Source organism: Oncorhynchus tshawytscha, linkage group LG13 (genome assembly GCF_018296145.1).
Source record: "Oncorhynchus tshawytscha isolate Ot180627B linkage group LG13, Otsh_v2.0, whole genome shotgun sequence".
NCBI lineage: Eukaryota > Metazoa > Chordata > Actinopteri > Salmoniformes > Salmonidae > Oncorhynchus > Oncorhynchus tshawytscha.
In genome coordinates, this window is record NC_056441.1 from 59,513,765 (window position 1) to 59,585,853 (window position 72,089).

At 41.4% G+C, this 72,089-nt stretch overlaps 3 protein-coding genes across 6 annotated transcripts in view; 2 read left to right on the forward strand and 1 right to left on the reverse strand.

The window, feature by feature from the left end:
• Nucleotides 1–21,072: 21,072 nt before the first annotated feature.
• LOC112265397 (A disintegrin and metalloproteinase with thrombospondin motifs 15-like) lies at nt 21,073–46,338 on the reverse strand. Its single transcript, XM_024442659.2, has 8 exons — nt 45,021–46,338; nt 40,012–40,144; nt 30,624–30,791; nt 29,743–30,026; nt 29,327–29,504; nt 28,643–28,818; nt 24,467–24,642; nt 21,073–23,988 (listed from the first exon to the last, which is right to left on the reverse strand). The coding sequence occupies exons 1-8, from the start codon at nt 45,996–45,998 to the stop codon at nt 23,211–23,213; spliced, it is 2,871 nt and encodes a 956-aa protein (XP_024298427.1). The 5' UTR covers nt 45,999–46,338; the 3' UTR covers nt 21,073–23,210.
• Nucleotides 46,339–47,370: 1,032 nt separating this feature from the next.
• Nucleotides 47,371–60,072, forward strand: LOC112265398 (A disintegrin and metalloproteinase with thrombospondin motifs 8). Of its 2 annotated transcripts, none has more exons than XM_024442660.2 (9): nt 47,371–48,485; nt 49,588–49,827; nt 52,146–52,278; nt 52,686–52,853; nt 56,079–56,371; nt 56,889–57,075; nt 57,232–57,404; nt 57,536–57,711; nt 57,887–60,072. In XM_024442660.2, exons 1-9 carry the CDS (start codon nt 47,733–47,735, stop codon nt 58,617–58,619), a joined length of 2,856 nt encoding a protein of 951 aa, XP_024298428.1. In that variant the 5' UTR covers nt 47,371–47,732; the 3' UTR covers nt 58,620–60,072. The 2 variants fall into 2 exon arrangements, with proteins under 2 accessions (XP_024298428.1, XP_024298429.1); XM_024442661.2 differs by having other exon boundaries at nt 47,371–48,143.
• Nucleotides 60,073–67,047: 6,975 nt separating this feature from the next.
• Nucleotides 67,048–72,089, forward strand: part of LOC112265400 (zinc finger and BTB domain-containing protein 44) — a 20,733-nt gene continuing 15,691 nt past the window's right edge. For 2 of the 3 annotated variants that reach the window (XM_024442664.2, XM_024442666.2), the window contains exon 1: nt 67,048–67,420. In XM_024442664.2, the coding sequence (XP_024298432.1) occupies nt 67,418–67,420 (3 nt within the window). In that variant the 5' untranslated portion in view covers nt 67,048–67,417. The remainder of the gene's footprint in view (nt 67,421–72,089) is intronic. The other variant, XM_024442665.2, reaches the window with a different exon arrangement.

The window sequence follows — 72,089 nt, forward strand, 5'->3', positions numbered from 1 at the left end:
TCTTAGCTCTGTCTGTGCAGCAGCTTTCAAACTGTGGAGTAAAGACCCCACTGAGGCAACCAGAGAGAATGCACACACACACACATCAAATCAAATTGTATTTGTAACATGCGCCGAATACAACTGATGTAGACTTTACTTTGAAATGCTTGCTCACGAGCCATTCCCAACGATGCAGAGTTAAACATTTATAATATTAAAATAAAATAGAAACACAAGGTGTAAAATAAAATACCCAGAGTGTACCAGTACCAGATCCAGGGGCTCAACTTTGGTTTTAGATGTGGCGGGGACATAACTTGGTGGCTGGTATGAGGGTCCTCCCATTTTTGGGGGGCATCTAATGCTAATTTCCTGCATTACTACACAATCTAATATGACCCATGGCCCTTCTAGCCGTCTCTATTTAGAGCAACATAAAGTAAGCAAAAATGCCCACAGTCAAGCTAGGTAAGAGATCATTATTAAATATGTTTAAGTGATTGATAACACTGAACAAGATCAATGATAATTCAATAATGAATATTGTTTTGCACCTTTAACCAATAGCCTAACAAATGAACAACTCTTACAAATAAAGTAAAGACTAAACTTTCGATTGTCTTTAATTAATAATTAAAGACAATCCAATTTCAGCCAGACCACCCAGCAAGCCCTAGCTGCCTACACGCCCAACCCCACCAGTCTAGTCAATAACTCAACTCCCTCCCCAACACAACTTACTTCCAATATTTCTTTTTATGTCTCAAGGAAAGGTTTGGAAAACATTTATTTTTATTTTTTAAACACACACACATTAACACACAGAAACAGTACACCCTCCATATAATTAATATCATAGGCCTAATAGTACTGTTGAGCTCTTGTTACTTGCACACAATATAGCTGGGTCACCCCGTCCTGTCCCTAGGGGTCCACGGCCCTGCAGAGCCCCAACCCAGCACACCCCACTCAGGTTTAGGATCTTAGTGAAACATTCATTAATGGTTTCAGGTGTGTTAGGCCACGGACAGAGTGTCATCCAACAGTATGGCAGACCCCCAGGGTCAGGACTGAGCAGCCCAGCAGCTAGGGATTGCCTAAAAAGGTATGTCCCCTGACGTGGTTATGTTTTCAATACAGACTCATTTTGTTGTACTGTATTCCATATAAGCCATCTAGACCTTATGAAAGTTGCACAGTATACCCTTAATCTTGTAAAACATCTAATCTAGTGATACAGTGTACAGAACTTGACATTTCTTCCATCCATTGTGGGAGTATATGTCACGACTTCCGCCGAAGTCGGCTCCTCCTTGTTCGGGCGGCATTCAGCGATCGACGTCACCGGCTTTCTAGCCATCGCCGCTCCATTTTTCATATATCCATTTGTCTTGTCTTGTTTTCATGCACACCTGGTTTGCATTTCCCCAATCAATAGACTTGTATTTAACCCTCTGTTTCCCATCGTGTGTTGTGTGTAATTATTTTCATGTTATGTTGTGGTTGTTAAGCGCTTTACTTTATTGTTCCGTTTTTTTTGAGCACGTTTGTTTTTGTTGTGCTCCCGGTTTGGAACTATAATAAAGTGCGCTTTATTTAATCATACTCTCCTCTCCTGCACCTGACTTCGCCTTTATACACAGCCTGACAGTATAAACAACTTTCCAATTATTGCCAATGCATTTCTTACCCGCTAGGTTAGATTTTTCTGATAACAGTCTCCAGTCCACATTTCCAAGCAAACAAAAACAGGGAGAAGGGAGAACCTGTAGAATTCAGCCAGCCTTCACAAGACCATAACATATGCAAATATGTCCCCTTTTGTGTTTTACACCTCCAGCAGAATAATTACATTTATGTGTGCATGATTCCATTTCACTGGTATATAGTGAATCATGCACACATAAATGCATGGATGGTCTTAAACTTCAGTAATTTATGTTTGAGATTATATGAACATGACAGGATATACAAACATCTGTACCGTTCATCATCAATAGCTTCTCCTAGGTCTTCCTCACATTTTGTTTTACATGTGTGTCATTGTGAAAAGCCTCTATCAACCCTTGATACAGTTTGGAAATCAACTTTAGAGGTTTGTCAGACTGCCTTGAAATAGTTTAAATCTTTGAGGCTTCTTGCTTGTCCAGTGTTTGCTGCACGAGAGAATAAAGTGTTGTATCTGTAAAAATTCACCTCAGCTCTGTCACAGACTGGTCTTCCCTGGCTGCCTGACCTCAGCTCTGTCACAGACTGGTCTTCCTTGGCTGCCTGACCCTGATGAGACCCCTGTCACCATCTGATCCTGCTCAGATGACGCATGACAAAGATTTACATTGTACATGTATACATTATATTATCCATGAATGATTCAACAATTGATATGACCATTATTCACAGATCTCAGACTGTATCCTACCCATCAACGCAAGATGGAATTTTGTATCCATTCACTGATTGTTATAATATACTGCAAATTTCAACTGAGCTCTGTAGACTGGTCTTTACTGGCTGTCTGATCCTGCTAAAACATGACATAGTGTGACCATGACAGTGAAGCCTGTAGAGCTGTTTATACAGTGTCAGTGTGAAAAGTAGGGAATTATATAGGAAAACCGACAGATCAATAACGTTACATTGCTGTACTGACTAATAAAAACTCACATTGTTGTAACAATGTGCGCTGAGAGTCAGGAAGCAAGTTCAGGGAGTGAGTGTTTTGATGAATAAACGCACCATAATACAAAAGAAACACGAACAACAGCCATGAAACTGAAAAAGAAACAATTACACCTTCGGAAGGAACTAAAGGAAGTGACATATATAGGGAAGGTAATCAGGGAAGTGATGGTGTCCAGGTGAGTCTGATGACGCACAGGTGCGCGTAACGATGGTGACAGGTGTGCGCCATAATGAGCAGCCTGATGACCTAGAGGCCAGAGAGGAAGCACACCTGACAATTGTGCTGATAAAATGTCAGAATATCAATCTTCAGATGTTCGTGAGCTAGCTAGCTAGCAAACTTTTGTCTAGCTCTGCTAGCTAATGATACAATGATACATCATCATATTGACTTCTGTTGAAACAGGACAAAACGAAGGCTACAAAACATTTCCATACACACAACAGCTGTTAAATACTGCTACCTGACAGATATCTAGAAGCTAGCTAGAGCTGAAGTGGCTGTGGTAGCTACTTGTTAGTTAACTAGCTGCTAGTAGGTAATTCACTTCAGTCGAGAGGGGATGAAACATTAGCTAACGTAACATGTCAGTTACACTACTAGCTCAGCAATGGGAGTAAATATTTGTTTTTCTATCAAACAGCAGTTACCTTGCCAGCTAGATCAGTCAACTAAAGAGTAGCCAATTTTCGCTCTGCTTACTTTTACAACTCAGAGAATAAGTGTAACACAGACAGCAGCTGCCTCTGTTCATCTGTCCCGTGCTGGTACTATATGCCAGCCTTTCAGAAGTTTTGCCTTCACACAGTCTGTCTGCCGCTCTGTGATGTCTGTGCTGTTCTAAATCCAGCCAGCTGAAACCGGAAAGCAGCCTACCCAACCACTCTGAGGTGTCTGCATGGTCCTAAAGCACCCCCAAGCTGAGTTTTGCATCACAGTGCAATGATAAAACTAGGGGGGACAAAATCAAATTTCTGAATGTGTGTGTGTGTGGAGGGGGGGTCAGTGAAAGTTGCACCCCTGACCAGATCAATGTGCAGAGGTATGAGGTCTTTGTGGGTAGACGAGTACATGGGGGCAGGGTAAAAGTGATTAGGCATCAGGATAGATAATCAGTGCTTGACTTGGGATAAAATAAGTGCATTTGTCCAAGATGGTCCATTAGATTTTGTTCACAGAAATTCACGAATGACATTATACTGTAGAGACCTCTGTTTGTTCACTGTTGAGGGTTCATACACATTTTCGATGACTTCTCGTTGGCTTTTAACAACATTTTCATGACTTTTATCAGCAGGTATTCCCAAACTGTACACCAGGGGTACACCAAATAAAAATGTGATTCAAATTGAATATATATATTTTTTCCATTGTTTAAAATAAATATTTAAAACATCTTCACATTTTCAAACAGTACATATTTTCCAACGGGGCTTTACGTTTGGGTGAGTTTTTTTCTCTCGCCCGAGTAGATTCGTTTCACTGTCAAAAATACAATTAAAAATACAATTAAACCTTCTAGTGTTCGACACAATGTCAAATACAGGTAGCCTTGTCAAATAATTAACATCCAATCACATTAACCGTTACTCTAGCGGGAAACCTTCACTCTTGCGCAGACATTTAGAAACTAAACGTGAGAATTTGAAAAATAAGCCACGGGAGTTTCTGGAGCGAGAATAAAGACGACTTTTGAGTAGTAAGACATGTATAAAACAACAGATACCATTAATAAGAAGGGGCTAGAAGCGTCTTATATGATAAGCTACTGAGTGGATAGGACAGGGAAGCCCTACACTATCGTGGATGACTTAATTCTTCCTGCTGCTGCGGATATACCAGGGACAATGCTGGGGGAAAAGGTCAAAACAACCATACAGACAATGTCTTCATCAAACAACACTGTTTTACGACACATCCGTGACATGGCAGGAGATGTTTTGAAACAATTAGTGCTTTGCATACAAGCCAGTGAATTCTATGCGTTACAGCTGGATGAGTCAACAGATGTGGCGGGCCTGGCACAGCTCCTGGTATATGTCCGTTACGTTTATGGGAGGTCAATTAAGGAAGACATCCTCTTCTGCAAACCACTAGAAACCAGGACAACATGAGAATATATTTTTAAAGTACTGGACAGCTTTGTGACATCAAATGGACTTTGGTGGTCAAGATGTGTTGGCATCTGTACTTATTGCGCAAAAGCCATGACAGGGAGACATAGTGGAGTGGTAACGAGCGTGCAAGCATTAGCTCCCGACGCCACTTGGGTACACGGCAGCATCCACCGAGAGGCTCTTGCTGCCAAGGGAATGGTCCTGTTGAGCAGCTGATGTTTAGGCTACAAGGTGGTTTGACCAGGGCTTGAACAAAAGCCTGCACACCCAATAGCTGTCCTGGAGGATGGTTGCTACCCTTGATATAAAATATTTCAACACTACTACCAAGTATATTTGTCTTTATAAAATTATTCCCTCATTCAATGAACCAGGGATCAAATGGATAAGGTAGGGTTCTTCAAAGCATAGTATCTAACTAGGCATGATTATATATAAGGCTCAAATATTCATGTTTCAGGGGAGCTCCGCCTGATATAGAGGTCCTGGATGGCAGGGAGCTCGGCCCCAGTGATGTACTGGGCTGTCCGCACCACCCTCTGTACGCGTTGTGGTCAAGGGCGGTGCATTTGCCATACCAAGCGGTGATGCAACCAGTCAAGATGCTCTCGATGGTGCAGCCGTAGAACTTTTTGAGGATCCGAGGGCCCATGCCAGATCTTTTCAGCCTCCTGAGGGGGAAGAGGCACTGTCGTGCCCTCTTCATGACTGTGTTGGTGTGTCTGGACCATGTTAAGTCCTTAGTGATGTGGACACCAAGGAACTTGAAGCTCTCAACCTGCCTCACAACAGCTCCGTTGATGTGGATTGGGGAGTGCTCTCCTATAGCCCATGATGAGCTCCTTGGTCTTACTGACGTTGAGGGAGAGGTTGTTGTCCTGGCACCACTGCTAAGTCTCTGAGGTGGTATGTGAATGGAGAGGGTCTAGGTGTTTTGGGATGATGGTGTTGATGTGTGTTGACCAGACTTTTAAAGCATTTCATAATTGCAGATGTGAGTGTTACAGGGCGGTAGACATTTTGGCAGGTTACCTTGGAGCGCATGGGAACCGGGACACACACAAACACGCTAAACCTAAGATTTCCTTTTATTGGATTTCCTCCAATAAAGCTGTTTGTAGGGATGTCTTTGGCTTGCTTTATCTGGTTAGATGAGTTTTAATATAAACTGAGACATTGTGACTTATGTCAGCCCAGGGGTAGCCCATGTGTAATAAGCTATCCTCTTACACTATATTACTGTATGCTTTGGCAAGCTCATGTTTGCATTAACCTTTCAACATATTATTCAACTCAACTGTGGACGGATGTTCAACTTGTCTGCCTTATTTATTGTTATCTGATTATTTGACTTAGCATGACTTCATTCTTATCAGGCAGATTCCAAGTGAGAATGGGTTTGCTTTCTCCCCTGTTCACTTCATCCTGAACACTCAATATCTATTGTCATTGGTCCACCCCTCTGTTTGACAAAACCCATTCTACACCCTTACAGCTACACTATACATTGGACGTTTGGCGCAGTCTGATGTTGGCAATGGCAGTACAAAACATCTCCGCTAACTGTCCTAGACACAACATCTCTTCCCATCTCCATAAGGAGAGAGTTTTCATGTCTGAGCCTCTCCCTGGTCTAACTGCAGTCCCCTGGCTGACCCTGAGTGCTAGGGGAAGGCCTGAGCCTCTCCCTGGTCTAACTGCAGTCCCCTGGCTGTCCCTGAGTGCTAGGGGAAGGCCTGAGCCTCTCCCTGGTCTAACTGCAGTCCCCTGGCTGGCCCTGAGTGCTAGGGGAAGGCCTGAGCCTCTCCCTGGTCTAACTGCAGTCCCCTGGCTGGCCCTCAGTGCTAGGGGAAGACCTGAGCATCTCCCTGGTCTAACTGCAGTCCCCTGGCTGACTCTGAGTGCTAGGGGAAGGCCTGAGCCTCTCCCTGGTCTAACTGCAGTCCCCTGGCTGTCCCTGAGTGCTAGGGGAAGGCCTGAGCCTCTCCCTGGTCTAACTGCAGTCCCCTGGCTGGCCCTGAGTGCTAGGGGAAGGCCTGAGCCTCTCCCTGGTCTAACTGCAGTCCCCTGGCTGGCCCTCAGTGCTAGGGGAAGACCTGAGCATCTCCCTGGTCTAACTGCAGTCCCCTGGCTGACTCTGAGTGCTAGGGGAAGGCCTGAGCCTCTCCCTGGTCTAACTGCAGTCCCCTGGATGGCCCTGAGCGCTAGGGGAAGGCCTGAGCATCTCTCTGGTCTAACTGCAGTCCCCTGGCTGGCCCTGAGTGCTAGGGGAAGGCCTGAGCCTCTCTCTGGTCTAACTGCAGACCCTGGCTGGCCCTGAGTGCTAGGGGAAGGTCTGACCTGTGTTCACACGCAGCAGAACTCTGTGGTTTGTGGGGCTCCTCACTGATGAGGACTGACAGCCTGTCTCTCCAGCTGCTTTAATCTGCTGACGTCCAGGAAGCATCTGGCCTTGTTGAAGCAATACAAGGTGAAGGACTGAAGGCAGAGCTAGGGGCCTGTTGCTTTTGCATTGACTGGTAACTGGATTAAGATATTTGGATTGTTTTCAGTCTCCAACTCAATAGATAACACCATGTAGTTTGGTATCATAATGATCTATATCATCATTCCAGATTATCTATATTTATTTACCTTGTCTTTACAGGTAAATACATTAAGAACAGACTCTTATTTGCATGATGAGGATGAGACTGAAAATGAGGATTATTATTATGATGATGATGTGTTATCCTCTAGGTTTGTATTTTTTTAATTGTAGAATTCTACCCTCCCCCCAAGAAGTGATGATGGTGATGATGAAGTCGACTGTAGCATATGCCTATAAAGAAGAATGGATAAGGCGAGCCACATGTATCCTTGTCAGACTAACCCCTGCTGTCATGCATTTTCAGATATGTTCTGTACAGTGTAGTGTGGAAACTCTGTAGGCCTACCATAGCATGTTATGCACTACAAATGTGTTTGCATTCACATTGTAGTATTCCCCAAATAATATCATATGTCAGAGGTTAACAGTTTGCTGCAGTTCTTGTTTTTGTAAAGCTAGTTGACTATCGGGGCCTCAAGGTCAGGTCTATGAAATCACTGTGTGGTCAAATTACATGGGGTGGCAGGTAGCCTAGTGGTAAGAACATTGGGCCAGTGACCGAAAGGTTGCTGGATTGACTCCCCAAGTTGACAAGGTATAAATCTGTTGTTCTGCCCCTGATCAAGGCAGTTAACCCACTGTTCCCTGGCAGGCTGTCATTGTAAATGAGAATTTGTTCTTAACTGACTTGCCTTGTTAAATAAAAAAACATACATATGAGCAAACATAATCAATTTATTAATGGCATGTTTTTTAGATCGTTTATTCATTTAACTTTTTCCCAATGTGAAGAACAAAGTGTATTATTTGTTTTTTTCCTATTCATTATTTATCCTTATTAACTCTACTATGTGAGTGATTTATTTGGAAGCGATTCTCTGGATGATATTTGTCTATCATCATCATCATGGAATAATGGCCCCTGACAGCTGAAAATGTAATGTGTTTGGAACGAGGTGTTGGTTTCCGGGAGTCCCTTTCCACCGTCCACAAGAGAGACTGTCAAATTCTTGCAGGCAGTGAAAATAACGGAAGATGGGAATCCATCATGTTAGCATTTAGAAGTCTAAATGGCTTGAGCAGAATCAAGACAACCTGACTCTGGACGGTATTGCTGACAACACACTAAAGCAACTGAATCCTGAGTAGCTCAACTTATGTCCTCCCTGTGTACATCCTCGTAGTGACAGTGAAAAGGAACCGACTGCCAGACCTGAGTACAAACAGTATTTCAAATCATAGAAGTATGTTTGCCATGCTTGACTGAGCTTGTCTGGCACAATGGAACCAATGGAATAGTCCCAAAAGTGCAGACCCCACCCCCATCTGCACCCCAGGCAGGCTCAAGCCAAATACTATCTTGTATGAAGTGGTTTGTCTCTGATTAAAATACAATGGATTAAAGTGACAGTGATATATTACAGAATCCATTTGGAGTGATGAGGGAATGGGTAATCCGAACCACCGCCATGACACCACATACACATCTAATTCAAACTGTCTGCCTCCATGTTTATGTAGCGTTTAAACCTCTCTGCTGTTTTAGTACCTCAGGGATTGAATAAGCTAGAATTACCATCCTCACCAGGCCCACTGTGGTCCAGCCTGCCACATAAACATTTGTAGAGCATATTGACAACCATGTCAGCCGCAGCATTATGTTAGCACCAGGAAGCAAGAAAATAACTCCTTTAAGACATGCAAAGGAAGCTTGAGCTAATTTACTATTGACCGACTGATGAGAGGTTCCCTACACCTGAGAAGGGACCGTATATCTTCTGGAGAGGAACTTGGCACCGCTTGTGGTATTTTGTATTAAGTACCTGTTGAAAGACAGGGATATACTGCACACAACTCACTCCCAGATATTTAGCCACGGGCCATAGTTTTAGCTTATCTATCACTTGCTTTCTCTACCTTCTAATAAAACAGGTGACAACAAACCTTCATTTCACATTATTTGTAGAAAACACTAAATGAAAAATGGCCATTCTGTTTAAACCTACAGGCTTGAGGGGAATAAGGATATGCTCAGACGTAACACACCCATTGCTGTTTTGGGTCTTTGATCAGCAATTTGTAGCAAAGTGTGTAGGAGAGACCAGATGTTCTCTCTCTATCTGGTTCTACTGTCCAGAGAGAGAGAACATGCAACTAATCTAAATCTGCAGGTTACCAAGAGTTAAGGACCCGCAAACAAAGGAAAGGCTATATGAAAGGAACTCCTTTGATTGTTTCCATTGAACCAGGTATTTCACAAGGTTTTACATGTTTGATGCATAGACATAATCATCCCCTAAGCATCTATAACTTGGGAAATAATATATCCCAATAGTCATAATTTTGTTATGATCTTTCTTTGGAGCTGTTCTTTTCGAACCCTCAGTAAATCAAAAAAATAGTACAGTGTGTGGCACGTGGATACTTTAAAGACTGGCAATGATGGATGGGGTGTTTTGGCTGTATTCGAAGTCCGCTGGTGAATTACATCATCGTTCTCTCATCATGTGAAATCCAATACCTTGTCAAACATAAGATCAGGTCGCCAGTATGACTGTATAGTGTTTCATATATTTTGAACTCAAAGTCTTTTATCCAATGTCGTCACTTTGAAAACAAACATATGAATAGCATGAGAACACCCATTACAAAACTGTTTTACTGCCCCTTGGGAAAATGATTGACCACATATTTTCTCCACTTAAAACCACAATGTTGACATATTTAAGAGGACATTCACAGGGTAGTGCAGTACTATTATATGCATAGTGCATGACCATAACCTTATACCGTAAAAAAAAAAGAAAAGAAGATTCAGTGATGTAAAAATCACTCTTATTCATTTACACAGAAATAAGAAGTCATACTTAGTTTTTGCATACAGTGATCAAATGCAGCATTAGAATTTCACCATTATACCACAGAACTCGGTTTCAAATAGTATATTCCTTCAGATACTTTGAGTGTTTGACTGAGCCTACCTGGAGCACCAGATAGTTAGTGTGGCACTTTTGGGACAATTGCACCAATCAAGTACAACTAAAGTATATGAAATATTTTAAATACTATTTGGACCCAGGTCTGCAGAACACCATATGTGTTCAGTGTGATTCAGTGGACAGAGAGACAGAGAGAACAGGGTGAACCAGTGGGCAGAGACAGTTCACTGCACATCCCTCAGCCTACTTCATTAAGCCCCCACAGGCACATACATTGTGAAATCACTCCGAGAGTGAAAACAGCAACGAAGATCTCATTACTTTCATCCTAGCAAATTGCTTCTATTCTGCCTGGCTGACTGTCTATAAAACCATCCTCCCCCAAACAGAGATTCCCTCTGAGTGGCCCAGTGAATGCGGAGGAGGGGAGAGAAGTCACTCTACTGTAAACTCGTTAAGCAAACACAGCAAATTAAGATTAAACCCATACTGTCTACCTCTGCTATGATTCACTGATAATAACCGAGCACATCAACAGGCCTTTATAGGGCTGAAATATCTCTGTCTCTCTCTCTCCCTCCCCCTCTCTCTCGCTCTGTACTTTTTACAAAGCCATCAACCAGAGTCAGTTTGAGATACCTTGTGTGTACTCATTATTGAAAATAGGATGTGTGTTTGTTAGTGTATGTGTCTGTTTTTAGTGTGTTAGTGTGTGTGTCTGTTTTTAGTGTGTTAGTGTGTGTGTCTGTTTTTAGTGTGTTAGTGTGTGTGTCTGTTTTTAGTGTGTTAGTGTGTGTGTCTGTTTTTTTTTTAAACGAGGACATGCTTACAGCGAAGCATCACAGAGGGCAGTTGAAAAAAATCAAAGTCCTTTGGCATGGCTGGTAGATTCCTGCCATTCATTGGTTCCCCCTTAAGATAACAAAAGGCGGTCTTTGTTATGTGAAGGCAAGCAACCGTTGAAATTGGGCAAAGTTTTGCAGGCAAGTGAAACTCTTATTGTTCACGCCTTCAGCATGGCCACATCAAATAGTAAAAAAGTACTCACATGATTGTAGTTATCCTCAACTTTTGTAGCCAAAGGCAAAGCCAATGGACACACTCTCTGTAGCAACTCCTATAACTGCCAGTTCATTTTATCAGAATACACTCATCTATATCAAGACCATCCTCAAAATTACCTGCATCGTAAATGTCACCCTATTCCATATGTAGTGCACTACTTTTTTTTTAATGCGATAGGGCTCTGGTCAAAAGTAGTACACTTTACTGTGTAGGGAACAGGGTGCCATTCGGAATTCAACCAACGTCTTTCTAAGGTCCATGTGCAACTAATGTTTCTTTCAGAGCTAAATGAAAGGCATAGGAAGTGTCAGAGACATGTGACATGACTACTTAGAAGTCAACTTATTATACGTTACTGGTGTGTCTTCTTACATGTCATCATCTCTGAACTAAGGAGTGGAAAGGTCCATAGCAGTGATGACCAGTTCAAACTTGTATAAGAATACAGTAAAGTCTGTTGAGTAAAAATTCTTCCTGTTTGTATAGGCCTTTGCATGCTCAGTGATGTAATTGTGCACATAGGCTGTCTGATCCCTCTTTATAAAATCGTAATGTTCCATCTGGTTTAAATCATATCAGTTGCAACAGTTTTGGCATAACAATTTTTTTCTTCTGCTTCGCTTCTTTGATGTTGTGGATTTGAATGGATACTGTAGATACATGTCATGGGAATCATCAGCAAGTACACCTTTTACTGACAGATTGGTTGGAACAATAAAGGGGAGATATTGCACAACATAACCACAGACCTTGGCACTCCCAGGGGGAAAGATCAATGTCTTGTTTCTTCTTCGTTGGAATTGGTTTGGAGGCGGACACTGGAAACTGGGGAAATAAACTACTTTCACACACAATGGCTCTCTTACAATTGTTCTTGACTAATCAGAAATGATCCATGTTCTTTATTGTTACCCGTTTGGAAAGAATGCCTACCAAAAAAATATATTCATCATGTCACTTATAGGTCATGTGAGTGATCTCTGTGGCATGTTGAAACCCTTTCCAAAGCAACATCTGGTCCTTGGTAGGTATTCAGCCCTTATGCAATCTCAGACATGTCTTTTCTAACAACAGTATGTACAGTATTTTGTCAAGTTATCGTTACCCATTGTGTATTTATTCCACCTGATTTTATTTTATTTTCTCTCTGCATTGTTGTGGAGGGCCTGTAAGTAAGCATGTTGCTGTTAGTCTACACCTGTTGTTTACCAAGCATGTGACGAATAACATTTGATTTGATTTGATTTACTCCTCAATTACTATTGGTTTAGACTTCTAAGGTATCATACACATTCTGGTAGACTTTGTGAAAGTAGCCGTCACCTTTCAACCAACCTGAAAAGGAGAATAAGAGCTCCTTCAGATAGATAGTCACCAGGCAAAAATACAGTAAACCAATGTTTCAACTCAATTAAATATCAAACAAATATGGACATTGGTTTTTCGTTTTTTATGTTACCTCAGGGTATAGTCCGATTATTCAGATGAGAAGGTCGCCATGGAGATGTGAGCGAGCCAGTGACCTCACCACTTGTAGCCCACTGCTTTTCATTACGCCCTGGTGTTGCTTTGCCTTCTAGAGTTCCCAACACTGCAGTTAGCCCTGCCCTTATTTTGATGTGCACCATACGTTTTCACCATAGCAACCTAAATCTACTTTAACCCTGGAAAATCCCTATTTATGTCCTCATTAAAAAAAAATTATCCAGAGGAATAAGAAGGCAATGTGAGACTGTTCTTTCTCCCTAATGCTGAGCTGTAGGTCTTCTCTGTGGTGTTGAAACTACTCCAGGGGAACTTACAGGGGCAAAGGAGTATTGCAATTGTGAATGTACGTGTCTACGTAAATAGTGGAGTTGAACAGGTGCTTTTTAGAGTGGGGAGTGAATGTGTGTGTGAAGGGGGTGAGTGTGAAAGAGCTAGACTGGTTCCTCATTCCTGCGATTCAAAAAACAACAAACTGCCCCACCACTTGTTTTGGTAAACAGCTGATGAATGGCTATACAGTATATCATTCATTTAAAAGTCCAAAAATGTATGTGGCAAGTGAACAATGCTGTTTTAAGCAGAAAAGTTGTGGAATTTATTAGAGACACAGTACATTTTCAGAATAACAGCTAACCTCTTAACTTTGAAGAGGTCTTTTGGATGTATGCCCACTGATGCTGGCTCAACGTACAATGCAGAAATGTTCAGCTCAGTTCAACTCAGGACAGGCTTTCGGTTCCGTGACGTATTTAGCCAGAGACAATGTTGAATGATGGCTGTCATTTTGACTGTAGTGCCGTAATTACGAGAGCAAAGCTGCTATAGCTGTGCTGCACAATTTATATATTTTTTGGGAAAGTCCCAAGGTTTCTGAGGACCTAATTTAGCCCAGCTGGGTGTTGTTTACGGGCCCTGTCAGGACATTTGATGAACACAGCAATATGCCTGCCAGTTGTATTTCCGCTCCTGTCATGAGCTTTTCAAATCAAATGTCAGGCTTTGGTTTGCATGGGTACATTATTACAGTAGCATTAAGTACAAGCACATTAAAGGAGAAGTTACCTTTATTTGTACCAAATCTCTATTTTGATGTAAGTGGCATGGTTATAGCAGTGTCCAGACACTTTTTTTGCAATCTCACTTGTTTTTGAGAATCCCCACCAATTATATACTTCCTCATGCTCATTCATCAGTTATAGTTATAGTTATTGTTTTGAGTTACTATTAATATTTGAGATAAAACGTGAACAAAGGCTGCTAAAACACCCAAATACATCCTTTTTGGAAATGAGAATTCTCTGAGTATAGTGACGCAGGTCTTTAGATGTTGTACACATAGAATTGTGTCATTCCGACCTTTATTCCCAACACTATATTCCATTTTGTGTGACTCTAGCGATACATCTCTGTGCAGCTCAAGATACTTTTCCGTGTGCGCATGAGCGGGCTACATGGAGAAGCAGCGCAGCAGGGGAAAACGCTTGAATCACACAAAATGGAATATAACGTTGTGGTAATGTTTGGAATGACACAATGTCATTGTTTCTCATGGTACACTAATGAACTTGAAAACAAGATCACTGCAGGGGTAAGGCAGCACAAATAAACTGCTGAGAGACGGCTCAAGTACGCACACTCAGTTCTGCATACTCAAGTGTGTCATCCAAAGAGTTATTGATTCTCTGAATGTTTTAACCACACAGTCTTTGATTCATACAAAGCGGTCCTCCATTTTGGCTCCGCGTTGACCCAAGTCAAGATGTGGAGCCGATGACACAGGCGCCAGTGAGATGAGCTGCAGTTGTTTATGTTTCTTTTCAACTCGGCACATTCTGTATCTCGTCCAGGGGCTTATGGTATTAAAGTAAACAAATAAATAAATCACTGAACACATTGACCTCACCACCACCGACTCTGGCAACTCTTGATCGCCACATAATCTCCAGAAATGGGATCTTCGCACCACAAGTGATCCCATTTTAGATGCGTGGCGCATAGCACACTTGGCTTATCTGCATGTCAGTGAAGATGTAAACACGAGTTCTCTCTCTCTCTTTCTCTCTCTGTCTCACTCTTTCTCTCTCTCTCGCTCTCTCTCACTCTCTCTTTTTTTCCAATGGAGTCCATGGAGTATTTTCTCATGACTGTGGCCTGTGGTCCATCCCAACCTCCATTTGTCACGAGTAACAACTTGTCTGGAGCCCCTGACAAACAGGGGCCGACAGTATGGAAAACATCTCATACTGTTAAGGGGTAATCCTTCCTTTATGTGTTTCTTTTAGCCTGGGATTTCTACCACTGTGTTTTAGCTTATTGCCTTCGCTAGTCTCCTTACCCAAACAGAATGAATCCGTTTGAATCCCATGTGCCCATGATCTAGGCATGGCGTCCATACAAAGGAGCACCAACAGAAGCTGCATGTGTACACAGAATGCACACAGTCATTTTTCACACAGATGCCATTTCTAAGACCTCTGGGGCTGTTTTTCATGCTCTGCTTTCGAACGACACAGTGGTCGTTGGAATTCCATTGGTTTTCAGTGGACTGGTTTCCTTGAAGGTTTAGGTCGGAGGCAGTGTCGGTGGCTATAGTTTGATTTGTGAGGCCTAGTGCAAGGACACATTTAGAAAATGGGGTAACACTTTACATTAAAGTTGCCCCTATTACTATGCGACTACACATTCATAACTGTAGGAGCAACAGAGTAGTTAAATAGGTATTACCGTGTAATTACGTGGTAATAAGGTTGTAGCGCTTTCAGTTCATGTGAATCTTTGTCAAATCCATTAAAGAAAAGTCAAACTGAAAAATGTTCTCCTGTCTCCTTATTTTTCCTGGTTAGCCTGTTGTCTTGCAAACGTTGTTACATTGGAACTGCAAAGTAATAAAAATGGCACTTCACTTTACAGTAAGTTGCTTGCTCCTGGGAAAGTACATTATAAATCCATGTATATCACATGTAACATTGTAATTACAGAGCTGATTGTTCAAGATTGTTAAATTGTAAGTAAAATGTAACTAAAAGGGTTATACCATTGCTCTCCTGTCTCCTAATTCATCCTGGTTAGCCTATTGTCTGCAATGGTTGTTACAAAGTGATTATAAGGGTTATACCCTGCTAGGTTTCATGTTTCATTAAGTTGCTTGCTTCTTGGTAGGTACATGATGATTACAAGTATATCCTATGTAACCACATTGTTCTTACACTTGATTCAGCATAACATTTGAGCCTGGTCATAACATAGAAATAAAGAAATTGAAAATGACCGGTAGTTAATGACAGGGAGTGCCTTCTTACAATTGTTCTTACCAGGTCGTAGCCTATTTATCCACCCTGGTAATACATGTGGATTGGATGGGAGTGGCACCTTGTAGTTAACATGTAACAAGGTCAGATTTTGGTTTGAGTTATTAACATGGTAATTCACCGGTTACTTTTATACGTGAAATTACAAGACAATAGCTACACAGTGGAAGAAAAACGTGTAATAACATCAGTAATTACACATATGGAATAACCTTCAGTGGATGTGTAATTGTGACTTGTTTCAGGAAACTAGGCATATGTCGTGCGTCACTACTTCACAGGAGAGGCATTTGAACGTAAGAAATGTCAAAGCTCAAAACACGTTTTTGAGCAGAAATGCCTTTTGGAACATATGAACTTTCATGTGCCTTAGTAACAAACTTGTATGCCATCTGTAAATATAAATAAAATTGTTAAATTACGAGCCTAGTTGGTTTAGCTACGGAAAAAGACAGGAACCTTCCCGCTAGCCATGATCGGCTGAGATAATGGACGGGCTGGACATGCCGAGAGATGAGTTCGGAATGGTCTGCCATGTAGCATGTTTCTGTCTATAACATGAGCTGCTCAGTATATGTAGGTAATCCTTTTTAATGCAGATTTCTTTTTAAAGGTATCATATAGTAGAACTGCACTTTCTTGAGGACCGAGTTTTGAAATCAGTGGAATGCCTGATGGAATTACAGTATGATAGCTAAGGAGATTCAGAAAATTCTGCCGTTTGATTGCAAATATGCAGAAGGAGTTGAAAAGAGAACACACAGAAAGAAGGCTGTTGTATAAAACATCTGTCTCCGGATTACATCTTCAAACTAAGGGCAATCATGGCATCCATGCAAGGTAGTAACATTGTGAGTTGGGATTATGGTTCATTGTTTAGCTAGCTAGCTAGCTGGCTACATGTCTAAACAAAAAAGACTCCACTATTCAAGTAACCATTTCACTACACCTTCTGTATCCTGTTCATGTGACAAATACACTTTGATTTTATTTGATATAGTATGTGTTAACTAGAGACGGTAATGTGAAGAACATGACCTGCAGCAAAGTCAAATTAGGATATAACATTAGGCCAATGAGACAGTGTCCAAGTTCTAAAATTCTGCTGTAGAATGCCCTGCTTTTATCTGTAATTGGCTCGCCATTACCTTGTAAATAATGACTGTGTTGTGAGTTTATGTTTCTATAATAATGAAAACAAATGAGCTAAAGTGAAGACGTTGTCAGCTATATGATACGGTAATTATTTGAACTGGCTAGCTAGCTAGCTAGATAACAACCTAGAAACTAACCAAAATGTTGTTTAGAAAGTTGCTTTTAGTTGCCTGGTTTCCTAGATTTGACATACACTAAATTCATTTTTAAACGGGTGGGTTTGTTGGTGTTAAAATACACTAGTTATGCTATTTTGGACCACCAGGCTGCTGATGTCATGCAGCCTGTAGTTTTTTTGTTTATACTTTTTCATAACGACAATGACAAGTTTGATAGAATGTTCATGATGTCACTGCAACAACTGTCGATAGACGTAGTATAAACTAGCCTTTAGTCTTGAAACATTTCGTTGTTTAGGACATAGACTCAAATGTGAATCCTTAAAGAAATGGGTGGGGCTAAGGCTTAAGAGGGTGTGAACAATGCTGAATGGGTGAAAACAAAGAAGAGCTCTCCAGTAGATTTATCAAAACATTCAAGGGTATTTTCTCAAAAGTGAGGTTACAAGTTGATCAACTTTCAAAGCAAAATCACTTTCCCATTGTTCATCAACTGTAGTGTATGATATACCATTTTCTAGCTCTGAGTCTTTACTTTTATCCAATGTAAAAACAAAACACTACATCTATGAGCTGAAATGACCTCTCTTGAAACTAAAATACATTCTTAGATTTGCTAATCTGTCTGTTGTGCATGGCCTTCTAAATGCATTTAATTCTGCAACACTGGTCATATTGATTTCCAAGGTTATCTAAGTGGCTCAGCCATTGTAAAGGCCAATTTAATAAGGGCTCAATGGTTCCAAAGGACTGGAAAATATTAACCCTTTAAGGTTGTTTGCCCATCAGAAGAGAGTGAAGGGGCACACAGCCATCCACGTAGAGAAAAGGGGGAAATGAGTGGGGGAAATCTTTTCTGCTACTTGTTGTGTCCGTGTGTCATCCATTGCACCGTTATGTCAAAGCGCATAATGGGACTTCCAGACAGAAATGATCCTCACACATTATGCGGTAGTACTGGGGTTCCTTTCAGCTGAACTCAAAAGACAGATTTGTGTGGACTGAATGAAATAATAAATTAAAAAACTAAACTGGTGGCATGGCTTTCCTTTTTCTCAATCTGTGCAACAAGCACCAACAACATCCCAATACATCAAACTTACTTCAACAGGTTTCTGTGGGGGACGGAAAAGGTCATTTCTTTGAGCGCCACTTGTCTTGTTTTGAGTTACTATTAATATTTGAAAGCAAAGAAACAGTTTATGCATAGCTCGGTGACTGTGGCCTGCTACCCACCATGTCATTCTGGGTAGGGGAGATTTTATTAGTTCAACTTTTATTGAAATGGAAACAATTAGTCGACCACCGTGGCTAAACCTTGACATTTAAACACACATGAAGGAGGAAAATGGACAGGAGCCAGGAGAGATCTGAGACCTGTATATTTTGTATGTGGCGTGATATAAAGTGTGTATATTTTTCTTACAGGCTCATTTTCCTCTATTGAACCTGCTTAAGTATTCCACAAATTCCTACTTTGATAACGTCATAAAAGATCACAGAGCTGGCCAGTTTGGATGATGGAAACGAGAGGGCAATACTTCATAGGAATTACCCTCTTACCAAATGAGATGGAAATACATGCAAACTATACCATATGTTTGTGTCTTTTTCACATGTACGGGTGAGAAGACCTTTTGTAATTCTACAACCAGCCTTTCTATCTGTTTTTCAGTAACAAACTGTGATGTGGTAGTAATAATTAAACAAACAGTTTAGTGATTTTACATATTCAAATATGGATTGCTGTCACTCCTTGTCAATAGACTGCATTCAATGTAAAGAAACAAATATCTAAATATGCAGATTTGCTTAACTATGACTTTGATAGTAAGGTAGAGTAAGTATAACGTCATTTAAAAAAAAAATGTAATAACATTTGAACGTCGGAGAAGCAGGTGCGGTGCACTGAAGAAGCGCTCCAGGACTATTTGTCAGACTCTTTGTTTCTCCCCAGCCATCAACATACCATCAATGCCCCGTCCACTCAAGCTACACTGCCTTTCCATCCCACGGCCTCAGCTCCCTTTCCATTATCTGGAACCAACTACTAGAGACTTTTCAATCTCCATCTCCACCCAAAACTTTTTGTTTTTGCATAACACATGCCTCTGACTTTTTTTGTGATATCCCTGTCACGTTTTTAAAAGATATGTATGTGTATGTGTTTTTTAAACTGGCAAATAAAGTCTATTTAAAAAAAAATGACATAATCAAGTGAAGCCGTGGATAGGGTTTCTGTATTGTCAAGGCTAGGGGGAGTTGTAAGTGTTGATGTGTTAGCCAAGACCAGAACTATCCATTGTATAATGACAACCAAATGCATATGATAACATGTCATTGTGAAAGTTACTAGGTCAGTGTTTTTGGGTAAGGAGAATGGTCAGGACCTGTCGTCAGAAGTGCTCTCAAAATACCCAATGAATGTAGGAGACTGCCTAGCTCTCCCCAACAATAGAGGTGGATTACCCGGCATGATGTAGTGGGTCTGTGACTGTTGTTCCAGGGAAGCCAGAACACTTGAATCAGCAAATTCCAGTGACTGAATGAGGTGGATGTGTTGGAGATAGGCTCTGGTGATGTGCCTCTTTGGCTGCATCATCACTTGGGGATCTAGACTGAAAAGCAAACAGTTTGTGCCTCATCATGTTTATCTTTGGCATTCTAAACAGTTTAGTTAAAGGGATAGTTCAGTGATTTTATGTATTTAGATACGTGTTTCCTTAGTGGCGCAGTGGTGTAAGGCACTGCAACGCAGTGCTAGCTGTGCCACTAGAGATTCTGGGTTCGAGTTCAGGCTCTGTAGCAGTCGGCCACGACTGGGAGACCCATGGGGCGGTGCACAATTGGCTCAGTGTCGTTTGGGTTAGGGGAGGGTTTGGCCGGCAGGGATGTCCTTGTCCCATCGTGCACTAGCGACTCCTGTGGTGGGCTGGGTGCAGTGCATGCTGACACGGTCACCGGGTGCAAGGTGTTTCCTCCAACACATTGGTGCGACTGGCTTCCGGGTTAAGTGGGCATTGTGTCAAGAAGCAGTGCGGCTTGGTTGGGTTGTGTTTTGGAGGGCGCACGACTCTTGACATTCGCCTCTCCTGAGTCCGTACGGGAGTTGCAGCAAAGAGAGAAGACTGTAACTACCAATTGGATACCACAAAATTGGGGGAAAGAAACAGGTTAAAAAATAATAATAATAAAAAACAAAAAAATATATGTTTTTCCTTGTCCACAGACTGCTTTCAAGATAGGGAAACAAATATCTAAATCTGTACAATTACTGAACTATCCCTTACAGATTGTGGTCTTATGAGTATGTGTTATTACAGTTAAAGAGCCTAGCCAACGACTTCCACACATCTGTCAACCTTTTGGCAAATCTAAGATAGGTTGCCTGCCTACATACAGTAGCTAGCCAGCAAACACACAACTACCACACAACATTGTTTCAATGCTGATTCAAAGTTGCGGGCCTCAACATTCAAATACTACTTTATAACGACCAAATTGGACAACTTTTGAGTTGGTCATTGGTTGCTATTGCTCCCTACTGTATGGGGGAATCATCTGACTACTTGTCTCCACATCATTGACATTAAACACATGTGACCAAAACACAAAGAACACAATATTCACGTGTTATTTATTTGTGCGCAGATGAATGTATACATGGTATACAAATGCAGCTGACGAAAGAACAAGTCTTTTGCTGTACATGATGCAAAAGAAAATGAAATAGCTACAATTCCAAAGAATACAGGAACCATCTAAAAGATGGAGACAAGACTGAACCAAGACCGTCAAATAGACAACAGAATTGTATCATGGGAGTGGATTCTCTCTTCTAGGTAGGTGCCCTTATTTACAGTGGGTCTGAATGGAATGTAGAGCAAAACAAAATGCCTTTTGTCACTTTCCTATGCATTGCAATAAAACAATTATTATTACATATTAATGTCAATAACACAGGCTTTATTAGAAAAGTCAGTAGAGAGGACAAAGTATCATAAATTGCATCACTAATGATGTGACATGGTCTTGTAAAGTTCCTATTATAATTTACCAGCATTATATTGAAATAGCTGAACTGAACACACTGTAACTAATAGTATTTAATGGAAACTCAAATTCTCAAATGACCATGCAAAAGGGGAAAAGGAAGAATAGTAGTATCCGCTCCACTGCTGGAGGTAAGGAAGCAATGCTATGTCAAGTTCATGTAGTGAATCTGAGATTTGTCTCTTGCAGTACTAAGGGTTTCCTCTAATTCAGTATCCTCATCTCTTTGGTGAAAACATGAATAAAATCTGAGCTTTGTGAAATTTGCACTGTTCAAGACACAACATTAAGAGGAAAATGATGCACTGCACAATACAAGTACATTGTTTCTTGAAATGAATCATTAGTTATACAGTACATACAGTACCTTTGATGTTTATATATAAGGTTTGTTTCTCTCAAAATATTTAATTGTTTGGCCAAATTAAAGCTTTCTTGTATCACTGAATTGATTAAAATCGATTCCTAATTGGTTTGAAAATTGCCTATTGCTGGTAATCTTTTCAAGTGTATAGGATATTTCATTAACAAGTTTTCATTATCATCACATGAGAAATATTACTTACTGTTTAATCATGTAAACTGATAAAGTTATATTGTAGGGTTTTTAACAAGACTTTTTCAAATGGTTTTAGATTAGAGTAGTAATTTTTGACAATTTTTTTAATGTATTTTTATATCGAACTTATGTCAATGTACCTAATACATTAACAATTAACAATACTAATAGTACAATTCCATTGTAAATACAAAAATATAATTTGAAACTAGTGCATGGACGAAACAGGTCTTATATTTTGCAGACACAGTACTGCACTTCACATTTCATTAAGATTATTACTGAAAAAATGGGGATGGTGAACTTCAGATGTAGGTAAATCAAGATAACAAACATCCTGCTCCAATGATAATCCAGTGACTGATTTGAAGTTGATTGAGTCTCTTGTGTCATATACAGTAAATAGTCTATAGACCCATATAGACTGTATCTAGACCAGCACTGTGTGTGTGTGCATGTGTGTTTTACTCTTTGTCTCACTAGAGGTAGACTGGCTGTGGCTGTGTCAAAAATCGTTATTGCGTACTCCCAACTAAAATAATACGCTATGTACTAACCGTACTGCATACTATTTAGAACATACTGTTTAGTAAAAATGTATGCAGCAATGAACAAATATCAACATACTAGGCTCATCCATACCGAGAGGGTGTCATCTAATGCATAGCTGGGTTGTCCCCCGCCTTTCGTTTATTTTGGTACAGCAGTTCCCCTTTTCTGATTATCAGCTGATGTCAAACTCACATGGATCTAATAAACACGAGAATCTTCTTCAATAGTGTGCAGCGAATTCATATTATATCAAAAGCCGAAAGAAGTATGGCATCCTGGCATTAAAAACACTCAATATTTGAAATTTCACATACAATAAAACGTTATATTTTCGCATACGCAAAGACCCTACTACTTAGGACACAAGTACGAGTAGTTGGACACAGCCAGTAACTCCAACTCAACTGAAATGGTCCCACAGTTTGTACCTCTACCACTTTCTTTCCCTTAGCTGTTTCAAATACCATTTTGTCATCACAGTCCTCCACAACAATGCCATACACTATGGGAGTCCGTCAGAACCTTATAGGACAGCGAATGGGTTTTCTTTTCAAGAGCATCACTGGAACAACACAAAGAGTCAGCAGACATAGAACTTCTCTAACATGGCTGCACTGTGCAGAAATCTAGTTCCTGTGGCTTCTTCATACCAGCACAGTGCTCTCTGGGTAGGTGCAAGCCAGTCTGAGTAGTGCAACGCAGCGGCCTCCGTTTGAAGCCCCTCCCGCATGTCTTGGAGCATGACGACCACTGGCCTATGTCCCACATGGGACAGGGGTCCACACATACCCTGGTGGCAGCCGGCCTCTGTAAGCTGTCACAGTCCGTGGCTGTTTGGCCCTCTGGGTCCGTACACTGAACCCGTCTACTCTGGAGCCCATTCCCACAGGTCACGGTGCACTCTTCCCATGCCCCCGTCGACCACATGTTCGGGGGAATGGACTTGTGCGACGGCCCCTTCAGCTCCACCTTGTTGCTGTCCATCAGGACGCTGTTCTGCGAGTGGCTCCTCCCCACTTTCTTCAAGATCTTCTCCTCCTTGTGGTGCTCCCGAGCCAGGTAGAAGGAGTATCGGACCCGGGGCGGGGTCATCTTCCCCACCGAGAGGACCTCCACGGTCAGGGCTTCCTGGAGAGGCCTGGTGGCCTGGAGGATCTCCACAGCACTAGTGGTGCCGCTGTAGCGCAGCAGGCTGCCCTTCACAATGATGTCCCGCTCCACCGCTGACACCACATAGTTCCCATTCAGAAGGTATTTGCCGTGTCGGTTCTTCACCGCTAGGTAGTTGTCGTCGTTAACCAAGGCCCTGTAGCCACGCTGTCGGATGTCAATGTTGGACGCTCCCACAGGCAACATCACCACAAAGTTGTAGCCATGCCTGAAACAATTATGGTGACATAAAGTATGGTGACATAAAGTCTGGTGACACAAATTATGATGACAAAAGTATGCTGACATAAAGTATGCTGACATAAGGTATGCTGACAAAGTATGATGACTAAAGTATGATGGCATAAAGTATGGTGACAAAGTATGATGACAAAGTATGGTGACAAAAAGCATGGTGAGATAAAGTATGGTGACAAAGTATGGTGACAAAGTATGGTGACAAAGTATGGTGGCATAAAGTATGGTGGCATAAAGTAATGTGGCATAAAGTATGATGACATAAAGTATGATGACAAAAGTATGATGACAAAGTATGGTGGCATAAAGTATGGTGGCCTAAAGTATGGTGACAAAGTATGATGACATAAAGTATGATGACATAAAGTATGGTGGCATAAAGTATGATGACATAAAGTAGAAGATTCTTGTATACATTGAGAACAGCATACTGTGTGCTGGTCACTTACATGGGTTTGGTGAATAATCCGGACACTTTCTTGCATCTTTGGTTGTCCCCTCCACACACACCACACTTGTCATACTTCTTATTGGAGCTGAGCTTGCCGTCACAGCCCGCCTTGATACATTTCCCTTGGACACACACTGCAGAGGTGTCGGGAGAACAGGGTGTTCCATCAACAACCTGTAGGTGTGAGTAGATTGAGAAATATATTAGTGAGAGTGAGAGGAAGCGGGCTTGTGTGTGTGTGTGTGTGTGTGTGTGTGTGTGTGTGTGTGTGTGCGTGCGTGTGTGCGAGTGTGAGGTTGCGCGTGTGTGTGTGCGTGTGTGAGGGTGTGATGTGTGAGGGTGTGCGTGCGTGTGTGAGGGTGTGATGTGTGAGGGTGTGCGTGCGTGTGTGAGGGTGTGATGTGTGAGGGTGTGTGTGCGTGTGTGAGGGTGTGATGTGTGAGGGTGTGCGTGCATGTGTGAGGGTGTGATGTGTGAGGGTGTGCGTGCGTGTGTGAGGGTGTGATGTGTGAGGGTGTGCGTGCGTGTGTGAGGGTGTGATGTGTGAGGGTGTGCGTGCGTGTGTGAGGGTGTGATGTGTGAGGGTGTGCGTGCGTGCGTGTGTGAGGGTGTGATGTGTGAGGGTGTGCGTGCAGGGCTTAACATGAACTTGTCCTTCAGAAAATATTTTTTACTTGTCCGAAAGCTCATGTCAAAAAATGGTTTGTAACACAATGCGCCAAAAAGGTAACTGGAAATAGTGTTGTATGCTGCATGGAACCATTTTACAAAATAAAATGTATCATCATCATTATTATGCCTATTAGCACAGAGAAAATCAGACAAAAATGTACGCTACCCTCTGCCTACTGGCTTCTTTGCAGATTCAAGACCGTCTCAAAATACGACATTGCCCCTTTAAAGGCCCAATGCAGCCCTTTTATAGCAATATCAAATCATTTCTGCGTAACAATTAAGGACCTTACTGTAACTTTACAAAAGTCTCTTTTTAGCAATTTGCTAGGACTGTTTGGGAGCGGTCTGAGTCGGGATGGGAAAACTGAATACCAGCTGTAATTGGCAGGGAGGTTTGGAACTCTCTTTGTTATTGGTCTATTAACCAATTTATTGCATGGTGATGTCACCATGGAAAGCCGAAACTCCCGCCAATGCAAACCTGCTGATTAGATTGTATTTTCAACCAGCAACTACCAGGAAATAACACTGAGCAATTATTTTCACACTTTTACAGTGTTAGTTTTATCAGCTGATATAAAACAATGTAAAAAAATAATGTTGACTACACTGGGCCTTTAAGTCTCTTCTCAAGGATGATTGCTACATTAGGGTTACAATTACAACAAAATACTTTTCATGTCTTTATAAAATAATTTTTAATTCAAAGAATCAGGTGGCAAATGGCTAAAGTAGACTACTTCAAAGCAAGGTAACTAACTAAGACATGTTCACATTCAGGTTTCAGGGGATATCTATTGACAGCATGGGAGATTGTCAATTCTAAGAATATATTTTAAAGCCAATGTGGAATAGAGGGGAATCCCAGCTTTCCAACAGTGTCAGATTTCTCTTTTCAGCTCCCAATACTCAGCGCTGGAGAGACAGTTTTACAACCGGAGTACGTAGCATTGGTTTATTAAGGCACCCATTCATCAACTGCATGTCGGCCATTTGCAGTGTGCCAGTAGAAGGTTTTAAGGGACATCGGACTTGCCAATGACATTAACACATGCTAATAGCTAAATAGTTAACTATTGATATAACTCGCCAGGCTACACGATATGTGTTGAATTAGCTATCTAATTAGCCTGTAGTCTATCATTTTTTTATAGGCTAGGGCCTCTCACTGGCACACATGCACAAGCATACAACATAACTTTTCCAGGACTTCCATGACCGTACAACCTCTGTTGCTTACCAGAAATGTGTCATAACTGTGCAAATAACTCACTAATTAGTAAGGAATATCAATATGTGCAAACCCAGCTACACTCGGCTCTGCGACTTGATCTCAAAAGCTTGCAACCGGGAATGTTTGAAAGACCGCTCCTGTCAATGCAATACAATCCTACTTGATGCGCTCTGCAGAAATTGGGAGAAGAGCAATACTTCGCATCCAGAGGACAATGAACCAATTCTTATCCAATTCTGATTGGAGTAATTGTTAGATGTTGTGATTTTTTAACTGACTCAAATCTATATTATTATTGCCCAACTTTTTTTACTTGTCCCTGAAAAGCGTTAATGTTGGTGTGTGTGCGTGCATGTGTATATGCACGCACGTGTGAGAGAGAGCTATAGTAGAGAGAGAGGAAACAGAGAGAGATTCCATTCTAAAAGACCACAAATGGGTCCACACTTTCTATCCAGCAACTATCTGGACCATCTAAGGACAGAACAGCAAACAAGCAATACAAATATCAGAGTGCTCAAAGAGAAAGGGCGGTCTGGTATGTATTGATATAAAAGCTTGTTTCACCGGTTGGCTGTGTAAATACTTGCTGACATACAACAGCTGTACTCTCTCTCTCTCTCTCTCTCTCTCTCTCTCTCTCTCTCTCTCTCTCTCTCTCTCTCTAAGCGTCTGACTGACATTCTTCTTCACACTCTTCAGAGAAAACATGGTTACATTGGTTACGATGGTTGTCGCCTACAACATCGTGCTTAACTCTTCATTGACAGTGCCACCTGTCATTACATCACTAAATGTGAGACAGACAGTGTTTGTTGGGTAACACTTCACTTGACACCCAGCGTCATAACAAGTTATGACACAATCATAACCATGTCATAATATGTCATAACAGCTGACATAACTTGTCCTAACCTGTCATAATGTGGTCATAACACTGTCATGACATATATTTACACCTGTTGTGACCATATATTGTGTTATTTTATGTCTGGTTATGACACTTACATAAGAGTGTCAAAACCCACAAAACCTTACACCATAGCCTATGTGTCAACAGTATGCTTATATAATATCATTTTTAAAATATCATTGTCAGACATGCACCGACCCCAATGCTCTGTTGCTGATGACTGGGATGAATGCAGGAGCAGATTTCAGGAGCAGGACAAGACACCCTCTTTGTGACTGATGACTGACATAAGGGCATGTACGTGATAGGCCTATCTGGCTTATATGATTATGACGGTCATAATGCTTCTTGACAGTGTCATAAAGTGTATTTTCTTAGTCCAAGTAAAGTGACACAGTATAGTCATAATGTTTCTTGACAGTATCATAAAGTGTATTTTCATTGTTTAAGTAAGGTGACACAGTATAGTCATAATGCTTCTTGACAGTGTCATAAAGTGTATTTTCATTGTTTAAGTAAGGTGACACAGTATAGTCATAATGCTTCTTGACAGTGTCATAAAGTGTATTTTCTTAGTCCAAGTAAAGTGACACAGTATAGTCATAATGCTTCTTGACAGTGTCATAAAGTGTATTTTCATTGTTTAAGTAAGGTGACACAGTATAGTCATAATGCTTCTTGACAGTGTCATAAAGTGTATTTTCATTGTTTAAGTAAGGTGACACAGTATAGTCATAATGCTTCTTGACAGTGTCATAAAGTGTATTTTCATTGTTTAAGTAAGGTGACACAGTATAGTCATAATGCTTCTTGACAGTGTCATAAAGTGTATTTTCTTAGTCCAAGTAAAGTGACACAGGTCATAGTGCTTCATGACATTGTCATAAAGTGTATTTTCTACAAGTTATATAAAATATGATGAAAAAACACGACTGTTAAGAATTCATTACAACAAAGGATTTAAGAAACAAACTTTAAACGAAAGGAAACTTCTTGGCAGGGGAACAAACTAATTTGATTAAATGTGGGTTTTGACACTCTTATGCAAGTGTCATAACCAGCCATGAAATAACTACAGGTTATTAGTGTCACAACAGGTGTAAATATATCTGTCATGACAGTGTTATGACCATATTATGACAGGTTATGACAAGTTATGTCAGCTGTTATGACATATTATGACATGGTTATGACCGCGTCATAATGTGTTATGACACTGGGTGTCAAGTAAAGTGTTACCGTTTTGTTGTTTGTTGGTGCAATTTGTTACCGCAGGCCAGGAGAAGTTCAATTCTCAACAGCCTTTCTCAGCATTCTTCAGCAGGTTGCTACTGCAGTCTGCAGGTACTCACCTTTGGAGCAAGGACATAGAAGTAGCCTGTTCCATTGGCCCTGCAGATGAGCTTGCACTTGTCCTTGGGTGACACTCCAGAATATTTGGGGACCCACACCACAGATGCTGAGAGCCTGTTGGTGTTGAGGCTGAATCCGTTGAATGCCTCACACTGCTCCTCGCGGAAGCTTTTGCCTATGGATTGTATGCTTATTAGTAACGGGGATCCATACGAGTACACATCTCTAAAAAAAAATGTGGGTCATCCTTTAATGAAGCAACGTATAAAGGCATTATAGGACATGAATAAAGTCTTCATGAGCACTACATACACGCTTGACATGAAAAGTAAAAGAATAAGATGTTTTATTGTCGGACAGGTGCACTGAAACATGTTGATTACATCTGGTACTTTGCCAAATGTGACATTACCTTTTGTGACTGTTCATATAACATAACATTTGCTTATGAATGATTTCTGAAGCTTTTCTATAAGCTTTATCAAGGACTTGTGTCTTTCTTTAACATGTCAAATTGTAATTTTAAAGTGGGACATTCAGGTTTCACACTAAGGTTTCATATAGCATATTTTTACATATTAGCATGTCAGCAAATCTTATTTCTTGTGGTAAAGAAGCTAAATGCTTCCAGTTTTCAAAATCATGTAATTAAGGATTATTTAAAACTTCACAATGAGTTCTACCTGATTCTGGGCAGACGTCCAAATTGCAGGAGCGATACTTCACACGGAGTCCTTTGCAGTATTTCCCCCCATATTCTGGAACAGGGTTGTTACAGTCTCTTTTGGCAAGCTGAACTCCTCCTCCACAGGTTCTGGAACATGACCCATACACACCCCACGTCCCCCATCCACCGTCCACCTGTAGGAGAACCACACACATTTAGAACCTGCAGTCTAAATTACATGTACAGCCTATAGTTACATTATAGTATACATTTAGAAATAGAGGTTCCAGTACATATTATTATTAAGATATAGATGTTTCATTGTTGTTAGATTGTGAAATCATTGTATTCATTGTGAGATCAGTCTCTACCAACATCAACATCAATAGCAGTAACTAAGCAGATCAGAACACAGACAGTGAGTGTGCTCACCTTGGTCTTAGTGGTGTTGTTCTTGTCGGTGCACACCCCTCGGAAACAGAGCTTACTGTTGCCACAGCTGGTGCCATCGGCCCAGGGGAAATGACGTGTCTGGCAGACCAGTTGGCCTCTGGCCTTGCCCGTGCACCACAGCTTGGAGCAGTGCTGCATGTAGGGACAGGGCTTGGAGCCCGTACCGAAGGCCAGCTCACATTGGCGGTGGAGGCTGTAGTTGGTGCCTGGGAGGCTCTCGGGCAGAGCCAGCAGCTTTTGGGGCTGATCCAGAAGACAGTCCCCTTTTTAAGAAAAACAACCACAGTGTCAAGATATCAGCCGTGCAAAGCCAGCCAGGTTGAAGACAATTGTTATGGTTTATATCTGAGAGTGACAGGTGTTGTCGTAGGAAGCAATATCTCTGCACTGTTATTCAAAATTCCCTTGCAGTTGAACAAAGCAGTCTTCACTCCTCTTAATCAGAGTTTTTCAAGATTTGTAAACCATTACATAATCATCTTTTCCAGCCCAAATAAGTACAAATACCTGTGCAAAAAAACCTGTGCAACATTAAACAAGCATTGGAACTCTTTCTACGTCAGTCAGCTAATGCAGACGTTGAACAGGGACAGTATTGGGAATGAGCGGCCCATGAACTCCAGTGCTATTACTGCTAATTGCATGACCTCGTTTAAGAACTCCAATAGTTCAAACTGTTTAGATTTGTTGCAAGGGTGAGAACAAAGTCTAATCTTTTTCAGAGTGTGTGTGTGGGGGGGGGCATAGAGTATATACATTCATATGACAGCTACAATTTACACAGGCAGAACTCAAACACACACACACGCACATGCACAACAGCTGCAATTGACAGAGACCGAGCTGAGTGGCTGACTGACCATGGCCTCTGTCCAGGAAGTCTGTAATGATGGCTGCGCTGCACACAGACCAGGGGTTGGCACGGTCGATCTGGATCAGCGTGGGGGACATCATGTGGTTGTCCTTGAGCTTCCCAAACACCTCCTTGCAGGCATTCACATTGTCATGGGGCATGTTGAAAACATGGCCTGGAGGACAGAAAAAATAGCACAAGGAGGAAATATGACCAGGACGACTATAAAATCTAAAAAAAATTAGAATATTGGTTATGGGGTACTAGGTTCATTTCATCATCATATTTTGAATCAGTGTCAATCATCATCAACAAAATCCAATAATGTTCTAATTCACGTGTCAAAAAAAACAGACAGAGGAGAGGGTCTGCTGGTTTTTGCTCCTCCATTGTACTTGATCAATTAAATATGGACACTAATTAGAAAGGAACTCCCCTCACCTGGTTGTTTATGTCTTAATTGAAAGGAAAAAACAAAAACCCGCAGACACTAGGCCCTCCATGGAATGACATGACACCCATGTATTAATTAGAGGATGATTTAAATAAGAGGGAAAATTACATCTCTGCTCAACAAGCCATTGAGACCTTGCTACTGTTGAGCAGTGGTTTGTTTGCAGATATTTCCCCCTTTTATTAAGTTTGCAATGTCCATTTGTTTTGCTCAGCCTGCTGTAGCTCATGGTGCTAGCCTGGCTTAGTACCATTTGCTTATGTTTGTAATGAAGACCGCTGACAGTGGAACATAATCACAGATTCATTGGGACGAGAACAAGGACACTCAAGGAGGTTCACTAGTCTTCTAGTGTTATCATTGAGGCGGTGTGCCCTAGTAGGAGGTCCACTGTGTGCAGCTCACCCTGCACTAACATAAATAACATGACAATATCTACTTCTGCTAAGCTTCCCAGAAAAGCAATGAAAACAAGCAAGCATCCCTACAAAAGTGCTCAAAATAGCCCACGTTAACATTTGTAGCTTAAGAAACAAGGTTCATGAAATGAATAACTTGCTAGAAACAGATTACATTCATATTCTGACTATCTCTGAAACTCACTTAGATTATACATTCGATGATACAGTGGAAGCAATACAAGGTTATAACATTTAAGAAAAGACAGAAATGCCAATGGTGGGGGTGTTGCTGTTTATATTCAGAACCACATTCCTGTAAAGCTTAGAGAGGACCTCATGTTAAATACTTATGAAGTAATATGGCTACAGGTTCATCTGCCTCATCTAAAGTCCATTCTTGTGGGAAGTTGCTATAGACCACCAAGTGCTAACAGTCAGTATATTGTTAACATGTGTGAAATTCTTGATAATGTATGTGATATCAACGGAGAGGTATATTTTCTGTGTGATTTAAATATAACCTGAACCAGGTTGCAGGCACTGGTTACAGTTTGAAGCTTTTTCTTGAGTGGGCAGCTTGATGAAAGTCAATATTTAAACCAACATGTATTGATCACATCATTACTAATGCTGGAGAAATGTGCTTGAAAGCAGTATCCAGATCCATCGGATGTAGTGATCACAATATAGTAGCCATATCTAGGAAAACCAAAGTTCCAAAGGCTGGGACTAATATAGAGTGTATAAGAGGTCATAAAATAAGTTTTGTAGCGATTCCTATGTTGTTGATGTAAAACATATTTGTTGGTCCATGGTGTGTAATGAGATGCAAACGGTCGCTGCACTTGACACATTTATGAAACTGCTTATCCCAGTTACTAATAAGCATGCACCCATTAATAAAATGACTGTAAAAAGTAAAAACTGTTAAATCCATGTAGATTGATGAGGAATTGAACAATTGTATGGTTGAGGAGGGATGAGGAAAAATGAATGGCAAATAAGTCTGGCTGCACAAACGATTGGCAAATGTACTGCAAATTGAGAAATCATGTGACTAAATTGAATAAAAAGAAGAACAAACTACACTATGAAACAAAGATAAATGACGTAAAGAATGACACTAAAAAACTTGAGCACATTCAATGACATTTAAAAAAAGTCAACTTGGCTCCATCATTCATTGAATCAGATGGCTCATTCATATCCCAAAACCAATTGATATTACCTACTACTTTAATGAAATTTTCATTGGCAAGATTAGCAAATTTATGCATGACAAGCCAGCAACAAACGCTGACACTACACATCCAAGTTATTTTGACCAAATAATGAAAGACACGCATTGTCATTTTTTATTCTGTAAAGTGAATGTGGAAGAAGTAAAAAATCATTGTTGTGTATCAACAATGACAAGCAACAAGCAAGGGTCTGACAACTCGGATGGAAAATGACTTAGGAGAACAGCGGACGACATTGCCACTCCTTTTTGCCATATTTTAAATTTTAGCCGACTAGAAAGTGTGTTCCCTCAGACCTGGAGGGAAGCAAAAGTCATTCCGCTACCTAAGAATAGTAAAGCCTGCTTTACTGGCTCAAATAGCCAACCAATCAGCCAGTTAACATTAGAAATGTTTTGGATTTTTTTGTTGTTGATCAGATACAATGCTATTTTAGAGTAAATAAATTGAAAACAGACTTTCAGCACGCTTATAGGGAAGGATATTCAATTAGCGCAGCACTTACACAAATGACTGATGATTGCCTGAGAGAAATTGATGATAAAAAGATTGTGTTAGACTTTGTGAGGATTTTGACATTATCAATCATAGTCTGCTGCTGGAAAAACGTATGGATTTACATCTCCTACTATATTTTTGGATAAAGAGCTACCGAACACAGAGGGTGTTCTTCAATGGAAGCCTCTTCAACATAATCCAGGTCAAATCAGGAATTCCTCAGGGAAGCTGTCTAGGCCCCTTACTTTTTTCAATCTTTACTAACGACATTCCACTGGCTTTGAGTAAAGCCAGTGTGTCTATGTATGCGGATGACTCAACACTATACACATCAGCTACTACAGCAATTGAAATGACTGCAACACTTAACAAACAGCTGCAGTCAGCTTCAGAATGGGTGGAACGGAACAAATTATTCCTAAATATTTCAAAAACTAAAAACATTGTATTTGGGACAAATCATTCACTAAACACTAAACCTCAACCACATCTTGTAATAAATCATGTGAAAATTGAGCAAGTTGAAGTGACTACACTGCTTGGAGTAACTGTAATGGTCAAAATATATTGATACAACAGAAGTCTGGGGAGAAGTCTGTCCATAATAATAATAATCTGTCCTTCTTAACAACACTATCAACAAGGCAGGTCCTACAGGTTCTAGTTTTGTCGCACCTGGACTGCTGTTCAGTTGTGTGGTCAGGTGCCACAAAGAAGAATTTAGGAAAATTGCAATTGGCTCAGAACAGGGCAGCACGGCTGGCTGATATTGCCTGCTAACCTGGATTTCTTTAAGCTAAATATGCAGGTTTTAAAATATATACTTCTGTGTATTGATTTTAAGAAAGGCATTGATGTTTATGGTTAGGTACACATTGGAGCAAGGACAGTCCTTTTTCGCAAATACGCATCGCATCGATTATATGCAACGCAGGACAAGCTAGATAAACTAGTAATATCATCAACCATGTGTAGTTAACTAGTGATTATGATTGATTGATTGTTTTTTATAAGATAAGTTTAATGCTGGCTAGCAACTTACCTTGGCTTACTGCATTCGCGTAACAGGCAGTCTCTTCGTGGAGTGCAATGAGAGGCAGGTGGTTAGAGCGTTGGACTAGTTAACTGTAAGGTTGCAAGATTGAATCCCAGAGCTGACAAGGTAAAAATCTGTCGTAATGCCCCCGAAGAAGGCAGTTAACCCACCGTTCCTAGGCCTTCATTGAAAATAAGAATCTGTTCTTAACTGACTTGCCTAGTTAAATAAAGATGAAATAAAGGTGTAAAAAAATGTAATAATAATAATAATAATTCGTCCAAATCGGTGTCCATTGTTACGAAAACTTGAAATCGGCCCTAATTAAATCGGCCATTCCGATTAATCGATCGACCTCTAATGCATACCCCACAAGACATGCCACCAGAGGTCTCTTCACGGTCCCTAAGTCCATAGCAGACTATGGGAGGTGCATGGGAGTACTACATAGAGCCATGACTACATGGAACTCTATTCCACATCAGGAAACAGATGTAAGCAGTAGAATCAAATTTAAAAAACAGATAGAAACACAGCTTATGGAACAGTGGGGACTGTGAAGCAACACAAACATAGGCACAGACACATGTACACACACACACACACACACATGATAACATACACACTATACATACACTTACACCTGGATTTTGGGTTGTAGATATGTGGTAGTGGAGGCCTGAGGGGCACACACTTAGTGTGTTGTGAAATCTGTTCAGAATGTTTTTGAAATTGTATAACTGCCTTCATTTTGCCAGACCCCAGGAAGAGCAGCTGCTGCCTTCAGCAGCTAATGGGGATCCATAATAAATACGAATTCTTCACTGCAACTGTTCATGGCAGGACACTTGTGACTAATGTTTGATCCCCATACTTTTCTATTCAAACTCATATAGCTTACATGTTGTAGGGCTAGTATGTATATTATACACTACGTTGTGAAATGTCATGTATTCACTTGAACTCCATCCATTCCACTCCAAATATCAAACCAACCACTTTTCCCAATGCTGTCATAGATTATGAAGTATAATACTCACAGGCAGTAGAAGTAAAATAACAATTTTCTTTGATGGGGAAAAAAAAGAAGAAAACAGTTTGATGTTATTGGAAACAAAGTCCTCGGTACCAAGTCATCACATCCCACACGGAAATTACGACTTCACAAATGGATGTAAAATATGACAGGGTCCGTTTTGAAAGGAAATTGTATAATTAGTTAATAGACGTGTGCACCTTAAACCAGTGCCTCTCAATGGTGCCTCACATCTGCTAGTACTTCCCCATCTGTTTTCAGGCTTTACTTCCTTCACAGCCCCACATGGATGACTGAAAACACTTGATCACAACTATCACTTGTCTCATTAATAATACCAGCCTTGACAAAAATGGCTTCAGTGGTAACGAGACCGTTGGACAGAATGACACCCATTTCATTGGATCAAAGGAAGAAGGCGAGAAAAGTTCAAGAGTTTTCAATGGGCCTTAGTCCTTTTCCCCCATTCCATGTCTGACAAATTAGAAATGGTAATCAAATGATGCATGTGGGGAGTCAAGGACCCCCAGGGCAGTTCACACATGGAGAGATTATGTATGCTCTTTGGTCCGACTTACAACATCTAATTTCTACGGAGATTGATGAACTGTACAGTACATCCACAGCAGACTAGAACTGAATTAGTTAACACCAAATGACATCATCAACACCTATCATCTTTTGTTCAAGACATGCATAATGCCTACAAGTTCACTCTGGCATTAACAATATTCAACATACAAGTCTATTTGGGCAATGCCATGTTATTTATTAGCTGTGAACATCGAAGACGATGAGGTGACGGATGAAGAGCTCATTGGCCTGTTTGTCAGATGTCTCTACCTCCCTGCCTGGCTGTTCCATCTATGCTCCCTCCTCTCAAGCTATTACATTATTAACCTCCTATCATCTAAAGCTGTGGAAGACCAACACCCAAGAACTGCCAGATCCCTACATTTGTTTTGTAAATGTTTTTGTTTGTTTTGTTTTTTAAGCGACTTTGATTCTACTTGTATTGAAAAGCGCTATATAAAATAAATATTTTATTATTATTATTTTTATTATTTAGTCTTCACTATCTAGAACCAATAAAGTTTCTTTGGCTGTCCCCAAAGATCAAATCACCACGATGTGTAAGAGGTGCGTAACTGGCTGCAGTGAAGTCAGGCGCAGGAGAGCAGAACTGGGTAATAACCGGAGCAGTTTAACTTCTCTGGGATATGTGGGATGGTAGCGTCCCACCTCGCCAACAGCCAGTGAAATTGCGGGGCGCCAAATTCAAAACAACAGAAATCCCATAATTAAAATTCCTCAAACATACAAGTATTTTACACCATTTTAAAGATAAAATTCTTGTAAATCCAGCCACAGTGTCTGTTTTCAAATAGGCTTTACGGCAAAAGCACACCAAACGATTATGTTAGGTCAGCACCTAGTCACAGAAAACCATACAGCCATTTTCCAGCCAAGGAGAGGGCTCACAAGAATCAGAAATAGCGATTAAATGAATCACTAAGTTTAATGATCTTCCTCACATGGCACTCACAGGACTTCATGTTACACTATAAATGTATGTTTTGTTTGATAAAGTTAATCTTTATGTCCAAAAACCTCATTTGAAATTTTTGTGTTATGATTAGAAATGCATTGTCTCAAACAAACATCCGGTGAAAGTGCAGAGAGCCACATCAAATTACAGAAATTCTCATAATAAACATTAATAAAAGATACAAGTGTTATGCATGGAAATATAGATACAATTCTCCTTAATGCAACCGCTGTGTCAGATTTCAACATGGCTTTACAGAGAAAGCATACCTTGCGATTATGTTAGGTCAGCGCTAGTCACAGAAAAACATCCGGCCATTTTCCAAAGAAGGAGAGGTGTCAGAAAAGTCCGAAATAGCGTTATAAATATTCACTTACCTTTGATGATCTTGATCGGAGTGCACTCCCAGGAATCCCAGTTCCACAATAAATGTTTGCTTTGTTCGATAAAGTCCATAATTTATGTCCAAATACCTCCTTTTTGTTTGCGCATTTAGCCCAGTAATCCAAATGCATAATCACTTGTTCAGACGAAATGTCAAAAAAGTTCTGTTACAGTTTGTAGAAACATGTCAAATGATGTATAGAATCAATCTTTAGGATGTTTTTTAACATAAATCTTCAATAATGTTCCAAGCGGAGAATTCCTTTGTCTTTACAAATGCAATGGAACGCAGCTACCTCTCACGGGCGCACGCATGATCAGCTCATGGCGCTCTGCCAGACCTCTGGCTCAAACAGCTCTCATTCTCTCCTCTTTCACAGTAGAAGCCTCAAACAAGGTTTTAAAGACTGGTGACATCTAGTGGAAGCCGTAGGAAGTGCAATTTGACCCCATAGACACTGTATATTCAATAGGCAATGACTTGAAAAACTACAAAGCTCAGAATTCCCGCTTCCTGTTTGGATTTTCTTCTCAGGTTTTTGCCTGCAATATAGTTAGTTATATAGTTATGTTATACTCACAGACATCATTTAAACAGTTTTAGAAACTTCAGAGTGTTTTCTATCCAAATCTAATCTAATTATATGCATATTCTAGCTTTTGGGCCTGAGTAGCAGGCAGTTTACTCTGGGCACCTTTTTATCCAAGCTACTCAATACTGCCCCCCAGTCCCAAAGAAGTTAATGAGGCAAAACCAACGGCACCCAGAACAACACAATATGGGTTGAAATAACCCGTCGCAAACCAGTCTATAATGTACATACACTTTACAACAAACAATTTCACACACAGACATGGGGGGAACAGAGGGTTATATACATGTCACGTAATGAGGGAATGTAAACCAGGTGTGTGGGAAAACAAGACAAAACAAATGGAAAATGAAAGGTGGATCGGCGATGGCTATAAGACCGGTGACGTCGACCGCCGAACGCTGCCTGAACAAGGAGAGGAACCGACTTCGGAGGAAGTCGTGACACGATGTCACAATAGCAAGTCAATTTAATTCTGGTTTTTAAATACCGAGTTCAGACATGGTTGGTTCTCTGCATGGCTCTATTCTGTATTTAGAAATCAGTATTGTATAATGTAATTGATAGTATGGTAGGGATTCGGCGAAAGATGAACAGAGCAAAGTACATAGAGATCCTTGATGAAAACCTGCTCCACAGCACTCAGGACCTCAGACTGGTGCGAAGGTTCACCTTCCAACAGAACAACAACCATAAGCACACAGCCAAGACAATGCAGGAGTGGCTTCGGGACAAGTTTCGAAATGTGCTTGAGTGGCCCAGCCAGAGCCCAGACTTGAACTCGATCGAACATCTCTGGAGAGACCTGAAAATAGCTGTGCAGCAACGCTCCCCATCCAACCTGACAGAGCTTGAGAGGATCTGCAGAGAAAAATGGGAGAATGTCCCCAAATACAGGTGTGCCAAGCTTGAACCGTCATACCCAAGAAGACTCAAGGCTGTAATTGCTGCCAAATGTGCTTCAACGAAGTAGGGTTTGAATACTTTTGTAAATGTGATATTTCCGTTTTGACATATTTATACATTTGCAAACATTTCCAAAAACCTGTTTTTATTTTGTCATTATGGGGTATTGTGTTTAGATTGATGAGGAAAAACATTAATTTAATACATTTTAGAAAAAGGCTGTAACGTAACAAATTGTGTAAAAAGTCAAGGTGTCTGAATACTTTCTGAATGCACTGTATATATACACACCTTCCTAATATTAAGTTGCACCCCCTTTTGCCCTCAGAACATCCTAATTTCGTCGAGGCATGGACTTAAAAAGGTGTCAAAAACGTTCAAGGCTTCCCATAGTTGTGTCAAGTTGGCTGGATGTCCTTTGGGTTGTGGACCATTCTTAATACACACGGTAAACTGTTGAGCATGAGAAACACAGCAGCGTTGCAGTTCTTAACTCAAACCAGTGTGCCTTACACCTACTACCATACTCCGTTCAATGGTACTTAAATATTTTGTCTTGCCCATTCACCCTCTGAGTGGCACACATACACAATCCATATCTAAATTGTCTCAAGGCTTTAAAATTATTCTTTAACCGATTTCCTCCCCTTCATCTACACGGATTGAAGTGGATTCAACAAGTGACATCAATAAGGGATCTTAGCTTTCACCTGAATTCACCTGGTCAGTCTATGTCATAGTACAATAAAACCTGACATTGTAGACAAAAGCTTTGGCGGAAATGAGATTTTGTTGATCAGTAAGCTCAGATAGCAAGTGTACCAAATTAAATGTTACATTTCTGTTATTTCTGTTATGGACATGAATGGGTTAATAACAAGAGAGTAGTGTTGATGATTTTAGAAACATTTTAGAAAATTGAGTATTTCCATTATTCATTAGATAATCTAGCTAGTCTCCAATGGTCTGCATATTGTTTCCTATGCGTTATTCAGTCTAGCTTTACGACGCTCACAACCTGGAACTAACAGAAAAGCTTTGTTTATACACATTCTGATTTGGTCTATAGGAGAACCCTTTAAAGAACCACTTTTGGTTCTTGGTAAAAAAAATCATTTTGTGCCAGGTAGATCACTTTTGGGATCCATGTAGAACCCTTTCCACAGAGGGTTCTACATGGAACCCAAAAGGGTTCTACCTGGAACCCAAAATGGCTCTCCTATGGGGATAGCCGAAGAACCCTTTTGGAACCCTGGTAGATACCGATAATACACAAGGTAGAGTGATCTTCACTCACCCAATTCATGAGCAGTGGTGAAGGCCGAGGGGAGACCATCATCCTCGATGACAGAGCAGCTTCTCTTGGGATCACACATAGTGCCCACGTCTGCCATGCCTAAGGTGTCACAGGTAGTGGCTCCACACAAGTCCTGTTGCAGGAAACAAATGACATGTGATCATCTGGACAATGTGTGTAGGTGTGTAATGTAATTTGTCTTGCATGTATGTGTTGTTATTTCATTGCATATACACCATCATTTGGTAGATATTTAAACAGAAAACACTAACAATCCGGTCCATTGTTCTGGTTAGACCCATTTTTAATATATCTCTCCCTCTCTCAATCTGGCCCAGTGAACTAACCCTTTAATCCACAAGATGCTTATGGAATGTTACAGCTGTCAGAGAAGAACAATTACACTGCCACTTGCCAAGAGGTCTGTCTGACAATGGAACTGTTAAAAATGTATTGTACTTGACCATTGTACAATGCTTTTAAACACAAGCTTATTTGATTTGAGTCTGAGAATTATTATCTGATATATCTGCATTGTTCATACAAGCACATTAACACCAAACCTCTAGCCTACAATATTAAATTCAATAACCCCCTCTCCCAATAAAGTAAATAAACACACTTTAAGGTAATTGTATAGGTCAAGGCATCTTCACCATATAAGTGCGATCATTTTACACCACTTTGATCCAGTTAGACAGATTCAGCCTCAGAATTAAGTGTTATGCACTCAAAGAGAACCAATGCATTAGATTGGTCCCAGCCAAGCTAGGCTTAATGGAAAACAGACAGACTGGCTGAATCCAGGCTGAGAGGCAGGACTAAAGGCTCACAGCTGGAAGTGAGTGGATCATCACAGAGAAATGGATACTTCCCATTCCACCATCGGAGTGTGTCAAATCCTAGCTCTGGTTCAGGCGTTAGTGCTAATGCTGAGCCTGCCATTAGCAAGCTGTGCTGAATTCCTGGACCAGAGCTAGTGAAACCCCTGCCTGGCCTGTTCTACCTGTGCCATTTCAAAACTCAGTGGCATGGTAATAACATGGGTTGAGATCATCGTTGAGTGATAATGCCCGAGAATCTGATGTTTGGAGAATATATTGTGTTGTTAGGCCCAAGTCGAAAGTCGAACGCCGGGAAACCATGCCAATATATCCTCCAAACACTGGCTTTGAGGGCATTATCACTTTTATACGTATTACCAACATATTAAAATCATTTACATACTTTGATTAAAAACGTTGTTTGGATTAATTTATTCATACCATTTCATCCTTCCACAAGATATAGTCCCGACACAAATCCAGGGTTGCTAGAGACGCGACCCAGTCTTTTTGTTCTATATCTATGGACGCAACCCGGTCTTTTTGTTCTATATCTATGGACGCGACCCGGTCGTTCACTCTAAAAGTTCCATTGCCATACTGGCTGGCAACGTTCTTATCCCTTGCTACCTAGCCAACTATGGCTAACTTACAGTCACGTCAAAAAGTGCTGCCAGAATAACAGCAAAGTAGCTGCATTTGCATTTGTTTAAGCTGTGACATTTATTTGGATACATCCATAACAATGAGCTAATGAGGGGGATTTTTGCCTGGCATAGAGAATGTGCTCACTCGTCAGGACACTGTTATTCAGAGGAGCTAGCCAACAACACAGCTACAGTAACACAATCACTTCAAACTGAAGCTGGAAAGACTGAAAATTAGCTGCATTTCGTTTGGCCTTTTTTCTATAGATTTTTTTTGTATATATCCATAAAAATGATGCCAATTGATTCATGATTTCAACTAGCTGAGAAACACTGCATGCCTGTCTGTGTCGTCCCGACACGTTCATTACTATGGGACAGCAGGAGATCGAACTTTAATATTGAAACAATGGTTGCAAATGTTGGAGAGACAAACAGCAAGGTTTATACAAATCTCTGCTGTTGAAAACGAAACGTTAGTCTAAAATAAATGTGAGATAATGTCTATATGCTTTTTATACACAGCTGAATGCTGTTTTAACCAATCAGCATTCAGGATTAGACCCACCCGTTGTATAACGTATGATAGAGGCCTCTAGTGGCCAAAAGGCAGTTTTAGCATAGGCAGCGCAATTGAGGGCTTCCAACGTGCTTCCGCCCATTGGCGACCATCATTTGTTTCGAGCCCCACCTGTTTTGCATGTTATTTTGGCATTAGTACGTGTCACATATCAGTTTGACATCAAATAATGTTTTATCTACAGTAGCTTTGATTGGACTGATCATGTCAATATCATACTTTCAAAATCTTAGCTAGCAGGCATCATCATGAATCAAGTCGACAATCTACAGGGAAATCCTTTTCAATCCTTGTCATATGCAGAGAAATAATGAAGAGAAATTATAGATCAAATGTATAGGTGCTCATTGAACATTGTTAGAAACATTACACAACAAGTTGGAAATCGAAAATTCAACAATGAGTGGTTTGGAAGGAATCAGTGGATAACTGCAAGCATTGCAAAGCAATCACTAGCCTGCTATTCAGTGAAATGGGTGTGTGGTCTCAAGTCTGGGTTTAAGGGTCTCTTTTCCAAGTTTAAAAGGATAAACATTCAACATTGGCCATACTGTTAATCCAGCATGACTTCTGCCGCGCTCAAAACAACAGGAAACTCAGAACTGGGAAATCTTACTTTAGTGCGTTGAAGACAACTAGGAACTTGAAATAAAACAAGCTCCGACTGGGAAAATACGTTTTGAACAGTCATCCAACTCGGAATTGCAAGTCGGGAACTCAGGCCTCATTTTAGAGCTCCGACCTGAAGATCACCGACGTCATCATGATTCAACCTTGTTTTTTCCACGACTTCTCATTGTCTTGAAAGCACCATCAATCCAGAGAATGCCAGACTTTTATGACAAAGTTTGATGACAAAATTTGCCCAAATACAACTGCCGCGCCACCTTCCTGTTCAAGTGAGCACAGCACAACAAGGTTTGTCCGAAAATGTATTGTATGCTGCTGCATAAAATATGTAATATACCAGAGAGATATGTCTACTGTAGCTACAAAAGTAATACTAAATGTATGTTGTGTAGTAAGCTGTTAGCTGTTGGTGGTGCACATCTAACCTAAAGCCTGTTTCAGAGAAATGTCATCATCGAATATTGTAAAAGCTTTCATTGTCTGCTTATATGCCCCCTTTATTTATCCTATGGTTCTGACTTGGTGTACAGGGAGAATAATGTAAGAATGGCCCATGCTCTGAATTAACAGGGGTACCTTCGTAAAAGTCCATTTGTGGAATTTCTTTCCATCTTTATGCATTTGAGCCAATCAGTTGTGTTGTGACAAGGTAGGGGTGGTATACAGAAGATAGCCTATTTGGTAAAAGACCAAGTCCATATTATGTCAAGAACAGCTCAAATAAGCAAAGTGAAATGACAGTCCATCATTACTTTAAGACATGAAGTTCAGTCAATCTGGAAAATGTCAAGAACTTTTAAAGTTTCTTCAAAAGCAGTCGCAAAAACCATCAAGCGCTATGATGAAACTGGCTCACATCTCAACATCAGCTGTTCAGAGGAGACTACGTGAATCAGGCCTTCATGGTTGAATTGCTGCAAAGAAACCACTACTAAAGGACACCATTAATAAGAAGACACTTGCTTGGGCCAAGAAACATGAGCATTGGACATTAGACCGGTGGAAATCTGTCCTTTGGTTGATAAGTCCAAATTTGAGATTTTTGGTTCCAACTGCTGTGTCTTTGTGAGATGCAAAGTAGGTGAACGGATGATCTCTGCATCTGTGGTTCTCACCGTGAAGCATGAAGGAGGAGTTATGATGGTGTGGGGTTGCTTTGCTGGTGACACTGTCTTGAGAGAATGCCAAGAGTGTGCAAAGTTGTCATCAAGGCAAAGGGTGGCTACTTTGAAGAATTTGTTTAACACTTTTTTGGTTACTACATGATTCCATATGTGTTATTTCATAGTTGTGATGGCTTCACTATTGTTCTACAATGTAGAAAATAGTAAAAATATAGAAAAACCTTTGAATGAGTAGGTGTCCAAACTTTTGACTGGTACTGTATATATTTTCTAAGGCATTAAATGAGGCTGAATAAACTGTTTCGCTGCCAGAAAAGGCTCCGCTGATAGCCAGGTGTAGCAGTGGTAAGGTGTTGGGTCTCTGCTGTTGAGACAGCTTTATGTAGGCCCTAACAGTTTGTGGGCACCGTTTGTCACCGTTATAGTGCAATTAATGTATGTTTAGTGTTGTGTTGTGTAGTGGCTTTGCTGGCATGCATACATTTTTTTTTCACTTTGCCCCACCAAAATGTACATGCTAAAATCGCCACTGCTTCCGCCAATTTAAAGTAGTCAATGTAGTCAAATGGGTGGGGATTCCTATGGGTTGTAGCCTCAATGTCGCTGCCCATGCTGTCACAGACGCTATAATGGCACAGATATAAAGCTGAGTCCGCTATCTATCTCTATGGTTGGGATGGAAAAATAGGTGACTGGCTAGACACATTCTGAAAGATGTGCAACAGTCGTTGTTCATATGGTTCATCTTGTTCCATGAGCATGTTTTTGGCTCAGTGATCACGATTGTGGGGGCCTTTATGCTAAATGTTTTGCAATGTGATTCATGATAGGAAAAAGGAGGTGGACTTTTAAGATGTGAAGACAGATGAGTTGCTTTTCAGCTGTGCAGTTAGTTGTAAGCAATGTTTTCATTTTTTTCTCGTAGAGATGCATAGAGTAAAAATTGGAATTGGAAGTGTAATTTTAATTTACTTCCTTAATTAACTGAAAAGGAATTGACACCCAAACCCACCTTGTCTCAGCATTATCAGGCTGCATGTAAACACACAGGGATGTGTCTATAAAAGAGCACTTAGTATTGTATTTGGAGATAATGTATTGGGTGACAATGAGATAATAATTCAAAATGTAAATAATTGATGATTGCATGGAAGCTAATCTGCAAGTAAACATTGACACCTGGCTGCAACTCACCACACCTTACCTGTTTGGTGAATAGGATTGCAGTGTCCCAGTATTCAGGGTGCTTGTCATCGTATTTGTTTAAATTTTTCTGCCAAGAACAGAAACTGCGCAGAGTGAGGGCAGCATTGGTGGAAACCTTGGGTCCTTTCTCTGTTTCGTTGATCACCATGAAGCCCACTACCACTATGTTTATGGAATTCATGATGCTGGGGTGCTTGTAAAGCCTTGAAGCAACAGACATCAGGGTCAACAGGTAATGTTTCAAGTCGTCCCCGTGGAATTTGGCCATAGACTCATCAGCCACGACAAGAACCTCCACAAACCTAGGGATGGAGGCAAACCTTTTGGATCTACCCAGGCTCTTCAATACAGTTTCAGTCAGGCTGTCCATCTCCAGTCCTTTCATGCGTTTATATTTCTCAAAAGACCCTGGAAGGTTTTGGGTCAAACCAGGTTCTACTCCACACCTGTTCGTGGTGGTATTGCCGCTGGAGTCCCTGTCGCGTCCCCGGCGACGTATGACATGGGTTCTTCTCTCAGTATTCACTGTATATCCTCCTCCGGTCCTTTCGTTCCCAAGTGGATTGATGAAATATTCCATGCCCTGGTAAGAAAAGGCGCCTTGTAAGCCTTTGCACAGGCTCAGCGCAGCATACGATTCCTGGTCTGCATTGACATCACCGGAGTAGAAGCAGTGGTTCAGGTCTGTGGTTGCAGAGGAAGTTGATGCTAAGGAGCCGCTGTGAGGAGTGATGTTGGGCGCAATAAATGTAGAATCCGGTGAAAGGTTTAGATAACATTCTTGCCCGAAAGCAGTAATTTTAAAAACAACTAGCTGGTCATTCATTCTCCCCTCCGTCTGTCGAATAGTATGTATTTCTAAATGTTGATGATCTAATCGAACAGGTACGCAAAAATCTATTTCCATGCAATAATTCAATTTAGCATATAATAGGACATCCATAAAAAAAAACAGAGAGCCAATAAACATAGACATCTTTGTAATACAAAAACTATTATTTATCGATAAATCCGCCACTGTCCTTGGTGGTACCACGTCTGCATGTGAGGTTGACAATCCAGTGCGCTGTCACAGAGCCGCAGTTGGGCGTCCTCAAAGGATGAAAGACCAAAAGATGTGATCGATTCCCATCTTGAACCAGACTATTGAGCCCAGACTGCTCTTTGGACTTTGTGAGTTTGACTCTCTGGAGTCATGTTCATAAACATTGAGAACTGTCAACGGAAATTCGGGGAGGTGCTGAGAAAAGCTAGTTGGACATAGTCTACCCCCTTGGTTTATGCTTTAAACCGCAGCCACTTGTAGCGCTCTAAATATTATTATCACATGTGGCAAGAGCTGAACTGTCTCGTCCCACTATCGGAACCAAAAGTGCGTCTCTGACGCGATAGGTTGAACACACATCACCTACCACAAAAGTACAGTTTTGGTTAAAAAAAACATTGTTCAGACCAATTGTACAGTGTGAGTTATAGATTCAGGTGAAACTAATATGACTTAATCTGGCATAACTAATGATTAATTAAACTATAATATTTTACAATCTAATTATCGTACAGGGTAACTAGGCTTAATGACCTAACAGTTCAAACTCCATGCGTAATGCAAGTACACCCAAGATTGATTGAGAAATAGTCTAATAATATTTCCAACAAAAATCACTTATGTTTCTCTAACCTGTTCCAGTGTGCAGTACATAGGCTATAGCTTAAAAAAGAGCGACACCTGTTGCGACTGCAGTAGAGTGCGCATCTCTGGTCATTCCCTCGCGTAAAAGGCATGTCATTATTTAGTAATCAAATACTACCACCTTGTGGTTGAAATGCTTCCTCATAACCTTACCTAAAATAACCTACTTTTTATGTAGCGCTAACATGTCTCTTTGCCAATGCCACCTCGAAGCTTATTGAGCCCAACGTAATAGCAGCGTTCATTTGTTACGTTATATTACAGTTGTGACTATCTCTTAAAGATAATTCTCTAATGTATTCCATGATATCCCTTTATCATTGGTTTATTCGACTGATGAGGACCATGGTCGTGATGGATATGCTATGGCCTACATATGGGAGTCACTTGGGGGTCACTGCACTGGCAGTCACTCAAAGTTCAGAAATAACTGACCGAGCCCTTAAATTATAGTATGGGTGTCCAGGTTGAAGCGTCATGTGCTGCAGGCCTATGCCGAGTTAATATTAGTTGCAGGGTTGTCGAACTGCAGCTATTTCAGACGGGGGGGTTGGTCTATTCTCATTGGATCCGTTGATTCCAAGAGTTTCTCATGAGGTACGAGTGGGAGGAGAATTTGAGGCAACGGGTGATATAAAAAACAATCCTCTTCTGTCCAGGGAAGACAAGAAAGTATAAATACCGCTGCTACTCCTAGTATTCAGTGGTGCTGCCGAGTGGTAGAACAGTATTTTAGCTCCGCTATAATAGCCATGAAGATCACACAATTAAACTAAAAATAACAGACATTCTCGACACAGACTGACTATACAACATTGGATTTTTGTTACATTATATTGATGAAAAAATATTTTAGTTAAGAGGTCGCCAAGACTAAAAATAGCAGTGACTAAAGATTTTCTACCGACTACAGACACTATCAATTGACGAGTCCAGCTGCGTATGGGCTTGGTCCGGAATTTCGGTTGAAAGCTTGTCTTTGTTTTAATAGCTTTTTGAGTGCAATTTACGTTGCAGAAGATGTGTTCAAAACGGTGTTTCGTTTTACTAGTTCTGTGCGTAATAGACAAATCACTTTCGAAATTGTTTGAATCCGAGGAAATTGTACCTGTCCGGATAAATGGAAGAAGCAGCGGTCGTTTTTGGAAACGAAGTGAAGAACTGCCGAGGTTTAGACTCAGTGCCTTTGGCCGCGATTTCACTTTGAATTTAAGCCCGGATAACAGTTTCTTATCTCCTACACTGACAATTCAACGCATCAAAGCTAAAGATATCCACGCTTTACGCAGCGCCTCAGGTGCCCAGGGGAGACACTCTGAAACTGAAACTGACTTTCACAACTTGATAAACAAGACTGAGCAGATCGAAAGAGATTTGAGAAGCTGTTTTTACTCGGGGACTGTGGACTCCAACCAAGATTCTGTTGTTGCGGTCAGTATCTGTTATGGCATCCTTGGATCGTTTGTTACAGACGGGGATGAGTATTTAATTGAGCCCAAAGTGCTCGGCACAGGGAAAAGGGAGAGGTCCACTGAACAGTTACATTTTATCAAAAGAAGGACGCCCACAGAAGCACCAAATCACACTAAAACTGTCTTTGATCAACTGAGGGAGGAGAGTAATGTAAAAGCAGACAACGAACGTTTTCTGCATGAGAAAAAAGATCCTGAGAGACAATTACGAGGGAAACGCTTTGTATCAGCACCACGATTTATTGAGACGCTGGTGGTTGCAGACACGTCGATGACACATTTCTATGGGGATGAGATAAAGGTAGGATATATTCGAGTAATATAGCCCATGCTGATTCACTCATTTGATTGCATTTAAAGTGCCATACTGTCACAATTCTATATTGATCATTTACTACATTATAATTGCAATGACACTTTCTTGCACACAAAAACTGGTTGAATCAAAGTTGTTTCCACATAATTTAACCCCCAAAAAAAAAAATCAATGTGATGACTGAATTAACGTGGAAAACTGAGTGAATTAACACAAAGTCAATGCAAGGGCATTTCCTACTTTTTTCCACCCAACTTTTAACCTAAATCCAATGACATGGTGACATTTGCTGTTGATTTCACGTTTAATTCACTGTCAGTTGACAACTCGACCAAATGTAAATCAAAACTAGACGTTGAAACGACATCTGTACACAGTGGGAAGTTTTCTTAACAGGCTAGTTCAAGGTTTAAAATCAATCCAACTCCCAATGCGGAAACACCCACAATCAAAATGCTTTAAAGAAGAAAAACTCATTTCTGTTTCAATTGAAATAATGCTAGGCTATATTTTGGATGCAGAAACAATGTTTCTGCTCTGTTATGCAAGACTAGGCTCTCCACACTTGCTATTTATCTGATATGCATGGTGTAAACTAAGTTGGAGTAATGAGATCATTAAAAAAAATATGAGTTCATATAGATTAATGATGGGATTGGGAAACATCTGAAGTCAGGCAGGAGAATTATGCTTTGGCAGTAATTTCGTTCCGCATTCTTTATGACTTTGCTGTCAGCATCACCATTTAAACAATGTTGGGGTCATGTAAATGATAGAGTATTTGACATGTTTAAGGATACTTCTTCTTTTTGTATACAGTACCAATCAAAAGTTTGGACACCTACTCATTCAAGGGTTTTTCTTATTTTTTTAAAACTATTTTCTACATTGTAAAATAATAGTAAAAATAAAGAACTTGGAATGAGTAGGTGTGTCCAAACATTTGACTGGTACTGTATGTGTTTAATTCCAGTCTCGCTGTTATTTCACTCACTTAGTTTTAGGATTTTAGCTTAAATCATCACCAACAGTGTTGCCTTGTAATCCTCTCTAATATCTAACTGCCTGTTGTCCTCCCTTGATCCAGCACTATATCCTGACCTTGGTCTCTGTGGCAGCCCAGCTTTACAAACATCCCAGTATCAAGAACCCTGTCCACATGGTGGTGGTGAAAATGGTGGTGGTGGAAGACGAGGAGGTTGGACCGTCACTCTCCAATAACGGGGGAGTCGCTCTGCGTAATTTCTGTGCCTGGCAACAACAGTTCAACCCGGCCAGCCAGAGGCATCCTGAGCACTACGACACTGCTCTGCTTTTTACCCGAGAGGTGAGCACTGCCTGCACTGCCTGCATCAATGTCACAGGTTTTCCCCAACCACTTATTCCATAACCATCTTACCATATGGTTTTGAGAGATAATGAAATAATGTCATATTTGATTATGTGATCTCTAATGAAACACAATTGCCTGTGTCATTGAATCAGATCGGATGAGCTTTGAAACAAATAGGGCTGAAGGCTCTCCTATGAGCTATTTTTAGAATGGTTACAAATCAGCCTTGAGTGACGATGACATCCTTAAAATGGCCAGAGTATGGGTGTGATGTTGCTGCCCTGAATTTGACCTGCCAAAGAATGTGTGCCACATGTCTTGTCCTAAGATAAACCAAAAACTCGAGAACTAAATTGGAAGTAGTTTGTACATGCGGTCTCCAGTGAGTGATGCTTCTGCAAAACAAGGTGTACACATGCTGAGTTGAATTCAGCATGTCGCTCTAAGTCCAGATGTCCTTTGAATCATGTATGGTTGTGTCTTGTGGTTTGGGTCATATTCCCCAGGAAACATGTATCTCAGTTACAGAGAGCCATCCTGACATGTGAAGGGAAAGGCATGTTGTTGAAATACACTGCTCAAAAAAATAAAGGGAACACTTAAACAGCACAATGTAACTCCAAGTCAATCACACTTCTGTGAAATCAAACTGTCCACTTAGGAAGCAACACTGATTGACAATACATTTCACATGCTGTTGTGCAAATGGAATAGACAACAGGTGGAAATTATAGGCATTTAGCAAGACACCCCCAATAAAGGAGTGGTTCTGCAGGTGGTGACCAGGCCACTTCTCAGTTCCTATGCTTCCTGGCTGATGTTTTGGTCACTTTTGAATGCTGGCGGTGCTTTCATTCTAGTGGTAGCATGAGACTGAGTCTACAACTCACACAAGTGGCTCAGGTAGTGCAGCTCATCCAGGATGGCACATCAATGCGAGCTGTGGCAAGAAGGTTTGCTGTGTCTGTCAGCGTAGTGTCTAGAGCATGGAGGCGCTACCAGGAGACAGGCCAGTACATCAGGAGACGTGGAGGAGGCTGTAGGAGGGCAACAACCCAGCAGCAGGACCGCTACCTCCACCTTTGTGCAAGGAGGAGCAGGAGGAGCACTGCCAGAGCCCTGCAAAATGACCTCCAGCAGGCCACAAATGTGCATGCGTCTGTTTCTGACCGTTTGAGCAGACTCCATGAGGGCCCGACGTCCACAGGTGGGGGTTGTGCTTACAATCCCAACACCGTGCAGGACGTTTGGCATTTGCAAGAGAACACCAAGATTGGCAAATTCGCCGCTGGCGCCCTGTGCTCTTCACAGATGAAAGCAGGTTCACACTGAGCACGTGACAGACGTGACAAGAGTCTGGAGACGCCGTGGAGAACGTTCTGCTGCCTGCAACATCCTCCAGCATGACCGGTTTGGCGGGTCAGTCATAGTGTGGGGTGGTATTTCTTTGGGGGGCCGCACAGCCCTCCATGTGCTCACCAGAGGTAGCCTGACTGCCATTAGGTACCGAGATGAGATCCTCAGACCCCTTGTAAGACCATATGCTGGTGCGGTTGGCCCTGGGTCCCCCCCTAATGCAAGACGATGCTAGACCTCATGTGGCTGGAGTGTGTCAGCAGTTCCTGCAAGAGGAAGGCATTGATGCTATGGACTGGCCCGCCCGTTCCCCAGACCTGAATCCAATTGAGCACATCTTGGACATCATGTCTCGCTCCATCCACCAATGCCACGTTGCACCACAGACTGCTCAGGAGTTGGCGGATGCTTTAGACCAGGTCTGGGAGGACATCCCTCAGGAGACCATCCGCCACCTCATCAGGAGCATGCCCAGGCGTTGTAGGGAGGTCATACAGGCACGTGGAGGCCACACACACTACTGAGCCTCATTTGGACTTGTTTTAAGGACATTACATCAAAGTTGGATCAGCCTGTAGTGTGGTTTTCCACTTTAATTTTGACTCCAAAACCAGACCTCCATGGGTTGATAAATTTGATTTCCATTGCTCATTTTTGTGTGATTTTTTTAAAACTTTTTTTGTCAGCACATTCAACTATGTAAAGAAAGTATTTAATAAGAATATTTCATTCATTCAGATCTAGGATGTGTTATTTTAGTGTTCCCTTTATTTTTTTGAGCAGTGTATATCTCTGATACCACACCTTTACTTTCCCCACATCATAGATCTGCTTCTGTCTGCCAGGAATATTTGCTTCATTTTATAATGGAAAAGGGGAGAGAAAAAACAACCAGGGACAAATACAAATGCTGTCTAAAGATTCACTGTTTGAAACTGCTGATGTCTGTCTTCCAGGATATTTGTGGACATCAGAGTTGTGACACCCTAGGAGTTGCTGATGTGGGAACCATGTGCGATCCAAAAAGGAGTTGCTCTGTCATTGAGGACAATGGACTTCAAGCAGCCTTCACTGCTGCCCATGAACTTGGTATGACTTGGGCATTAATTAAAAAATGTGACTTTCTCAAACTTCAATAGCGACCATATATAAAGATACTATAGGTCTACATACATTTTGCCTCTTGTCAAAAATGTTCCTCTATATGCACAGAAATATTGTCTACAAATAACTTAATTTGGACAGAAAGGGGCACACCCATGAGCCGAAAGATTATGCAAAAGTTTGTTAGCCTACAACTAATAATTGTGTGGTTTAAGGAGATAAGAACTTGATAAGATAGTCAACCCCCAAGCCTTATGTAGATATAAACTATTAGTAACTTTACTTCCATAGCATACCTTAAATAGTTCACATTTAATTTGAATGGGTTTTCAGGGTGCCTCTTTCGTCCCATGATCGGTACTGAATACTGATACAGTATTGTTCTCCTTTAGGCCATGTGCTGAGTATGCCTCACGACGACTCCAAGAATTGCGAGAGGATGTTTGGGAATCTAGGCGGCCATCACATGATGGCCCCTCTGTTCGTTCACCTCAACAAGACTTTCCCTTGGTCCCCTTGCAGCGCTCTCTACGTCACGGAGTTCTTTGACAACGGACACGGTATGTCATGCTGACAAACAACACTGACAACTCTGATGTAGGCAAATAAAACTGATTTGGTAACACTTCCTAGGAGGAAGTGACGTCAGAAGGCTGGACGTAAATGAAATCCGATATACATTTTAAAGACCGATTAAAAAAAATATATATATAGTAATTTAAAAAAAATGTATTTTTTAAATATATATTTTTTATACTAGAGCCTTCTGTTTTTACTAGAGCCGTCTAGGTTAAAACACTCGTATGAGGGCCCAGTTTTCACTTCTCTATTTTCTTTTACAATATCTACCCAATTAAACTAAATATGGCCACTGAAAATACTCTTCCAGTAGGCTTATAACAAGTTTAAAAGCATTATACCTGCGGGCTTCACAAGTGTTCACAATGTTACCTAATTTCTCACCTCATGTTTGCTTATATGCAAAAGACTCTCTGCAGTTGCAAAAAAATCTCAATATGGAGATACGGTGCATTCGGAAAGTATTCAGACCCCTTGATTTTTCCACATTTTGTTACGTTACAGCCTTATTAAAAAAAATCCTCATAAATCTACACATAATACCCCATAATGACAAAATGAAAACAGGTATTTAGAAATGTTTGCAAAGTTATGAAATATACAATTTACATAAAATACAACATTTACATAAGTATTCAGACCCTTTGCTTTGAGACTCGAAATTGAGCTCAGGTGCATCCTGTTTCCATTGATCATCCTTGATGTTTCTACAACTTGATTGGAGTCCACCTGTGGTAAATTCAATTGATTAGACATGATTTGGAAAGGCACACCTGTCTATATAAGGTCCCACAGTTGACAGTGCAAGTCCGAGCAAAAACCAAACCATGAGGTTGAAGGAATTGCCCGTAGAGCTCCGAGACAAGATTTTGTCGAGGCACAGATCTGGGGAAGGGTACCAAAACATTTCTGCAGAATTGAAGTTCCCCAAGAACTTAAATGGAAGAAGTTTGGAACCACCAAGACTCTTCCTAGAGCTGGCCGCCTGGCCAAACTGAGCAATCGCAGGAGAAGGGCCTTGGTCAGGGAGTTGACACTGACAGAGCTATAGAGTTCCTCTGTGGATATGGGAGAACCTTCCAGAAGGACAACCATCTCTGCAGCACTCCACTAATCAGGTCTTTATGGTATGGCCTTTTTAGAAATGTCTAAAAATCAGTTTTTGCTTTGTCATTATGGGGTACTGTGCATAGATTTGAGAAGGAAAAACAACCATTTTAATCAATTTTAGAATAAGGCTGTAACGTAACAAAATGTGAAAAGTCAAGGGGTCGGAATACCGAATGCACTGTACATTGGAGACGTCATAAGGTAATTAGAGATTGGCTGCCAGGTTGTTTGAGGTTATTACTTGAAATTGGGAGTGAATGGCAATGTGTTTGTTATTTTTTTTTATTTTTTTTTTTACATTTAATCAAGCCCTTCCTTTCCTCTGAGTCATACATACAGAGAAGGTTTTGTTTCTCACTAGCCAAAAGTAACAGCTGTTACAAGCAAATGTTCTTTATCAGTTAGTCAGTGATTCCAAAGAGAGCGTATGTGGCTAAGAATGTGGTCTGATCACTGGGTCAAGAACACCATCACACTAAAGCTCATTGAACATTTCTACAAATAAACTCAGCAAAAAAAGAAATGTCCCTTTTTCATGACCCTGTCTTTCAAAGATAATTAGTAAAAATCCAAATCACTTCACAGATCTTGATTGTAAAGGGTTTAAACACCGTTTCCCATGCTTGTTCAATGAACTATAAACAATTAATGAACATGCACCTGTGGAACGGTCGTTAAGACACTAACAGCTTACAGACGGTAGGCAATTAAGGTCACAGTTATGAACACTTAGGACACTAAAGAGGCCTTTCTACTGACTCTGAAAAACACCAAAAGAAAAATGCCCAGGGTCCCTGCTCATCTGTGTGAACGTGCTTTAGGCATGCTGCAGGAGACATGAGGACTGCAGATGTGGCCAGGGCAATACATTGCAATGTCAGTACTGTGAGACGCCTAAGACAGCACTACACAGAGCCAGGACAGACAGCTGATCGTCCTCGCAGTGACAGACCACGTGTAACAACACCTGCACAGGATTGGTAGATCCTAACATCACACCTATGGGACAGGTACAGGATGGCAACAACTGCCCGAGTTACACCAGGAATGCACAATCCCTCCATCAGTGCTGAGACCGTCCGCAATAGGCTGAACTGAGGGCTTGTAGTAAGGCAGGTCCTCACCAGACCTCACTGGCAACAATGTCTCCTATGGGCACAAACCCATCGTCGCTGGACCAGACAGGACTGGCAAAAAGTGCTCTTCACTGACAAGTCGCGATTTTGTCTCACCAGGGGTGATGGCGGGATTCGCGTTTATTGTCGAATGATTGAGCGTTACACTGAGGCCTGTACTCTGGAGTGAGATCGATTTGAAGGTGGAGGGTCCATCATGGTCTTGGGCGGTGTGTCACAGCATCATCGGACTGAGCTTATTGTCATTGCACGGAATCTCAACACTGTGCGTTACAGGGAAGACATCCTCTTCCCTCATGTGGTACCCTTCCTGCAGGCTCATCCTGACATGACTCTCCAGCATGACAATGCCACCAGCCATACTGCTCGTTCTGTGCATGATTTCCTGCAAGACTGGAACGTCAGTGTTCTGCCATGGCCAGCGAAGAGCCTGGATCTCAATCCCATTGAGCACGTCTGGGACCTGTTGGATTGGAGGGTGAGGGCTAGGGCCATTCCCCCCAGAAATGTCTGGGAACTTGCAGGTGCCTATGTGGAAGAGAGGGGTAACATCTCACAGCAAATCTGGTGCAGTCCATGAGGAGGAGATGCACTGCAGTACATAATGCAGCTGGTGGCCACACCAGATACAGACTGTTACTTTTGATTTTGACCCTCCCTTTGTTCAGGGACACATTAATCCATTTCTGTTAGTCACACGTCTTTGGTACTTGTTCAGTTTGTCTCGGTTGTTGAATCTTGTTCTGTTCATAAAAATATTTACACATGTTAAAGTTTGCTGAAAATAAACACAGTTGACAGTGAGAGGATGTTTAGGTAATCATGGGTTTGAGAAGCTTCAACTGTTCAGAATGTGTCTGTGAGAAGACTCCAACAAAGTCAGCTTCTGTCACTGTCAAATCTCCACATTATACAACCTTCAGATTTTTTAAAACAGAACTCTTGTGTGTTGAATCACAGGCGACTGCCTCTTGGATCCACCGGAGAGCATCTTACCGTTACCCAGTGTACTTCCAGGCACCACATACGGCCTCGACCGCCAGTGCCAGCAGATGTTTGGGGAGGAGTTTGTGCACTGCCCCAACACCTCTGACAGTGACGTCTGCAGCCAGCTGTGGTGCCGGGAGGAGGGCAAGCCCCACTGCACCACCAGAAACGGCAGCCTCCACTGGGCGGATGGCACCACGTGCGCCACCAACAAGAGCTGTCTGCACGGTGCATGCATGGCAGCCCACGAGGTCACACAGCCAAAGGTAAGCCCTAGTTTTTCTCAGAAAAGGGGGGAGAAAAAAAATCCCCCATATTTGGTCTTGTAGTATTGCATTTTGATACCAACACTGGCTCAGAATGCCTTGTTAGTTGCTGTATGTGTATTAATTGATCTGTGATAGATTATTTCCTTCCTGCATTGTAAGGAAGACCGTACTTTTGAGAGTACAAGCTCTTTAGCATGTCAATAAATTTGATTTATAAACTGACATGCTGGCAGTAAATATACTTTTTTCTCACCCACTAATAAAAGCTTGTGAAAACACACACATGAACACACACAGTTTAGTATTGCCAAGGGCGCAACGGGTTCTGCAAGTGGTGACACACAGGGCAGGAATGTGGTAGACAGCAGAAGCGTGCCACACTGACGGACAGATTTACCCAAGTCATGGCATGCCAAGAGACGCTGATGTCTCAGCCTAGAGTGTGGTTGAGTTGGACGGCTCATGTTATCATGGCACTCAGTACTCAATCTGTTACGTTTTGGCTTTACCACAGGTGGCTGTGGATGGTGGCTGGGGCGCTTGGGGGCCATGGCAACAGTGCTCCAGGACATGTGGGGGGGGTGTGGAGTTCTCCTACAGGCAGTGCACAGATCCCGTGCCCCAGAACGGCGGAAAATACTGCGAGGGCCAGAGAGTTCAGTACCAGTCTTGCAACACCCAGGCGTGTGAGGATAATGATGGTAAGCCATACTTGCACTATAGCATTTCACTTTTTTTATATAGTGGTGAGCTATAGTGACGTTTGTAACCTAGGTTTTTCAATAAATGTCTCTGCTTTGATATTAGTTCGATGGATTTTAAAAATTTTTTTGCTTTGTCATTTTCTCCAACATTAGCGAAGAGTTTTAGAGAGGAGCAGTGTGAGAAGTACAACACCTTCAACTATCTGGACATTCTGGGGAACATGAAGCAATGGATTCCAAAGTACGCTGGTGTGTCGCCCCGGGACAGGTGTAAACTCTTCTGCCGGGCCAAAGGCAGCAGTGAATTCAAAGTCTTTGAAGCCAAGGTATGTCGACTAAAAGTCATCTGTAGAAAGTTAGCCACTGTAAATAAATAATTTTACAGCTTGCCTTCACTGTTTGGTGAATCACAGTGTTTAGTCAATTGAGACTTCAACTTTGCATTTGTGGTCCATAGGTTGTCGACGGCACCACATGTGGTCCCGACACTACGTCTGTCTGTGTACAAGGCCAATGTGTCAAGGCGGGCTGTGACAAAGAGATCGGCTCCAACAAGAGGCTTGACAAGTGTGGCTTGTGTGGTGGGGATGGCCTCAGTTGCAGGAAGATCACTGGTTCATACAACAAAGCCATGTGAGTACACCTAAATATTCCAATTACATTTCTGGTAACAAGCATGTATGACCCTAATTATTATTATGATCCAGACTAAATAATAGGCATATTTAGAAAGTATTATTGGTTGATAGTCTTTTGTGCTGCTGATGTGATTACAGCTGTAATGAGACATTTAGCTTCTTTCTTTCAGTTACGGCTACAGCGACATTGTGACCATTCCTGTCGGAGCTACCAATATTGACATCAAACAGCGTAGCCATAGGAACATCAAACACGATGGAAACTACCTGGCGGTCAAGCGAGAGAGTGGTGGCTTCATACTGAATGGTAACTTCTCTGTGTCCACGGTGGAGCAGGATATCCCTGTTCTCGGGGCTGTGCTGAAGTACAGTGGCTCGTCCACCACCTTGGAGAGAATCCAGAGCTTCAGACAACTGAGGGAGGCCATCACCATCCAGTTGCTGGCCACTGCTGGGGAGGCATCTCCACCCAAGGTCAAATACACATTCTTTATCCCCAAAGATGTGTCTTTCACTAAATCCAAAGAGAGAAAGGCTTCGCTGCATATGATCCAGGCTTTCGGTGTGCCCCAGTGGCGTTTGGGCGAATGGTCAGAGTGCTCCAAGAGTTGCGGCTCTGGGTGGTCCCGAAGGAACGTCGAATGCAGAGACAACGCTGGTTTCCATTCCAATACCTGCGATAAGGACCTGAAACCCACAGATATCAGACCCTGTGCTGATCTGCCGTGCCCCATCTGGCAAATGGGGCCTTGGTCGTCCTGTTCACAAACTTGTGGCCAGGGGGAACGCCGACGCAGTGTTGTCTGTATAGACTACACAGGCAAGACTGTCGAGTCAGAGAAGTGCGACACCAATAAGCAACCCGCGCCAGTGTCGGGAGAGTGTGTTTACCAAATGTGCTAGCGAGGAGCCATGGAGATGGAGAACTTTGGTAGGGGTAGTGTAGTGGACCCTTAACCACTCCGACCCGACCGTGCTTTAGAGAAAAGCAGGAAAACCCTAGTTAGGAAATTAAGAGTGCACTAACTAACCCGGACAGGTTCAGGGCACTGGCCTGTGACTTTGTTTTACAACCACTAGAGAAGTTTCAACCAATAGAGATCTACCTCAGGATGTACATGTTTTGATAAAATAGACAAAGGTACTGTGTGCAACTTATTATTCTCTCTGAAAAGCTATTACTTTGCAGAAAACCTACTGACAAACACCATTGCGGTTAAATATACCTCAATTTTCCAGCATATAACCCAGAACTATACAGTCAAAGACTCCGAGCCAATAAATGACCTGGGCAAATAAAGTTAGTCTGAAGGCATACTATTTGTACCATAACATGTGACATTACCATTGCAAGACAACTACTTAGTGCTTATTATTTAGAGTAAAAGGGGTTTGTGTACGCATTTGTTTAGGTACACAATATGGAAAACTTTGTAAAATACAGTGTAAAATACCTACTTTATTTGTGGTTTGCTCTTTTGTTTCATTTCCTTTGAAAAAATGTTTTTTCTAAATGTGAGATTCTGTTACTGCCTGTAAAAAAAAAAAAAGCTCAAATCTGCTATCTTATTGATTAATGATATGTGGTACTGATATGCTTCCAGATAAATGTTAATTCTCCCATTATCATTCAAGTCATACAGGTGATTAGGTCTTCTATTAACTAATGTCTCATGGACAGACTACGTAACATAATCTGACGCAATTACGATTTTAGATCTGGGCTTCCGAGATTAGACGTTGACAGACACTAAATAGAAGAATGTACTTTGTAACAAAAAAGCAACCAGCATAGTTAGTAAGAATGAACCAGACATTTTAGTGTTTATTAAAAAATACTTTAGTTTGAGTTTACACTTTCTTTGTGTAAAATGTTTAGCATAGACAATGGTCAGGAATCTGATCTGAGGCAAAGGTGTAACAGGGGACTTTTCCTCTGCTCTGCACCTTTTTATGTAGTGTTTTAAAGAAATTCTATGGCTACAGAGAATTGGAAGTACACCCAAATTCATTATAAACATGTGTAAAATATGATCTATTTGCATAAAGAACAACTCCTTTGTAATAATTTCATAGTTGTGTTTTAAAATGTTATTATTCATAATGCGAAGAATGTTTGTCAGATGTCTATGTATATGTTTGATTTCTCATTCCAGTTTTGTATGTCATAAAACAAAAAAGGCAATATGATATACCTTCAGTGAAGGACCATACTATATTATTATTTTAGCTATCTTTTTTAAAGCTATTTATTTTTGTAAAGTTTTTACCTTGGACATGAAATTATAACATTTTCAGATGCTGCTGTCTTTGAGATTTATGTCTACAATAAAATGGTAAAATACATCACATTTTACTATATGCTGTAAGCATTGAGTGTCTTGTTTTTACCCGTTTGGAAAGTTAATGACCGACTTTAGCAATGTTTGGCCTACATCAGGCCTGCTTCTCCTTCCACTGCAGTCTGCTGGTTAAACACAAATAAAAATATGTGCAAACTACACACATTGTTCAAACTTCTCATTAGATGGGCATTGTCACAGATTACCCCGGTACTGCTGCTCTTTCTGTGCACCAGTTCCGGAGATCTACGCCACCGGCGTAGGGTCTTGTCCTGTGTAGTGTATTGCGGGTCTCGTCCCATGTATTTATTAGAGGTTTTACCTCACTCTTGTTTGGGTTACATCCCTGTGTTTTTGTATACATGTTTGTTTTGGGCTTCGTCCCTGTGCCTTTCATGGCATGTTGTATTTTTGGGTGGAGTATTAAAACACCCTATTACGTATTCCTGCGCCTGTCTCCAATCCTTTATACAATATGACAGACATACACATCAGACAATGAAAGTATGTTTAAAATTATCCTTGGTCCATAATTTCTGTTCATCTGGCTAGCATTTATGGGTTTATTGTATTACATGAAAACATCTTGATCAGTTAGCTTTGAGGTACCGTAGTCAATATGAAAGGAGCTATTTGACAGCATGATCCTCATCCAAACAGAAGAATTCAGAGGCTAATGGACTATCTCTAGTATCATCCACTAGAATGGTCCAGAATTGTGTCTGCAGACTCTTGACCAAAGTATAACATATTCAGAGATTAACCTGCAGCTGTGCCTGCAGAAATGATAGCTAATTGCTTTGGATACATGACAAATCAAATGCAAAAGAAATTCCATTGTCATTTCCACACAATGTTTTTTGGGCACAGCTGATGGATTCTGCTCATGTATTCTTAGGGTAATTCAATGGGATGCTAATAGGCTTCCCACTGGGCACACTGGTTGAATCAACACTGTTTCCATGTAATTTCAATGAAATTACGTTGAACCAACATGAAATAAAGGTTGAATTGATGCTTGTGCCCAGTGGGTTGACTACATAATACGATGGGGTAAGAAAATAAGTGTTTCTAGTGGCCTAGTAGGCTACAAAGCAGACATAGTAGAATAGAATACAGTATATACATGAGATGATTAATGCAAAATATGTAAATGTTATTAAAGTGACTAGTTTTCCCATTTATTAAAGTGGCCAGTGACTCCATGTCTATGTATATAGGGCCTCAGCCTGTAAGGTGCAGGGTTGAGTAACCGGGTGGTAGCTGGCTATTGATGGCTACCAAACAGTCTTGAAGGCCTTGAGATAGAAGTTGTTTTTCAGGTTTCTCGCTCGGTGTTTCCTACTTTCACAACCTGGGGGCGGCCCGTCAGGAAGTCCAGGACACAGTTGCACAGGGCGGGGTTCAAGCCCAGGGCCCCAAGCTTATTGATGAGCTTGGAGGGTACTATGGTGTTGAAGGCTGAGCTATAGTCAAAGAACAGCATTCTGATGTAGGTATTCCTCTTGTCCAGATGGGATAAGACAGAGTGCAGTGTGATGGCGATTGCATCGTCTGTGGATCTATTGCGGCGGTAAGAAAATTGAAGTGGGTCTAGGGTGTCAGGTAAGGCAGAGGTGATATGATCCTTAACTAGCCTCTCAAAGCACTTCATGATCACAGAAATGAGTGCTGTGGGGCGATAGTCATTAGTTCAGTTACCTTTGTTCCTGTACACAAGAAAGCAATGGTTGACATCTTGAAGCAAGTGGGGACAGCAGACTAGGATAAGGAGAGATTAAATATGTCTGTAAACACTCCAGCCAGCTGGTCTGCGCATGCTCTGAGGCCGTCTGGACCGGCAGCCTTGCGATGGTTAACTTGCTTAAATGTCTTACCCACGTCGGCCACGGAGAACGAGAGCCAGGGCAATTGAACTTACCCCAGAGGCTGCTCCATGTCACCGGCGGCTGAGAATAGGTAACCGGAGTGGACTTATAGTCTGACTCAGGAGGTGGGCCCACCAGCTACCACTTCAGAGTATATTACTTGTTAATGTTCAGTCTCTGGACATTAAAGCAGACAAGCTCAGGGTGAGGATCTCCTTCCAGGGAGACATCAGGGACTGTAACATACTCTGTTTCACGGAATCTTGACTCTCTCTGGATATACTGTCCCCGTCCATGCAGCATTGCGCAGACAGAAATAAAGAACTCTCTGAGAATAAGAAAGGCAGGGGTATATGTTTCATGATTAACTACTCATGGTGTGATTGTGATAACATACAGAATCAAATCAAATCAAATCAAATTTATTTATATAGCCCTTCGTACATCAGCTGATATCTCAAAGTGCTGTACAGAAACCCAGCCTAAAACCCCAAACAGCAAGCAATGCAGGTGTAGAAGCACGGTGGCTAGGAAAAACTCCCTAGAAAGGCCAAAACCTAGGAAGAAACCTAGAGAGGAACCAGGCTATGTGGGGTGGCCAGTCCTCTTCTGGCTGTGCCGGGTGGAGATTATAACAGAACATGGCCAAGATGTTCAAATGTTCATAAATGACCAGCATGGTCGAATAATAATAAGGCAGAACAGTTGAAACTGGAGCAGCAGCACAGTCAGGTGGAAGTTGAAACTAGAGCAGCAGCATGGCCAGGTGGACTGGGGACAGCAAGGAGTCATCATGTCAGGTAGTCCTGGGGCATGGTCCTAGGGCTCAGGTCAGTTGAAACTGGAACAGCAGCATGGCCAGGTGGACTGGGGACAGCAAGGAGTCATCATGTCAGGTAGTCCTGGAGCTCAGGTCCTAGGGCTCAGGTCCTCCGAGAGAGAGAAAGAAAGAGAGAAGGAGAGAATTAGAGAACGCACACTTAGATTCACACAGGACACCGAATAGGACAGGAGAAGTACTCCAGATATAACAAACTGACCCCAGCCCCCCGACACATAAACTACTGCAGCATAAATACTGGAGGCTGAGACAGGAGAGGTCAGGAGACACTGTGGCCCCATCAGAAACTCAAGTCCTTTTGTTCACCTGACTTAGAATACTGTGACTATAACCAAAGAGAGTACTCTAGAGAGGTAATACGGTTGGCATTTGATTGTGAGGTATTCTAAGTCAGGTGAACAAAAGGACTTGAGTTTCTGTATGTTATCACAATCCAAGTTTTACTACATCAAATAGATTGCTAGCCAAAACTATCTTAGCCGTTAGCCATTGTCATAGAGATGTATTGTGTTTAGTCTAGCGGTTTGCTAGCCCCATTGAAATGTAGCTATGTAGCCTGTTTTCGTTACGCTAGCAAATAAGTATGAGTGTTTGTAAGTAAATATACAGTATATTCATAGTAGTAAACTTACCTTTTCTACTTATTTTGACCTCTTGCCAAGGAGACCCTCGCCATTGTTGGTAAGATTAACATTGTTTATCAAATGTTTTTGTGTTTTGTCTTATGTGACCCATTAGCAGATTAATAATGGCTTAGAATTGGCTCTCTTGTGCTTGTCTTTATTTTCTAAAAGGTTATGGGGTACAGAAACAAAAAAGAGTATCTGAAGACACAGTGCATTCGGAAAATATTCAGACCCTTTGACTTTTTCCACATTTTGTTACATTACAGCTTTATTCTAAAATTAATTAAATTGTTTGTTTTCCTTCATCAATCTACACACAATACCCCATAATGACAAAGCAAAAACAGGTTTATAGAACTTTTTACAAATGTATTAAAAATGAAAAACTGATCACGTTTACATAAGCATTCAGACCCTTTACTCAGTACTTTGTTGAAGCACTTTTGCCAGCGATTACAGCCTCAAGTCTTCTTGGGTATGACACTACAAGCTTGGCAAACTGGTATTTGGAGAGTTTCTCCCATTCTTCTCTGCAGATCCTATCAAGCTCTGGCAGGTTGGATGGGGAACATCGCTGCACAGCTATTTTCAGGTCTCTCCAGAGATGTTTGATCAGGTTCAAGTCTGGGCTCTGGCTGGGCCACTCAAGGACATCCAGAGACTTGTCCTGAAGCCCCTCCTGCATTGTCTTGGCTGTTTGCTTAGGGTCGTTGTCCTGCTGAAAGGTGAACCTTCGCCCCAGTTTGAGGTCCTGAGCACTCTGGAGCAGGTTTTCATCAAGGATCTTTCTGTACTTTGCTCTGTTCATTTTTCCCTTAATCCTGACTAGTCTCCCAGTAGCTGCCACTGAAAACCATCCCAACAGCATGATTCTGCCACCACCATGCTTCACTGTAGGGAGGGTTCCAGGTTTCCTCCAGACGTAATGCTTGGCATTCAGGCCAAAGAGTTAAATCTTGGTTTCGTCAGACCAGAGAATCTTGTTTCTTATGGTTAGAGTCCTTTAGGTGCCTTTGGCAAACTCCAAGCGAGCTGTCATGTGCCTTCCGTCTGGCCACTCTACCATAAAGACCTGATTGGTTGAGTGCTGCAGAGATGGTTGTCCTTCTGGAAGGTTCTCCCGTCTCTACAGAGGAACTCTGGACCATCACCAGTGACCAGTGATCATCACCCTTCTCCCCCGATTGCTCAGTTTGGCTGGGCAGCCAGCTCTAGGAAGAGTCTTGGTGGTTCCAAACTTCTTCCATTTAAGAATGATGGAGGCCACTGTATTCTTGGGGAACTTCAATGCTGCAGAAATGTTTTGGTACCATTCCCCAGATCTGTGCTTCGACACAATCCTGTCTCGGAGCTCTACGGACAATTCCTTCGACCTCATGGCTTGGTTTTTGCTCTGACATGCACTGTCAACTGTGGGACCTTATATAGACAGGTGTGCCTTTCCAAATAATTTCCAATCAATTGAATTTACCACAGGTGGACTCCAATAAAGTTGTAGAAACATCAAGGAAAATAAATGGAAACAGGATGCACCTGAGCTCAATTTAGAGTCTCATAGCAAAGTGTCTGAATACTTATGTATATCAGGTATTTGTTTATTTTTTTTAAATCTAAAAAGCTGTTTTCACTTTGTCATTATGGGGTACAGTGTGTAGATTGATGAGGAAAAAACAATTTAAGGCTGCAACATAACAATGTGGAAAAAGTCTAGGGGTCTGAATACTTTACTCATGCACTGTAGTTAAGTCAAAGCTGAATGAAGACAAGGCATCAAAGGGATTAATAAAAAAGTATAAATTGTCACGCCCTGATCTTCCCCATTATCCTGTGTACTTATACCTGTGTTTTGTTTGTCTTTTGCCACGCCGTCTTGTTTGTCAAGCTTACCAGCATTCGTCCTGTCAGCTCCTGTCTTTTTCCCTGCCTCTCTTTTTCTCTTCCTCCTGGTTTTTGACCCTTGCCTGTCCTGCACTTGTACCCGCCCACCTGACCACTCTGCCCGTCCCAGACCCTGCCTGCTGTCCTGTACCTTTGCTCCCCCTCTGGATTACTGAACTCTGCCTGACCCCTAGCCTGCCTACCTTGACCTGTCATTTGCCTGACCCTGGTGTTACAATAAACATTGTTACTTCACACGGTCTGCACTTGGGTCTCACCTTGATTCCTGATCAAAAATACCTAATTTTATATGTAATTAATTAGATTTAAAAAAAAATGCAATTAAGTTTATAAAAGCGTATTATTATTTGTTTGATTATATAACTACAGTTAGACACTTGAGGAAATAACATGTGCACTAGTCTTGTAGTGAAATAAGATGTGCATTTTGAATAGGAAAACAGTAAATGTGTCAGTTTTCAATGGCAGTTTTCAAAGGGGTTAATGTAGAACATTTTAAAAGGAGCAGAAGCAACTCAGTAGTGATCAGCAGTTACATGTCACTACACACATTGATAGCAGTAGTAATTCAATCAGGATTGAGTAGGCATTCAGCAGTCATCTGTAAGCATTGTGTAGTGATTCAAGAGAACATGGATAGGAATGTGTGGGTTCTAAGTAGTAGATCCCCCTCAGTGGTTCCACAGTAGTAATAATTGTTTTGTGATGAGTACGAAATGAACGTCCCAATTTATCACTCATTACTACACAAATCACTACTGGTTTACTACACATCTCAATAGCAATCAAGTAGTAAAACCATTAGGTTTTGTGTAGAAATTGTGTAGTAATGATGAAAAGTAATTAAGTAGTACTTACACCATTGCCCTCACTCTGAGTGTTCTCGCATTCACATCAAACTCCAAATGCTAATAGCCAAGCTCCAACATGACCATCCCACCGCAGCCCACCAACGTAACTAGTCAGAGAGGTGTAGGCCTAATATGGGAACGATCCATATGGTGCAGAAGTGAGAGCACTAATCCTGAGCCAGCGGCACAAAAGCACAGGCAGTGGGTGAACGTGGTTAAAACAAACCAACAAGAGCTCCCATAGGATAGTTAACTAATCATGTGATCTAAATTGTGTATTTAAACCCCTTTTATTTTGGGCTTCTAGGAGGCAGCATACAGGAAGGGATGCAGTCCAGAGGCATTGCTACTGAGGCTTGTGAAATGAACTTTTTAAAATATATATATTTTTTTTTACAGAAAATGGACACCTGCCTTCCAAGCTGCATCACCTCCTGAGTCCCCTTTTTGGTTCTCGTTTAAATGTTTTACTTGTATTGGTTTCAAACGTGCTCCTAAGCCATAGAAAGACCACTGTAACTGAAATGAGAACTAAAATTGAACCTTGCCTTATGTTGTAAAATTGCGGGTTTGGTCTGTACTGTCTACTCAAACCTACTCGAAAAGAACCTGACTCTATTCTACCCCGTGATTACAGCAAGCAAATTTAGCTACATTAATTGCTTTAGATGTGCGGCAGGTAGCCTAGTGGTTAGAGCGTTGGGCCAGTAACTTGAAGAATCCCTGAGCTGACAAGGTAAAAATCTGTCGTTCTGCCCCTGAACAAGGCAGGTAACCCTCATAGGTTGCCATTGTAAATAACAATTTGTTCTTAACTGACTTGACTAGTAAAATAAAAAAAATGAGATCCGTCAGACATGATCTTAACCAAATCAGACATTTGCCTACTGCGCGTTGCATTATGGGACACAAAGTGCAAAAAGGATTAGCACAGGGAGGCTAGCTAAAGAACCTCAACGAAACGGTACAAAAATGTACGTTTTGTTAACCTTTTAACAACAATTTGAACTATCGACCGCTCCAAGTATTAATGAAAATCTCAAATTTATCTGTGTTTGGCCAACGAATGTTTCCCAAACACAAGGAATTCCAAAGAACGGGCTAAATCGACACCGATAACAGACTGCTTGCAAGCTAGGCTGCTTTGTGCTGTTGCACGCACAGCTGTGGTGTGTTTACATCGGCCTCATTTGACTCCACAACCCGAGGCCGATCAAGTCGAACAACAGACCGAATCGTACACTGTTCTATCTACTGAAGGTATATTTCGTTGCATGGTCAGTAACTCGACCTCTGAAAACTGGTAGTTAGCTAAGTGTTGAAGATTGGTGTATGTGTAGTTTGCTAGCCGGTCAAGTGAAACGTTTTCATTAACGTTACATTATCTAGCAAGCTAGTTCACTTAACTACCTGGTTGCCTGTCGAAGCCTTTGTTAATGTTTATAGACAGCTAACTATAGTTGCTCTTTGTTTTGACTTTACATAGCTTTCTTTGTTAGCTAACTAGCTTGTTCGCTAGCCAACTAGCTAGCTCGCAACGTGTTGTTACTTGCAGCATGTTAATGTTTACAAGCGAAAATACTGGTTTCAGTTTAGTCCCCGCCCACTTTGCCTGTAAACATAATGCCTGTCCCAATTTTGGACGACCTCTGTTAGCTAGCAATTTGATGTTGCATTTACACCTGATTTGATTTGTAAGAACTAAGAAGTTAATTGCAGCAGCTAACAACGTAGTTAGCTACTTTCATCGGTATGGTGATGAAATCTCAAAGTTAGTGGAGACAGTTCAAGTAGGAATAACGTTCTAAAAATGTATTTCTTAATGCAGGCTACTAGGCCTAGCTATTGTGTTTGTTTCGCTTGAGACTTCGATTTTGTGCTGTTTCAACAGTGCATTATGTTGGCCTATTTATGGACCCTATCAATGTTCGAGTCGGGTTTTGAATTAGGTTAGCCCAAACTCAGAATCAAGATAATATGATTTTGCAAGGTAGACAACAACCCACACTCCTCTCCTCCACTGCAGCTAAAATCAGTGGTTCAAGCCTAATTTGCGTTGCCTTTATTGGGCCAACAGCCGGGGAGTATTTCCTCCTCTTTTTTTCTTAGTGAGGGCAGCAAGCTCTCCCAAAGAGAGCCCCTTCAGGAGAGAGTTTTGTTTGATGGAAAATCTCATGCCTCAGAGCAGCCACATGTCTGAGAAAGGGAGGGAGACGGGCAGCTGCACTGCATCCTGTAGTGCAGTGGTTCCCAAACGTGTTATAGTCTCGTACCCCTTCAAACATTCAACCTCCAGCTGCATACCCCCTCTAGCACCAGGGTCAGCGCACTCTCAAATGTTGTTTTTGGCATCATCATCAAGTCTGCCACACACACTGTACAATACATTTATTAAACATAAGAATGAGTGAGTTTTTGTCATAACCTGGCTCCTGGGAAGTGACAAAGAGCTCTTATAGGACCAGGGCACAAATAATAATCAATAATTTTGCTCTTTATTTAGCCATTTTACATTTACATTTTACAAATTGTGAATAACACACCACAGGTTAATGAGAAGGGTGTGCTTGAAAGGATGCACATAACTCTGCAATGTTGGGTTGTATTGGAGAGTCTTAAATCATTTTCCACACACCGTCTGTGCTTCTATTTAGTTTTCATGCTAGTGAGGGCCGAGCATCCACTCTCACATATGTCGTGTCTTTGGCTATGCCGGATTAAGTGATATGACGTGCTATTCTATAAAATAATTTCTCTGTAATTAATATTACCTGATTAAGCTAATCAGGTTAATGTAATTAACTGGGGCACCACAAAATAATGTTTATAGAGCTGTTATCTTCCGAATAAACTCTTAAAGACCTGGTAAACTTTGACCTCAATAGGAGTCAATATTTAATCGTCACTTTATTTAGACTCATCTGAAAGTTGGAAATTCTTGGTTATCCTCACGAACCCTGGCTAACAAGTTGAATCAGCAATACAAAATGTGGTTTAATTATTTATTTACTAAATACCTAACTAATCACACAGAATTACATATACACAGAATGAATCCTACATTGATGGGACCTGGTGAACGGAGCCGATATAGCGGCTGGTTACACAAAGAAAAGGGGGGGGTTTGAGTGAAAGAGCGGGAAGACTGAGGAACAAAGGGAGAAGCTATGCTATCGTAAATACAGTATCTTATGCATTCTAAATTACCGCCCATTTGGAAATGGAATAAATATTTACTCTGAGCTACGCTTCGATCGGTTGGTCGTAGATGGGAGGCCGGGTTGTCCAGCATGGATCTCTGGTCCTCTGAAGACTGTCTAGTGGTGAACTGGAGCATGGAAGAATGGATACATCGTCCGTCCTTTCCTAGCCCACGTTTACAGCGACTGCTGCTAACTCAACGGCTAGGAGGTATCACTTCTGGAGTGAATAAGAGTTCAAAGTTCATACCAAGTTGCCATACTTTTAAGCTCATGCTATATTCTGGCTAGTATTGTCAAAATTCATCCTTTCGGCGTGTTGACCGTCATCTTCACGTTGAAATTTGATGCTGATTTTGTTAGTTTATCTGAGCCCTTTTAACGTAGGACTGTCGCCCTAACGTCCTCGGAACAGAAAGTTAAATTGTTTTGTCAAGGGGCTTATATAGGATTGGGAGAGAGGGCTGTGTTTCATAGTTTACAATCCACGTCTGTTCACTTGGGCGGGGCCTCTGAGTGAGCAGAGTGTTGTTCTTCTGACAAACCGTTTTCTCATTAAGAAGCTAAAAATTACATTTAATCTTTTCACAAATAGTTTCAAATTTAAACATTTAAATTGCACAACAATTCCATGTGAATCTGATAACTAGAATGTGTAGATTTTCCAAGATACAGTTCATGTCGTCCTATCATCAGTAATCATGTCTCAGACGCCAACTGAACTGACATCATATTCATTAAGTCCCAACGCATATTTTCAACTGGTTGGATTACCGAAATATGGTTCCGTTTCCCATCTTTTGACGTCACTCTATGTTAACAAAGGGATTCTCAATAGTTACATCGGTAGAGTAGAGAGAGGAAAAAGGGGAAAGGTATTTATGGGGGTCATAAACCTCCCCACCTCAGGCCAATGTGATGACACATAGGGACGTATCAGTGTCTTAACAGCGCGATTTGCCAAGGCAAGAAACTCTGAGCGCCTCCCTTTCCAGAAATCTGGCAGTGGCTTCTGATTAAATTACATTTTCACAGAACCACTTGTTGCAATTTCGATGAGGCTCTCTTGTTCAAATATCGGTAAGTGAACTGGAGGCAGGGCATGAAAAGGAAAATGAATCCAGTTGTCTGTGTCATCCGTGTCAAGAAGGTACATGCGTAATTGCGCACCCAGCTCATTCAGGTGCTTCGTTATATCACATGTGACATTGTCCGTAAACTTGAGTTCATTTGCACACAAAAAAATCATACAATGATGGAAATACCTGTGTGTTGTCCTTGTTAATGCAGACAGAAAAGAGCTCCCACTTCTTAATCATAGCCTCAATTTTGTCCCACACATTGAATATAGTTGCGGAGAGTCCCCGTAATCTTAGATTCAGATCATTCAGGCAAAAAAAAAGCATCAACCATATAGGCCAGTTGTGTTAGAAACTTGTCACCATGCAAGCGGTCAGACGTGGAGATTATGGTCAGTCAGGAAAACTTTAATCTCAACTCTCAATTTTAAAAAAGTGTCAATACTTTGCCCCTTGATAACCAGCGCACTTCTGTATGTTGTAAAAGCATTACACGGTCACTGCCCATATCATTGCATAATGCAGAAAATACACAAGAGTTCAGGGGCCTTGCTTTAATAAAGTTAACCATTTTTACTGTAGTGTCCAAAACGTCTTAAAAACTGTCAGGCATTCCCTTGGCAGCAAGAGCCTCTTGGTGGATGCTGCAGTTTGCCCAAGTGATGTCGGGAGCAACTGCATGCAAGCGCGTTACCACTCCACTATGTCTCCCTGTCATGGCTTTTGCGCCATCAGTACAGATGCCAACACATCTTGACCACCAAAGTCCATTTGATGTCACAAAGCTGTCCATTACTTTAAAAATGTCCTCTCAGGTTGTCCTGGTTTCCAGTTGTTTGCAGAATAGGATGTTTTCCTTAATTGACCCCCCATAAACGTAACAGACATATACCAGGAGCTGTGCCAGGCCCGCCACGTCTGTTGACTCATCCAGCTGTAACGCATAGAATTCACTGGCTTGTATGCGAAGCAGTAATTGTTTCAAAACATCTCCTGCCATGTCACCGATGCGTCGTGAAACAGTGTTGTTTGATAAAGACATTGTCTGTATAGGTTTTTTGGCCTTTTCCCCCAGCATTGTCCCAGGTAAATCCGCAGCAGCAGGAAAAATTAAGTCCTCCACAATAGTATGGGGCTTGCCTGTCCTATCCACTCAGTAGCTTATCATATAAGACTCTTCTAGCCCCTTCTTATTAATGGTATCTGTTGCTTTTATACATGTCTTACTACTCGAATGTCATCTTTATTCTCGCTCAAAAAACTCCCGTGGCTTATTTTTCAAATTGTCATGTTTAGTTTCTAAATGTCTGCGCAAGAGTGAAGGTTTCCCGCTAGAGTAACGGTTAATGTGATTGGATGTTAATTATTTGACAAGGCTACCTGTATTTGACATTGTTGTTATTTCGCTGAACACTACATGGTTGAATTTTATTTTTGGCAGTGAAACGAGGCTACTCGGGCGAGAAAAAGACCTCACCCAAATGTATAGCTCGGTTGGAAAATATAAATGTATGGTTTGAAAATGTGATTTCTTCCCCCTGATTTTTGAAAATTTTATATTTTTCTTTTTAAAAAATGAATAAAATGTGAATCACATTTTTCTTTGGCGTACCCCCGACGACATTGCCCAGGTTGGGAATACCTGCTGTAGTGGACTCCACATGAAC

What these genes read in the sequence shown, in the direction of transcription:
- LOC112265397 (XM_024442659.2), bottom strand. Translation starts at nt 45,998, where the DNA reads ATGTCTATGTTTATTGGCTCTCTGTTTTTTTTTATGGATGTCCTATTA. An exon ending in CAATCCTATTCACCAAACAG is followed by an intron (nt 40,145 to 45,020) that starts GTAAGGTGTGGT and finishes TTCCTGCAACAG; the next exon opens with GACTTGTGTGGAGCCACTAC. An exon ending in CTTCCTGGACAGAGGCCATG is followed by an intron (nt 30,027 to 30,623) that starts GTCAGTCAGCCA and finishes TTTCTTAAAAAG; the next exon opens with GGGACTGTCTTCTGGATCAG.
- LOC112265398 (XM_024442660.2), top strand. Translation starts at nt 47,733, where the DNA reads ATGTGTTCAAAACGGTGTTTCGTTTTACTAGTTCTGTGCGTAATAGAC. An exon ending in TCTATGGGGATGAGATAAAG is followed by an intron (nt 48,486 to 49,587) that starts GTAGGATATATT and finishes CCCTTGATCCAG; the next exon opens with CACTATATCCTGACCTTGGT. An exon ending in GGCGTGTGAGGATAATGATG is followed by an intron (nt 57,076 to 57,231) that starts GTAAGCCATACT and finishes CTCCAACATTAG; the next exon opens with CGAAGAGTTTTAGAGAGGAG.